We start from the raw sequence: 72,089 nt of genomic DNA, 5'->3' as shown, positions 1-72,089 counted from the left end.
GCTTTCAGCGGGCTCTCAGTCACTTCCTCTGCTACCCACAAGCAAATTGGGCCCTTCTGGTGCTGATTCCTTGGTGGGTGGGTTTGTGTATGTTCAACGACCCTGTGGGTTTCTCCAATGAACTCTCCTGTGAGCCTGGGAGTTTCTCCTGCCACCATAACACCCACAGGTTTTTTCAGTTAGAGGTTTTGAGGCTTTATGTCCCCACGCTGGAACTGTGGGTTGCTCATCTGTCTCTCTCCCCAGTTGTTCCTCCCATTTTATTGGCATATAATTGTGGGACTGCCCACTCTGCCAGCCACCACCAGCCCTGGTCCTCCAGGTGATGCCTTGCCTCAAGTCTTCTCCTCCCTACCTGCCCTTCTTTGTCCCTCCAACCAGTCTGGATAAATATTTCTTCTTTAACTCCTTGGTTGTCAGACTTCCATACAGTTCAATTTTCTGGTAGCTCTCATTATTTTCTTTTTCCAATTTGTTGTCCTTTTGGTTATGGGAGGAGGTATGGTATATCTACCTATGCCTCCATCTTGGCTGGAAGTCCTCCAATTTTTGCAAATCTCTTTAGTGTTGAGTTTATTAAAAGACATTTTATTTCCACATGTTTCTTTATTCAATTTGTTGTGGTATATATTTTTTAATTTGAAGTTTATGACAGTATTGTGGCCCAAAATAGATAAGTGGCTGGAAAAGGATGAAATACTCTAATAGTTTTGTCAGCTAATTGTGGATATTTTTCTTTGATACTTTCACAAAATTTGACAAGTAATCGTTTCAGAAGGTTAGTTGCTGTGTGGAATCTGAAACAATGTCAATCAGCTTTTCATAGTCATTTAAAAGCCATTGTTCTATCTTGTGTTTTGAATGGATCAGTTGCTTATGTGTGATATTGAACATCACACATTGATCACCTAAAAAAATCAATTTACTGACTAATGCAGATCTTCCAAATCCTAACATATTTAATTCTATAATATTAAAAACTACATCAATCAACATCTCAACACCCATATTATCTGGGAAGTCTTATTTATTGGTATGCTGTCAAATTTTCAACAGTCTTAATTTCATTTGAAAGCTCAAGCTGTACCATCAACAACAAATAATTTCAGTTATTTGAATTGACAGGCTCACTTTGTTCATTTTTGAGAAAATGTCTGTCAAAATTTACATCTGATAATTATAGCTGTCTTTCAGTTGTTCAATCAAGTACAAATGGTGCTGTATGAAATGTGTGACTATTTCAGTTCTTATCTCCAATAACTGCACAAGTGATTTTCTGTCACAGCTCTTGTGCCTTGTTGTGTAGCACACAATTTCTTTGGGGTTTCCCATTTCATCACATATGGTAGTTAAAAGGTGTACTTATACAGGTTGAGATTCAATAAAATCAATACTTCTCATTGTTTCATCAGCATGGTTCTTAAACAACTGGAACTTATTTTAATGTGCATACATGTTAGCATTGAATGTAATGACCACTCACATAATTTGGTGCCATTGTTTGATTTGTGCTAAGGCTATAGATCCTTTATGCCACCTTGCTTTGCACCATCATTATAAATATCCATTCAGCAAGAAAAGCAAATAACACTTTCATATTATTATGAAAATAGTTTTGGCCTTATAAACTCTCTCAATCAGTCTCTTTGAATCTCAGGGATACTCAAGCCTCACTTGGAGAACTGAAGATTTAGCTCATTCCCTCTACCTGATTAATATTATGGATGTTTGACTACAATAGTTAAACCAACCCACTTTATAATAATAACATTATTACATGAAATTGTTGAGATTTTAGAGAAAATCATCACAGTGCTGATTAAATGTGATGCATTTAATATGTATCACAGTGGGATGCATATTAAAAATTATATGGCCAATCTTTAATTTTTAATAAATAAAATAAGCAAATTTAATTTCCAGTAAATATATATACAGATTGAGCCATATGAGTTAACAATGAATCTTTTAGATTAAAAACAAAACAAAACAAACAACAAAAACTGTATGTCACAGGATGACTAAAAATAAACTCCCAGGATTCAATTTTGTTATAACACTGAATAATTACAAATATGATGAGAAAGGACCTCTACCTCAATTTATCTACTATTGTATTCTTAATGTATTCAAGATAAACGTCTTATAATTATGCTTTAGTGTTCACCTTTATCTATAGAATATGGAGGAATGACCATTTTGCTAAATTATATTTTCAAAGCATTTGTATCATCAGTCTTCCATTATTGAAAGGTTTTTCTTAAAATTAAAAAAAATATATGGCTCTGATGATATTTATAACTTTATAAAGTCTCAGGCAGAGTAAAGATGTTGAGCTGATAGTTATTTTTTAAAAAGGTTTATTTAGTTATGCTTATGTTATTCAACTTTTTGGAAATCTCAGCCTCTTTCTCTTTTATAGACAACTTGTACATAAGAGAGGTTTCCTGTTTTCTCAAAGACTGCCAGCGCTTATCTCTAAGCTTCAGAACCTGGGGTTTGAAAGGTCTTTAAGTAAATTCAATTTCATTAAAAGTTGTTGGTGTATACAAATTTTTAAAAAATTCATCCTGTGACAATTTTGTCATTTTATATTTTCTCAAGAAATTATTCATGTTATCTAGGTTTAATGTGTACTTGTTCAAAGCATCCTTTAAAATTGTATGTCTGTTATTTTCTTCTTTATTCTGTAGTACACTTATTTTAATCTACTTTCTTTTCTTTTTAATTGATTTGTGTTGCTGGGCTTTGTTTGTGCGATTGATATTTTCAAAGAAACAGTTTTAGTTTGGATATTTTCTATTATATGGTTCTTTAATCCAGTGATTCTCTTTCTTTTTTCTTTTATGGTATTTATAAAAAATATAAAAAATCTGTAAATTTTCTAACCTTTTTCTGATTTCATGGTATTTAACATTTCTACTCTCTTTGAAAGCATTAAATTGCTTTCTGTAATTATTTTAGCTATCTTCAATGACTTGATTTGTCATGCTTTATTTTTTATTGTGTTATAGATATTTCATAAGGTTCTTTTTGATTTTCCACCCAAAGGTATTTGGTCACATATATCTAGTTAATTTTCACATCAGAAGCACATGCACAAAAATATAGTGCCAGTACATTTTACATCTTATTTTAGAAAGTTCTATCTGTCTTGAGGTCATGAAGATATTCTGTATTTTAAAACATGTTTAACAGGTTTTAGCTTCTTCTTTCATGATTTTAATCCATCTGCACTTATTTTTTGTGTAATCTTTGAGGTGTAAGTCATTATATTTCTTTTTATAGGTATATAGTTGTCCCAGCATCATTTATTGAAAAGAACATACTGTCTCCACTTTGTCAGCATGAAATGCCTTTATATGAGAAGTTTTACCTCTATAAAGTTAATTCTGATTGGTATATTTGACTATTTCTTGCACTGCTAATAACCATAACTTTGAAATAAATATCTGTTAGAACAAGTCCTTTAGCATTTTTATTAAACATATCTTGACTATTTTTGGCAATTTGTACCTCCATTTATACATTTGAGAATTGGTTTATCAAATTCCATACACACATTAGGGATTTTCATGGCAGGCAATTTGGGGGAAAATGGTATATTTAAAACATTGAGTATTCCCATTCATTAACTTGTTATATTTTCTACTCTATTTAGTCTCTTTCACTATTTTTCAATAATGGTTTAGAATTTTCTCTCTGAATACCTTGTCCATGATTTCTTACATAAATTTCTGGGTGCTTGACTTTATGTTACATTATTCCAAATCTATCTTTTGTAAGTGCCATTATTTTTAATTCTTTGTTGGCATATAGCAATGTAATTGAGTTTTGTGCAGTGAGTTTCTATGTAGTAAATTTAAGCTTTTGTTGTTAATTCCAAGGATTCATCTACAGATTATTTTAGATTAACTACAAGTAAAATGATGTCACCTGCCAATAAAGATTGTTTGTTTCTTCCATTCCTATTCTTGCATCTTTTTCAACTTGTACATCTCATGGGAAAAGTTTAACTATATTTATTTTTCAATTTAGCTCATTAAAAATTTTATATCTTCAATGCCAAATGCAAAAAAAAATTATTTTCCAAAGTGCCTTATTGACTTTGTGAGATGTAATACCCTCTAAGATCAGATCAGATTTAAGTGTTATCTTCACACTTTGCTATTTCCAATCTTTTTGCATTCATACCACTCAAGCTAAGGCACAGGTAACTATGAGATGCTTATACACAAAGAGCATGACATTCAAGTCCTCCTAGAACCAATGATTTTCTACAACATTTTTATTTCACAGTGTCAACCACAGCTAAATCACGTCATTGTCCACAGTAAGTAGATACTCTCCAGGATTCCAGCTCTCAAAACATTCAGCAGCTTTTGACTTCTAATACATTATAGTGAAACTTTCTGGACTAGTGCTCTCACATACCTGTGAGGTATCAGTTGTACATTAGTCCTATGAAACATCTTCTACAGACCAGGACTGTTCAAAAATTGGCCAAGAAACCCTGGTGATCATGGAATGACTCACAAAGTTTCACCACTACCACCATCATGATGCATTGACTGTTTTCCCATATGCTTTGCTGTGTGTTTCTAAACACTGCTCACTCTAAACAATGCTCCCATGAGTGCACTGCTTGAAACTTTTGGTCTATGTTTGTGTTCTAAACCTAGAAAAACAATTTGACACTGTCACTCTGAGCTGACAATCCCACATTAGGGGTTACTTAGGTACATTATCTTATACTGGTGGTCAGTTGAGACACTGCTTGAGATCTTCACACCATTCTCAAATCATTGGTATGAAATATCAACTGAAAGGGTACCTTTGATTGAAAAAAAGACTTAAATTCTTGTTGCTGACCACTGTCATGATATATAGCATATTCAAAACTTCAGAGATGGTTAGAATTATAAAATTGAGTTCCATATTAAAAAAAGCATAAAGAGCAATAGTGTACATGAAGTTCTGATTGGACTTATGGGCTTCTTACATGTAAAATGCTGAAGGCAAATAGTATGTGTTGGTATCACATTTGTCAACAGTTTTCTTCAGAGTAACTCACTGGCATGAAAAATGTATTTTTTGATGCCATCTGGTGATGAACATTTTGGTAACATTTTCCTGAGTATTCAACCAGGTTATGGTGGAGGAAAGTGATATGCCTTTGTTTCCAGCAGTATTGCTGAAATGGATCATCTGGTATTTACAAGTCCTGATGTTTCTACTTCTGTTTACCACTTTTAAAGCATAACTCTTTAAAAGGGGGCTTGATTAATCTCTCTGTTTAAATTTGTTAACTCAGGAGTAATGTGAAGTTATGTTTGCAGAATATTGTGCTTTGTGGAGCAGTTTCTGGGATTTATTGACTTCATTCAGTTTTGTTCAGTTTTGCATCTGTTAAATTTTTTGTAGCAATAATGACATGATAGCTTGAAGACATCTCTTTGAAGTGATAGTACTATCATTATTCTTCACTGTTAATGTAGGCTTATCAAAGCTATATTTGAAGCATAAAGAGAAAGGAAATAATAGTCTCATTGTTTAGAGAAGATGACAGAAAAATAACAGATGACAAAGAGAAAGAAGAGACTTTTAAATCCATTTTTCTTTCATATAAGAATGAATGCACATTTTACTTAAGTAAGCACAGGAAATGTTTACACATGTACAGGCTTTGTATATGACAGATACATTTAAATGAATGAGAGCATTTGGTCAATATTGCTTTACTTTAGAGGAACCACAGACATTCAAAGCTCTTGAAATCAATAGGAGATTCAGCAAAATCACACAGCAGAGCAAAAATAAACTTTTCCTGGCTGAGCTGACATTTACAGAAGATTTCTCTCATGGCTACAATTGATATTGACTAAGCCCAGTGCCAAAATCCAGAGCTGGTGCCTCAGGCCCTTTCTTGTCTCATCTAGTTTTAAATTCTGCTCTAAAAAAACATCCTCTTGTTTTTTATTCATGTGTAACTCAGGTGTGAGTAAAAGAAAAATTGGAAATAATAATTGATAATAATAGCAGAGACACACTGAATATTTAGTATATGTATTTGAAGATCTAATAGGATAATTTATGTGAAGGTCTTTAAATGTAGTATCTAGCAAATATTTAGTGAAAATAAATATTATTTCTTATAGCATTTCTAAGCTCTTGTTAAAAACATTTAATAGATAACGTTTTTTAAAATGAGCTTACCTGATACTCAGTGCATAATAAAGTCTCAACCCATAAAACTAAATCACCTTTACTTGTAGCTCCTTTAAAATGTCTTCTCCACTTCAGATTGGGGCCTCTTGTGACTGTCCTCAATGTGACATGCTTGTCTTTGCATTGTGATTTGTTGATGTGACACACAAATCTCACTCTATTAATTTCCACTCCCTGCATCTAATCCATTCTGGATCCTTCTTCCAGTTCTTTGTTAACAGCTTCAACTGGTGATTCCTGTTCTGCTGTTTCATTTCCTGGCTATGGTTACCCATAGTGCCAGTACCCTCGGTGGTCCTAATGTTCATTGTGCGCATTTCACATGCACACAACAAGACCACAGTCCCTAGAGGGGGCATCTGACAAAAAGCCAGATGTATAATTTATGATAAAAGTCATTGAGTCATCCATTAAATTCAATTTTAATGGCTTTTTTGGGTCATAATTATATACTTCACAAGTTTTTAAAATTTACAGTCTTTAAGATGACTCTATTTCATAGAAGTTTTGTTACAGGAACCTCTTCCGTATTCAGCTTTAAGCACTATTCATTCTTGCATTTGTTTATACAGTCAGCATAAAAGTTAGTCAGAATCATAATACGGTACACAATTTATTTTTTAGAATAAAATGAAACAGAAAAATGATTTATTTCAGGACCTTAAAGATGCACACTCATTCAGCTTCATCATTCATCCTCAGAGCCTTCTGTTGAGAAGAACAAAATAAATTCTTGAGAAACTGTAATACTTGCTTCATTCTCAATTCCCAGATGTAATTTGTCAAACTCTCCATATTTTATTATCTGCTTCATTAAGCCAACAAACCAAGTAACTATCACATTTTTCATCAAAAGGATGCTAACACATCCAGAAAGATCATATCTGTTAGTTCATACAGTATGATAGCTACAGTCATAGTTCCTAAGCAACTAGAATCTTTTTTTGAAAAATGTTTTTATTTTATTGTTGTTCAAGTACAGTTGTCAGCCTTGTACTGGCATAAGAACAGACACATAGACCAATGGAACAGAATAGAGTCCAGAAATAAACCCAAGTCTCCACGATCAATTGATATTTGACAAATGGGGCAGAAACATAAAATGGAGTAAAAATAGCCTCTTCAACAAATGGTATTAGGAGATCTGGACAGCTACATGCAAAAAAAAAAATGAAACCCCATCACCATGCACAAAAATAAAATCAAGGTGAATAAATGACTTAAATGTAAGTTGTGGCACCATCAAAGTCCTGGAGGAAAACATAGGCAGGAAAATCTCAGATATTCCACACAGCAATATTTTCACTGATATGTCCCTTATAGCAAGGGACATAAAGGAAAGAATAAACAAATGGGAATCTCATCAAAATAGAATCTTATTTTAACATCTTAAAACTACCAGTTTCTCAGTAAAACTTTAAGTACTGAAGACAAAAAAGCTTCTGAGATAGGTTCCCACTCCTGGAATTTTTTTCCATGGATTAAATTCTTTTGAATACTAGAGCCAGTTGGAGGTTGCCTGAATATAAAAGCCTCATTGAAAGATAATCTACAGAAAAACACTTTAAAAACTATAATCTTTGAGGTCATAGAGATTTTTGGTGAGGTCCCATGCAGCTTCATAATTTCATGTATAGGCAGGGAATGGAAAATTATGAGTTATAAAAAGCTTGGGTAATTGCAGTTTTCTTTTCACTGTCAGATAAGGTTGGGTAGAGAGAAATATCTCCCATATTAAAAATAATATAAAGTTTGGGTTCATAGTTTTTTCTTTGTATTGTTTTTTTAACAGCCAGCACTCAAAATATTCCTTTTATTTTCCTGATTCATATATTCATATCTATATCTATCTATCTATCTATCTATCATCTATCTATCTATCATCTATCTATCTATCATTTATCTCCAGGAATCTAAAAATCCACATTATAGCAATGTTTACTATATTTCAATAGATGTTTTTGTCAACCTTTACAACTGTAAGCATAAATACAAAAGGTTATAAATTAGCATTTTAATAAAAATAACAGATTTATTGAGAATACAGTGCATAGCAGGCACAATGCATATAGTCAGGCTAACCTTATGAGACAAATACGCTTTGCATTCCCATTTTTATGGGAGAGAATTATTGGCTCAGGTAGGTTAGGTAAATGTCTCAAAGTCATGCAGCTAAAAGTAGTTGAGCTGTGAAGACTATATTCTTACTTATAGAGTGTTGTAAAACCAGTGAAGTGAGCTGGATTTCTTTCATTTGCCCCTGCAGATCATTCCTCTCCCTTTGCCATTTTTCCTGTGCCCCTTGGGCTTCCAATTCAGTTTGGTCAATGGACCTCAACTAAAGAGGAGAGGAGAGGAAAAAGCAAGGTTGGGGTATTTATTACCTTTCTGCAGGGATACTGAGTCAGTATCTTGATGAAAAATCAACAAGTCATGTCAGGCAGTTCTTTCTCTCAACACTGGATTTTACTCTGGATTTTAGAAATTGCTCCCTACCTTGTCCCTTCAGGCTTAGGAGTAGTAATGGCAACTGCAAGCTTTGGGGTGCAGCATCATTCTTCTACTTAAGTGCCAACTCTTTCTTGCCAGAATCCTGATTGATTCATGAAGTTTATCAGAATTTGTATCAGAAGAAATAAGTTGTAAAATTTTCTTATTCCTATGAAGGGGATACAACCACAAGATATTATGACAGGGAGCTATATCAAAATACCTAGCACAGTTGTCTCATATAGGATATTTTATAAATTCTGTTAAAGTGAAATGAAAATCAGTAAGTTCTTTAAATACTGAAATTACAAATCTGCCTGTCCACACTGCTATATGAATACATTCTGGTGCTCACCCTCACATCTCTTTAGCTGTTCTGACTTTTTCTTCTTTGTCTTTAGTATTCAAAACTTTAAATAATATGTGTCTTAGTGTGGATTTCCTTTGGTTTATCCTTTACTGAGTTCATTAATCTTTTTGAATCCATAGGTTAATGCCTTTTAAACCAAATTTTGGGAGTTTGAGACATTTTTTAAAGCTTTATTGATTAAGTTTACAACAAAACTGAAAGGTACAAAAATTTCCTATATACCCTCTGTCCCCATACATGCATAGTTTCCCATGATATACTGACCTAAATACTTTTCCTCTCTAAGGATCAACTTATGTTGGCACATCATAATCACCCAGAGCCCATAGTTTACTTTAGGGCTCACTCTTGGTGTTGCACATTCTGTGGGTCTGGATAAATGTCTAATTATATGTATTCATCATTATAATACCATGCACAATATTTTCACTGCCCTAAAATTCTCTGTCTTCTGCCTACTCAATTATCTTTTGTCTCCACAATTTACCACTTCCAAATGTAGTCTAATTGAAATTATAACTGGATTGGGAGTAAAAAGGAGAAAACTGTATTTGAACAATGATTAAAATTAAAAAAATGAAAAAAAAGGAATTATACAGTAGGTTGCATTTTCAGATTGTCTCCTTTCACTTAGTAATATACATCAAGGTTTCCTCCATTTTTTGTAGCATAAATAAAACTTATAGTGCTGAATAATCTTTCATTATTTGGATGTACCATAATTTATTTATCTGATCTTCTACTGAAGGACATCTTGGTTGCTTTTAAATTTGGGCAATTATAAATAATGCTGCTATAAACATCTGTGTTCAGGTTTTCATGTAAACATAAGTTTTTGGTTCTTTTGGATAAATACTAAAGAGTATGACTGCTGGATCATGTGGTAAGAGTGTGTTTGGTTTTATAAGAACCCATTAAACTTTCTAATGAAGTATGTGTACCATTTTGGATTTCTACCAATAATGTATGAAACTTCCTGTTGTTCAATATTCTCATCAACATTTAGTGTTGCCAGTGTCTGGAGTTTGGTTATTCTAGTAGGCATGTAGTGGTATCTCATTTTTGTTTTAAATAGTATTTCCATGATGACATATGGTGAGGAGCATCTCTTCATATGCTTATTTTCCATCTGTATATTTACATTGGTGAGGTGTCGGTTATGGTCTTTAGTCCACTCTATAATCAGGTTGTTTGTTTTCTTATTGTTGGGTTGTATGAATTCTTTACACATATCAGGTAGTAGTCCTTTGTTGAACGTGTCTTTTGCAAATATTTTCTCCCAGTCTGTGGCTTGTCTGCTTATTCTCTTGACATTACCTTTTTTCAGAGCAGATGTTTTTAATATTGATGAAATCTGGCTTATGAATTATTTCTTTCACAGATTGTGTCTTTGATTTTTTTATCTACAAAGTTAATGTCATTTCCAAAGTCACCTATGTTTTCTTCTATGATATCTTCTAAGAATTTTATAGTTGCACATTTCACATTTAAGATCTGTTTTGAGTTAATATTTGTGAAGAGGGTAAGGTCTGTGTCTAGATTAATTTTTTTTTTTACATGTGGATGTCTAGTACTTTCATCACCATTTGTGAAAGAGGCTCTGGTTTGCTTGAATGTATTGCCATTGTTGATATCTATAAAATAAGTTACTGAGATATTAATTGGGTTTGCATGAAAATATAGATCAAGTTCAGAAGAATTGACCACTTCCTATCCATGAACATGGAATATCTCTCCATTTATGTATTTCTTTATGTTTTTTAATTTCAAGTTCCATTTTAATGTATTTTTAATTTCAAGTTCCATTTTTTCATTACTGGTATAAAGGAAAGAAATTGACTTTTATGTATTAACCTTGTATTTTACAACTTTGTTATTACTCATTATTTCCTGGAGAAATTTTTTTCCCAACTCTTTCAAATTTTCTGCATAAACAATTATGTCATTTGTTAAGAAAGACAATATTATTTTTCCTTCTCAATCTGTATACATTTTATTTCTTTTTCTTTTCTTATTGCATTAGCATGTATTTCAGTATTATGTTGAAAAAGAATGGTGAGGAGGTACACTTTTGCTTTGTAACTGTGCTTAGTGAGAATGCTTAGAATCTCTCAGCATTAACTATTATTTAGCAATAAGATTTGGTTTTGTAGATATCCTTTAGCAAGTTGAGAGAGTTAATCTCTATTTCTCATTTTCTGAGAGTTTTATTATTATTATAAATAAGTGTTGAATTTTTCAAGTTTTTTAATGCACCCATTGATATTATCAAGTGAATTTTCATTTCTGGTTTATTGCTGTGAAAGATTACATTAGCTGACTTTTGAATGTTGACTAGTTTTGCATACCTAAGATGGATCCTACTTGATTATTATAATTCTTTCATACATTTTTTTATTTAATTTGCTAATATTTTGTGGAAAAATTCCTTCTCAATGTTCATGAGAGTGATTGGTCTATAGAATTTTTTTCTTGCAATGTCTTTGTTACTAAGGTATTGCTCAACATGAGTTAAAAAATATTCCTTCTGTTACCATCTTCTGAAAGAGATTCTACAGATTAGTATATTTTTCTTAATGCTTGGAAAAATTCACCAGTAAACATATTTGAGCCTGGTGTGTTCTAATTTGGAGGGTTAATATTGATTCAATTTCTTTAATAGATATAGGCTTTTTCATATTGTCTATTTCTTTTTGTGTGCATTTTGAAAGCTGTGTCTATTTCAACAAGATTATCAAATTTGTGAGCTTAGAGTTGTTCATCTTATTTTTCATTATTTTAATTTCCCTGTGTATGTATATAGACAAATAGAACAGAAATTCTAAACTCAGATGGCAACACATAATCTGAAAACCTAATTTATTAGAAGATCATATTTCAAAGCCATGGGGTAAAGATGATCTCTTAATAGTAGTGCTGAATCTTGAAATTAATATCACTACCCAGGACACTAAATAACAAGTCAATTGTAAATCAAAGGACAAATTTGAGTTTTTAAATAAAATATAGAAAGATATCTTCTTAATCTTGTATACAGAAGTATGTCTTAAACAAGGCACAAAATAACAGCTCTAAATTTAAAATGCCATAATGGACACAAAAGCTTTCAATAGGACACAAGAAAAACATAAGGGACATTTAATATAATGAACTACATTAAATTTAGAAATTCTGGTCCATAGAAGATCCTTTAATAATAAATTTAGGAAGTTTAAGCTAAAGTTGTGTAATAAATATTACTATTTTATTATTTTTTTAAATTTTATTTTAACTGTTGTTCAAGTACAGTTTTTTATTTTTTACTCCCATCCAAGCCCACCCACCCAGCCTCCCCCATCTCCCTCCCATTTCCACCTTCCTTAGTTTTTGTCCATGGGTCCTTTGTACTTGTTCATATAAATCCTTCCCCTTTCCCCCTGAAATTCCCCTGAAATTCCCTCCCCTCTCCCATCTGGACACTGTCAGCCTGTTCTCTATTTCAGTGTCTTTGGTTATATTTTGCTTGCTTTGTTTTGTTATTTAGGTTCTTGTTAAAGGTGAGATCATATGGTATTTGTCTTTCACCCCTTGGCTTATTTCGCTTAGCATAATGCTTTCCAGTTCCATCCAGGTTGCCCCAAAGGGTAGGAGCTCCTTCTTTTTTTCTGCTGCATAGAATTCCATCATGTAAATGTACCATAGTTTTTTGATACATTCATTTACTGATGGGTACCTAGGCTGCTTCCAGCACTTAGCTATTGTAAATTGTACTGCTATGAACATTGGGGTGCATAGGTTCTTTTGGATTAGTGTTTCAGGGTTCTTAGGATATAATCCTAGCAGTGGGATTGCTGGGTCAAAAGGCAGATCCATTTTTAGTTTTCTGAGAAAATTCCATACTGTTTTCCATAGCGGTTGTACCAGTCTGCAATCCCACCAACAGTGCACTGGGGTTCCTTTTTCTCCACAACCTCCCCAACACTTGTTGTTTGCTGCTTTGTTTATGATGGTCATTTTCAACGGTGTGAAGTGGTATTTCATTGTGGTTTTAATTTGCATCTCTCTGATAGCTAGCCATACTGAGCATCTTTTCATGTGTCTCTGGATCCTCTGTATGTCCTCCTTGAAGAAGTGTCTGTTCAAGTCCATTACCCATTTCTTAATTGGGTTGCTTGTCTTAGAGTGGAGTTGTGTAAGTTCTGTATATATTTTGGAGCTTAAACCCTGTCTGAGGTATCATTGGCAAATATGTTTTCCCATACAGTTGGTTCTCTTTTTATTTTGATACTGTTTTCTTTAGCCGTGCAGAAACTTTTTATTTTGATGAGATCCCATTTATTTATTCTTTCCTTTATGTCCTTTGCCCTAGGGGACATATCAGTAAAAATGTTGCTTCATGAAATATCTGAGATTTTCCTGCCTATGTTCTCCTCTAGGACTTTAATGGTGCCACAGCTTACATTTAAATCTTTATCCACCTTGAGTTTATTTTTGTGTATAGTGGAAGTTGGTGCTCGAGTTTCATTTTTTTTGCATGTAGATGTCCAGTTCTCCCAACACCATTTCTTGAAGAGGTTATTGTTACTCCATTTTATGTTGCTGCCCCCTTTGTCGAATATTAATTGACCATAGAGACTTGGGTTTATTTCTGGGCTCTCTGTTCTGTTCCACTGCTCCATGTGCCTGTTTTTATGCCAGTACCAGGCTATTATGATTACAGTGGCCTTTTAATAGAGTTTGGTATCACATAGTGTGATCCCTCCTACTTTCCTCTTCTTTCTCAAAATTGTAGCAGCTCTTCGGGGTCATTTATGGTTCCATATAAATTTTTGAAATGTTTGTTCTATGTCTGTGAAATATGCCATTGGTACTTTAATAGATATTGCATTGAATCTGTAAATTGCTTTGGGTAGTATGGATATTTTGATGATGTTAATTTTTCCAATCCATGAACACAGTATATGTTTCCACTTGTTTGTGTCTTCCTTGATTTCTTTCTTCAGTGTTGTATAGTTCTCTGCATACAGGTCTTTTACTTCCTTGGTTAGGTTTATTCCTAGGTATTTTATTTTTCTTTTGCTATATCAAATGGGATTTTTTTCTTGATTTCTGCTTCTGATGTTTCATTTTTGGTATACAAAAATGCCTTTGATTTCTGGATATTGACTTTGTATCCTGCTGTTTTGCCAAATTCATTTATTAGGTCAGCTAGTTTTTTGGTCAAGTCTATGGGATTTTCTATGTATAGTATCATTTCATGTGCAAACAATGACAGTTTTGTTTCCTCTTTTCTGATTTGGATGCCTTTTATTCCCTTTTCTTGTCTGATCCCTGTGGCTAAAACTTCCAATAGTATATTGAATAGAAGTGGTGAAGGTCAACAACCTTGTCTTATTCCTGATCTTAGTGGAAAAGATTTTAGTTTTTGGTCATTGAGTATGATGTTGGCTGTAGGTCTCTCATATAGAGTCTTTATTATGTTGAGGAATGCTCCCTTTATTCCTCCTTTGCTGAGTGTTTTTATCATAAATGTGTCCTGTACTTTATCTAATGCTTTTTCTGCATCTATAGATATGATCATGTTATTTTTGTCTTTGCCTTTATGTGATGTATTACATTTACTGATTCCGAATATTGAACCTTCCTTGCATCCATGGGATGAATCCCATTTGTTCATGATGTATGATCTCTTTAATGTATTATCAGATGTGGTTTGCTAATATTTTGTTGAGGATTTTAGCATTTATGTTCATCAGTGATATTGGCCTGAAGTTTTCTTTCTTTGTTGTGTTATCTCGTTTTGGGATTAGGATGATGCTGGCTTCAGGAAAAGAGTTTGGGAGTCTTCCATCATTTTGGATTTTTTTGGAATAGTCTGTGAGGATATGGGTAGCTCTTCCTTAAATGCTTTGTAGAGTTCTCCTGTGAAACCACCTCGTCCAGGGCTTTTGTGTGTAGGTAGTTTTTTGATTACTGCTTTAATTTCATATGCTGTTATTGGTCTGTTCAGGCTTTCTGCTTCTTCTTCATTGAGTTTTGAAAGATTGTATTTTTCTAGAAACTTGTCCATTTCACCTAGGTTTTCAAATTCTTGGAATATAGTTCTTCATAGTAATGTCTTACAAACCTTTGTATTTCTGTGACATCAGTTGTAATCTCTCCTCTTTTATTTCTGATTGTTTTTATTTGGGTCCTGTCTCTTTTTTTCTTGGTGAGTTTGCCTAAAGGCTTGTCAATTTTGTTTATCTTTTCAGAGAACCAGCTCCTGGATTCACTGATCCTTAGAATTGTGCTTTTAGTCTATGTCATTTAATTCTGCTCTGATCTTGGTTATTTCCTTCCTTCTACTAGCTCTTTGCTGTCTTTGTTGTTGTTCCTCAAGTTCTTGTAGGTGTAGTGTTAGGTTGTTTGAAATGTTTCTATCTTTTCGAGGTAGGCCTGTATCATTATGAACTTCGCTCTCAGGACAGCCTTCACTCTGTCCCATATGTTTTGGATTGTTGTGAGTTCATTTTTGTTTGTTTCCAGAAACTTTTTGATTTTTTCCCTAATTTTATTCTTGACTCATTCATTGTTTAATAGCATGCTATTCAATCTCCATGATTTTAAGTGTTTTGGCTTTTTTCTCTTGGGGTTGGTTTCTAGTTTCTGTCCTTGTGATCTGAGAAAATACTTGGCATGATTTCAATTATCTTGAAATTGTTGAGGCTTGTTTTGTTTCCTATCATGTGGTCTATCTTTGAAAATGTTCCATGTGCATTTGAAAAGAATGTGTATTTTGCTTCTTTGGGACGAAGGGCTCTATACATACCATTGAAATTAATTTCATCTAGAACATTGTTCAATGACAAAATATCTTTGTTGATATTTTGTTTGAAATGTCTGTCCAGTTTTGACAATGGGGTGTTAAAATCCCCTACTATAATTGTGCTGCTGTCAATATCTTTCTTGAAGTCCTCTAAGATTTGCTTTATGTATTTGGGTGTTCCTATGTTGGGTGTATATATATTTACAATATTTATGTCTTCTTGGTGAACTCTCCCATTGAGTATTATGAAGTGACCTTCTGGGTCTCTCTTTATCACCTTTTTAAAAAGTCTATTTGGTTTGTTATGGTTATTACTACCCTGGCTTTTTTTTTCCTGTTCTTTTGCTTAGAAAATTTGTTTCCTGTCCTTCATTTTCAATCTGTGTAAGTCTTTTGTCCTGAAGTGGGTTTCTTGTAGGCATCGTATGTGTGGGTCATACTTTCTTATCCATTCAGCTATTCTATATCTTTGGATTGGAGCATTTAATCTACTTACATTTAAGGTTATTATTGATAGGTACTCATTCATTGCCATTTTCATACCTGTGTTCCTCTCTGTCTCTCTCTTTTCCTTCCTTTCCTTAAAGCAGTCCCTTTAGCATGTCTTGCACAGCTGGTTTGGTGGAGCTGTACTCTTTTAGACTTCTTTGGTCTGGGAATTTCCTTATTTGACCTTCTATCTTAATTGAGAGCCTTTCTGGGTAAAGTAGCCTTGGTTGCAGGCCTCTGGTTCTCATTACTTGGAATATTTCTTGCCATTCTCTTCTGACTTGGAGCGTTTCCATTGAGAAGTTGGCTGCTAACCTTATCGGGGCTCCCTTTTACATTACTTTCTGTTTTTCCCTTGCTGCCTTTAAGATTCTCTCTTTGTCTTGGTATTTTGCCATTTTAATTATCATATGTCTTGAAGTGGGTCTGTTTGGGTTCCTCTTGATTGGAACTCTCTGTGTTTTGTAGATTTCTGTGACTTTTTCTCTCATCAAATTAGGGAAGTTTTTCATCATTACTTTTCAAACAGGTTTTCTATCCCTTGATCTTCTCTTCTCCTTCTGCTATACGTACTGTACAAATATTATTATGTTTCATATTGTCCTGCATTTCTCTTAATCCCTCTTCATTGTTTCTGAGCCTCTTTTCCTTTTCTCGCTCTTTCTGGGTGTTTTTTTTTCTACTTTGTCTTCCAGCTCACTGCTCTCAACTTTTGCTTCATTGATCCTGCTTTTGATTCCTTCTACTGTGTTCTTCAGTTCAGAAATTGTATTCTTCATTTCCTCTTGGCTCTTGTTGATAGCTTCTATTTTCTTTTTCATGTTGATATAGTTTGCAGTGAGTTCATTGTAGCTTCCCGGTAGTTTCTGATAGCTCATTGTGAGCTCATTGAGCTTCCTGAGAACCATTGCTTTGAACTCAATATCTGATAGTTGAGTTGCCTCTATTTCATTTAGCATTCTTTCTGAGGCTTCCGCCTCTCCTTTCATTTGGGGATTGTTTCTTTGTCTTCCTATTGTTTATGAGACTCTTCTTAAATTGATCTGTTTTGGCTCCCTGGGTTTATGGTGTGAACTTCTGTGGTAGAATACCTCTGAGATTCAGTGGTGCAGTCTCCTTCATCTCTTGAGCTCACTGCTCTTGCAGTGTTGTTTAAGTTTGCTCTGTGTTTGTCTTTGAGTTTTGATTGTTGTTGGGTCTTTCTTTGGTGGGTCCTTCCCACCAGCTGGTTAAATGAGGGTCACTGTGTCCACCACCTCTTGTATTTTGTTGTGCTGGTGAAAGCAGGTTGTGTTGAAGCTTGTTCTTCTGTGTGTACAGGTTTTGAGGATTCGCACTTGCTCTTGTTCAGTTTTTTGTACTGGGTATTTTCTGAACTATTTAGTTGTATTTCCAGATAGGTCCTGGATTGAGGTTTGTGTGGTGCCCACTCCCTCATTCACCTTCTTCTCTTGTTATCTGTTGGTGGTTTTGTTGTTATTGGGTTTCCTCTTCTAGTGGGTATCCTGGTGTTCACTGCTTCCACCTACTCTTTTTTGTGATCATTTCCAGGGGAAGGCAAAATGGTTTAATACAGCAAGAGAGTATTCTATGATATTTACAGTTGCAGCCAGAAGAGAAGCGATAGGAGATCTTTTGGCTATGTGTAATGTTACTCGTGATCTTCCACCCAACTAGATGATTTTTTAAAAGGGATGGAAAGAAGATAAGACTCTTGTTTGGGGAGGGAAGGGTTGTGAGTTGCATCCAGATAGCAGTGAGGTTGTGAGAGGTCATATTCTGTGTTGAGGTGAGAGTAAAGGATAGTAAATAGGTCTAGTGTTTGAGATAATAGAATTAACTAGTACAGTAATAGTGTTCAGGAAACTATGAAGTGGGCTAAGATCTGGGAGTGGTGTTGTGAAGTATTTACAATTGTATGAAATAGCTATTATTTACAATAATATTAGAGGAACAATCATGACAGATTCTATGTGATCTGAATAGTAAGAAAAGGGGGTATAGGACCTTGAGTAGTGTGCTAATGGGACCCAAGTGAAGTGAAGGACAGTAAATTAGCAATACAGTATAAAAGAGAGATCAAGGGAAACCTTTCAAATGATACAATATAACCAGCCAAGGAAAGCAGACTATACAGAAAAAAGGATACAAAAATACTATTAAAATAAAAGATGTAAGAATAATGTAAAAAATAATAATACAAATATGCTCGTGTGATGCCCCTTTTTTGGGTCCAACTCTGGTCTTTTCACAGTTCCAGTTTTTTTTTTTTTTTGTCTCACTTGTAGGTATTTAAGAAAAAGGCAGAAGGAGGAAGGAAGAAGAGATAAAATTGGAAAGAAAAGAAGAAGAAATAAAAGAAGAAAGGAGAGGAAAAGAAATTGAAAGATAAAATAATAAAAATATTAAAAAATAAAAAATTATTAAAAAATAAAAATAGAATAAAATAAAAAAGCCTCTTGGTTTCAAAGTGGCCAACCCAGTTTTTCTGGTCTTGCTGGCTGCAGCAGGCTGAGAGGTGGAATGGTATAGCTTTTGTTCCTTCCTGATCTGCACTCAGTCAGCCTCTGAAGCACTCTTCCTGGAGATGTCCTGGCCCCTTTCCCTGGCACCTTGAGTGTGGAATCCAGTCCTTTCCCTGGGGTTACCACTGTGGGCTGGGGTGTGGGTACGGGTGCACTGTGCCAGGCTGCCTCAGTCCTGCAGGTGCACACCCTTCCCAGTGGTATGGGAGTATGCAGGATCTTTGGAACAACCTTCTGCCCTACCTCAGGATTGCACCCAGGTAGGCTCAGTGGCAGGAAGGCTGGAACAGTTGCTGCAGGAGAATTCCTCAAACAGTGTCCATGTTTTCACTTTTTCTTTTTGAAAAATTCCTCCTGTTACAGGTGGGCACAGGTAACCAAGTTCTTAGTGATTGGGACAAAGAATTGAACCGAACACCCAGAGTTTATAGGAGAGAACATGGGAGTAGGCCAACTCCAAGCAGAGGTTGACCTTATAGGCTGGAGGGACTCTATTCTTATAGAGCGGGCCCTTCCTGGCTAGTTTTGGTGGGTTTTTACTACACATGTACAAATAGTTGCATTACTTTAAAGCTACTGCACATATGGTCTCCCATGATCCTCCCCGATTGGCCACCAGGGAAGAGGGTCCCACAATGCTACCGAATTGACTCCTGTTTCTCCTGGGGTCACCCCGTACTAGGTTTACCTTTCCCTTTGCCAGAGAATTATAGCTTTCCATATTAGAGATTGGTGAAAAGGAAAGGAGCTATTTATTTAAGTTATACAGACTAAGAGTAATGACTTAATGTTTTTATTAAAATCCCAAGGTCCCTTAAAACACCCACAAACACACACAGTCCTTCCTCTTCCCTTTGCCCAGTCTGGGGTACCGTATCTCAGGGAAAGAAATAGAAGTCTGTGGCTCAGGCAGCTCCCAGTTCTTCCCAGTAATTTGTGCTCAGCTGATAGGCCTTCCTTAGTTCCCAGCATCATCGGTTGTGTTGCCAGGATCTCCAGCTAAAGCTGTGTGGTGGTTCTTTGCTACAGCCACATGTTGACTCTTCTCATGGCTGCGGGGTGGGGGGCAATCCCCCTTTCTGGGAGAGTGAGGCAGAGGTGGCAGCAGCAGCAGCGCCGAGAGGGCTAATGTGGAGCTCATCGTGTCCTGACCCCAGGCCTAGAGCAGGTGGCCCCAGAGCAGGTGGCTTCAAGGTTGGCTGAGGGTCCGAGAGCCCGAGTGATGAGAGTGTGGGTGTAGCCGTGCGGAGGCCTGGTGGTGGCTGCGGTGGCTGGGCAGTGACCTGGTGCTCCCGAGTTATTTACTGGTGGCCCCTTTTCTCGGCCACTGCTGCAGAGCCGGCTGGGGCTTGGAGCCAGGCGGTAGAGGAGCTGCAGGTGGCTGTGTCTCCGGTGGTATCTGCGCGGCTGTGACCAGGCAGGTGGCTGTGGAGACTCCTGTCTTGTCCGCCGGCCCCTGCCCCCTCCCCCTACTCTGGCCAAAGCATGTGGTTCTCCTCAGTGCCACAGCTGCAAGGTCCCTCTCCTAACATGGCTGCAGGACTCTTCACTCAGCCAAAACCGCTTGGTTCTCTCTCTCACTGGCTGCCGCGTCTGGGTTTTAAATCCCTGCACCAATGTTCCTTTGCAGCCCCATTTCTGACTCCTCCCACACTCGGCCTTACATGCCAGAACTCTTATCCTTCCAGCTTTATTGGGCTGCCATCGTGGGTTTGGGCAGTTGCAGCCCCAAGTTCTCACGCAGGTGCAGGCACTGTAAGTAGGGGGAGTTGCCCCCTCACCCCCCCAGGCATTGTAACTAGGGAAGTTACTTCCATTCCCCTGGCTCAGAGCTTGGCCACAGCTATTTAACATATCTATGTAACCAGCCAAAGGCCATAGATATGTTAAATGACCACGACAGAGGGTAGCTGCAAGGCTGTTGCTATGGGAAACAGCTCTCTTTGGCCCTGCTCCATTTGTCCCTTCCCCCAACCCACACCTGGGAGGGGAGGGGGTGAGGACATCCTAAAATCTAGACACCTTGAATTCTGGACCCCATTACAAATCCTTCTTTTGGGGACCCTCTGGCTGCACCCTCCTACACTCCTACTCAAGCCTGCCCTTCCATACAGTGGCCTGTCCTATCCCACAGCCCAATTCTCCAGACAGACAGGGGAACATCGGGTCAGGGCCTGTCACTGCACGACTCTCAACTCAGCCAGTGTCCACAGACTCTGGGGGTACTCAAAGCCCCTGTGTGTTTGTCACTTAGTCCTTGCTCCCCTCTTTGTGACTTCAAGCAATCAGGTCTCTCCTGGTGCTGCTCAGGCCTTGTTTGGCCAGGGAGGGAGCAGTTGCCCCAGCTCTCTCCCAAGGACTCTGTGGCAGACCTGGCAAGTGCCAGGCCTGGGGCTGCAGCTGCCCTGGTCCATGCAATGGCTCTTGGGACCTTATTGTCCTGAAGCACTCTCCTTACCGTCTGGTTTTTTGGTTCTGCTACAATTTTTGGTCTCTTATTTTCATATATGCTGAGGTGCTATTGGCTGTTTGCTCTTTTACTCCATAGATTGGCTAGGATTTTCTCCCCTGTGTAGGGGGAAATGGAACCTGCTCCCTTGTACCCAACGCCATCTTCCTTTGCAAACTAAACATTACTATTTTAGTATGTCATATGGCCTATGGCAATAGAAACACTGTTTTCAAATAAGAGAGGTTTTGGAAAATTTTTAGGGAAACTTACTTAGACTCTTCAGAAAAGTTATCTGATTAGTTTTCAAGGTTAAAAACAAAATCAAATAAAATAGCAATTCACTTATCTGGAGTACTTTATTTTTAATTTAATCTTTACTGCATTTTTTGCCATTATCATTTAGTCCCCTTATACCCCCAGCCATCACCACACTGCTGTCCATGTTACTGAGTCCTTTTTCCTTTTTCCTCAATCCCTATACCCTGTAACCTCCCTCCCCACTAGCTTTCATTTACTTTCCATCCATGAGTCTGTCTCTGTTTTGCTTGTTAGTTCAGTTTGTTCGTTAGATTCCACATATCAGTGAAATCATGTGGTGTTTGTCTTTTTCAGACTGGCTTATTTCACTTAGTGTAAATGTTCTCCAGGCCCATCCATACTGTTGCAAAGGGTAAAATTTTCTTTTTTATAGTGAGTACAATTCCATTGTGTAAATGTCCCATGGTTGTTTTATCCACTCATCTATCAATGGACACTTGGGCTGCTTCCATATCTTAGCAATTGTAAATAATGCTGCAGTGAACATAGGGGTGCTTATGTTCTTTTGAATTAGTGTTTTGGGTTCCTTCAGATGTATTCCCAGAAGTGGGATCACTGGGTCAAAAGGCAGATCCATTTTGAATTTTTTCAGATATTTCCATACTGTTTTCTACAGTGGCTGCTCCACTCTGCATTCCCACCAACAGTACCAAAGGGTTCCCTTTCTCCACATCCTCACCAGCACTTGTTTTTTGTTGATTTATTGATGATGGCCATTCTGACAGGTGTAAGATGGTGTCTATTGTGGTTTTAATTTGCATTTCTCTGATGATTAGTAAAGTTGAGCATCTTGACATAGTTCTGTTGGCCATCTGTGTGCTCTCTTTGGAGAAGTGTCTAGTCAGGTATTTTTTGCCCATTTTTTAATCAGGTTGTTTTTTTTTGTTTTGAGTTTTGTAAGTTCTTTATAAATTTTGGATGTTCAACTTTTATCACATGCATCTGGAATATATTTTCCTATTCTTGAGTTGTCTTTTTATTTTGTTGATGATTTCCTTTGCTGTGCAAAAACTTTTCAATTTGATGTAGTCTCATTTGTTTATTTTTTTCTTTTGTTTCCCTTGCCTGTGAAGATATGTCTGATAAAAACCTCTACAAGCAATTTCTGAGTTTTGCTGCCTATTTTTATGGTTTAAGGTGTAACAGTTAAATTTTTGATTCATTTTGAATTTATTCTTCTGTGTGGGGTAAGAAGGTGGTCTGGTTTCATTTTTGTGCATGTATCTGTCCAATTTTCCCAACACCATTTATTGAATAGACTATCTTTAGCCCATTGTATGTGATTGCTTCCTCTGTCAAATATTAATTGACTGTAAAGGTGTGGGTTTATTTATGGGCTCTCTATTCTGTTCACTGATCTATATTTTTATGCAAGTACCAGGCTGTTTTTACTACTATGGCCTCATAATATAGTTTGGTATTAGGTAGCATGATTTGTCCAACTTTTTGTTCTTCTTTCTAAGGACTGCTGTTGTTATAGGGAGCCTTTTGTGGTTCCATATAAATTTTTGAAATATTTGTTCTAGTTCTGTGAAATATGTCTTTGAAATCTAGATAGAATTGCATTGAATGTATAGATTGTTTTGGGTAGTGTGGACATTTTAATGATTTTAATTCTTCCTTTCCATAAACACAGTATGTACTTCCACCTAGTTGTATCTTCTTCAGTTTCTTTCTTTAGTGTTATATAATTTTCTAAGTACAGGTCTTTTACATCTTTGGTTAGGTTTATTTCTAGGTATTTTATTCTTTTTGAAGCTATTGTGAATGGGATTGTGTTCTTAATTTTACTTTCTGTTAGTTTGTTATTGGCATATAAAAATTCAACTGATTTCTGGATATTAATTTTGTATCCTAATACTTTGCTGATCATTTATCACATCTAGTAGTTTCTTGGTAGAATCTTTTGGGTTCTCTATGTATAGTATCATGCCATCTTCAAATAGAGACAATTTTACTTCTTCCTTTCTGATTTGGATGCTTTTTATTCTTTTTCTTGTCTGATTGCTGTGTCTAAGACATCCAGTACTATGTTGAACAAGAGAGGTGAAAGCAGATATCCCCATCTTGTTCCTGACCTTAAGGGGAACACTTGTAGTTTTTGCCCATTGAATAGGATGCTGGCAGTGGGTTGTCATATGTAGCCTTTGTTATGTTTAGGTATATCCCCTCTATTCCCACTTTGCTGGGAGTTTTGATTATACAAGTTTTGGATTTTATCAAAAGCTTTTTCTACATCTATTGATAGGATTGTGTGGTTTTTATCTTTCATTTTGTTTATTTGGTGAATCACATTTATTGATTTGCAAGTGTTGTACCAACCTTGCATTCCCAGAATAAATCTCACTTGAACGTGGTGTATGATCTTTTTGGTGCATTGCTGTATTCAATTTGCTAATATTTTGTTGAGGATTTTAGCATCTGTGTTCATCAATGGCATTGGCTTATAATTTCTTTCATTGTAGCATCTTTATCTGGTTTGGATTTAAGATGATACTGACCTCATGAAATGAGTTTGGAGGCCTTCCCTCATCTTGAATTTTATGAAATAGTATGGGAAGGAGAGGTGTTCGTTCTTCTCAGAATGTTTGGTATAATTAACCCATGAAGCCATCTAGTCCAGGGCTTTTGTTTCTTGGGAGTTTTTTGATTACTGCTTCAATTTCACTAGGTGTAATCTATCTATTCATATTCTCTATTTTTTCCTGATTTATTTTTGGAAGACTGTGTTTCTAGGAAGTTATCCATTTCTTTCAGGTTGTCCAGTTTGTTGGCAAATAGTTGTTCATAATATTTTCTTACAATCCTTTGTATTTCTTTGGTGTCAGTTGTTATTTCTCCTCTTACATTTCTGATTTTATTTATGTGGATCCTTTTTTTTTTTCTTGATGTTCTGGTTAAAGGTTTGTCAATCTTGTTTATCTTTTCAAATAATCAGCTCTTCAACTCAGTGATCTTTTGTATCACTCTTTAGACTCTATTTCATTTATTTCTGCTCTAATCTTTATTATTTTTTTTCTACTCACTTTGGACTTTTTTTGTTGTTATTTTACAAGTTCTTTTAAGTGTGAAGTTAGATTATTTATTTGATGTTTTTCTTTTCTTTTTCTTTTTTTTCTTTTAGACAGGACTGTAATGCTGTTAGTTTACTTCTTAGGATTTTTTCCCCTCTGTCCACAGATTTTGGATTGTTGTGTCCTCATGTTTATTTGTTTTAAAGTACCTTTTGATTTCTTCTTTGGTATAATTGTTAACAATTCATTGTTTAATAACATGTTATTTAGCTCCCATGCCTTTGCATGTTTTTCAATGTTCTGCTTGCGGTTGATTTCTAGTTTCATAGTTTTGTGGTCAGAGAAGATGCTTGGTATGATTTCAACCTTCTTAAATTTATTGAGACTTGTTTTGTGTTCTGGAATGTGGTCTTTCCTAGAAAACATTCCATGAGCACTTGAAAAGTATGTGTATTCTGCTGCTTTGGGGTACAGTGCTCTGGAGATATCAATTAAATTCATTATATTCAGTGTATCATTTAAGGTCACTGTCTTCTTGTTGATATTCTTCCTGGAAGATCTATCCATTGAAGTCAATGAGGTTTTAAAATCCCCAACTATGACTGTATTTCTGTTGATCTCTCCTTTCATATCCATTATGATTTGCTTTATATATGTAGGTGCTCCTATGTTGAGTGTGTAAATGTTTATTAGGGTTATATCTTCTTGTTGGATTGTTCCCTTTATCATTATGTAGTGTCTTTCTTTATCTCTTACTATAGCCTTTGTTTTAAAGTCTGTTTTGCTAGATATATGTACTGCTCCTCCAACTTTCTTTGTTCTTTTCCATTTGCATGAAATTTTTTTTCATCCCTTTACTCTTAGTCTCTGTGTATCTTTTAACCTCAGATGGGTCTCTTGGAGGCAGCATTATATGGATCTTCTTTTCTTATCCATTCAGCTACTCTCAGTCTTTTGGTTGGATCATTTAAGTCATTTACATTTGAGGTGATTATTGATAGATGCAAATGTAGTGCCATTTTTATGTTAGACTGTTTTCCTCTATTTTTTCTTTTTCTTTCTCTCTTTCTTCTTCTTAAAGCAAGCCTTCTAACACTTTTTGCAGTACTGTTTTGGTGTTAACAGACTCCTTTAGCTTTTTCTTTTCTGGATAGCTTCTTATTTGTCCTTTGATTTTAAATGGTAGACTTTCTGGGTAAAGTAGCCTTGGTTGTAGGTCCTAGGTTTGCATCATCTTATATATTTCATGTCCCTCCCTTCTGGCCTAAAATATTTCTGTTGAGTAATCAGATACTAGTCTAATTGGTGTTCCTGTGTAGGTAATGCCCTGCTTTTCTCTTGTGGCTTTTAGTATTCTCCCCTTGTCTTTAAGCCTTGTCATTTTAGGTATGATGTGTTTTGGTATAGGCCTATTTGGGTCCAAATTGTTTGGGACTCTCTGAGCTTCCTGGTCTTGTGTGACTTTTTCCTTCACCAGATTAGGGAAGTTTCCAGTTATTATTTTTTCAAATAGGTTCTCAATCCCTTCCTTACTCTCTTGTACTTCTGGTATTTCCATGATGTGAATGTTGTTATGCTTCATGTTGTCCAAAATGTTTCTTAAGCTCGCCTCATTTTGTAAAACTCTTGTTTCTTTTTTCTGTTCTTCTTGGGTGTATTTTTCTACATTGCATTCCAAAACACTGATTCTATCCTATGTTCCATCTAACCTATTCTTATAACTTCCAGTGTATTACTTATTTCAGATACTGCATTTTTTAAAATTTCTGACTGGTCATTTTTTATGGTCTCTGTGTCTTTTTTCATCCTTTTGAGTACCCTTATAATTATTACTCTAAACTATCTGATCAATTGTTTGCCTCCATTTTATTTAGTTATTTATTTATTTAGTTTTTTGGACAGTTCACTCATTCTCTCATTTGGAGTCTGTTTGTCTTCCCATTTTGACTGCTTTGTATTTCTTGCTTTAGTTGTTAAACTGATTAGCCATTGAACTGATCAGTTGTTAATCTAATCAATCTATGATCAGCAGCCTGTCTTAAGCACCACATGCTTGGGCAGAGTAATTCCTGCTGGTGAGGGGATTACTTCCCCTCAGGCTGATGCCATTCAGAGAAGAGTGCTCTGCCTGAGATAATAGCTTCTGTCTATGGGGAATGACTCAGCATCCTGGTGGCCGTTCCTTCATTTTTCTCCCCAGAGCTACCAACTCCAGGCTCTCCTCAAGTGTCTCTAGTCTACACTGCCCTTCTTTTGCTGGTGCCCAGGGTAAGTGACTACAAATGAAATTCGGTGCTTTGGTCCTTCAAAAGGCTGTCTGCATCTCCAGCTGTCTCTCCCAAAGGACAGACAGAAACCCTGCTATTTTCACAGCTGGATGTTATGTGGATCCCTTTCTAGCTCTGGTGTTGTAGGCTGGGGAGCCAATATTGGGGTTTAGATGCCACACTTCTCAGGGGGAACCACCTGGCCTCTGAAATATTCCTCTGGTTCTTCAGGTGCCACCTGCCCCTAGAAACCCAGCCATCCCTCTCATGCCTCCTCCACACTCCCTACCAGTTGTGTTGTGATAAAGTGGTTTCTTCTTTCTGTCCATGGTTATAAGTTTTTTCTCCATCTATTGTTCAGTTGGTTATTTTCAATGATTTCTCTACAATTTAGTTGTAATTCCAGTTTGATCTTGGGTGGAAGTTAGTGTAGGTTCCAGTTCCTCCTCTGCCATCTTGGATCCCTCTATCTGGAGTAGTTTAAATAACTAAATGCATGATAGCATACTGCTGTTAAAATAAAATTTATTTGGGAAAACGTTTTTATCACTGATTTCCTGATACATTTCTTAAGATATTGACATATTAAACAGATATTTTAAATTCACATCTACATTCCCAGTAGAATCATAAACTTAACCATATTTTATCAAATGATAGGGGTTGAGATAGCGATCTAATCCAAATTTTCAATGAAAATTTGAAAAAAAAGAGAGTGCAACATAGGGAATTGTGGGAGCCAGGCATTTTTTACCACACAATTGTTTAAGTTAAAAAATCAAAGTGCCCTAGCTGGTGTGGCTCAGTGGATTGAGTGCCAGCCTGTGAAGCAAGGGGTAGCTGGTTCAATTCCCAGTCAGGGCACATGCCTGGGTTGCGGACCAGGAGGAGCATGAGAGTCAACTACACATTAATGTTTCTCTCCTTCTCTTTCTCCCTTCCTTCCCCTCTAGAAATAAATAAATACATTCTTTTAAAAAAAACCAGAAGAAGAGAAAATCCTGTGCTTTCAGCCAAGAAGAAGTAAACATAAAATTAGACAAAATATATGAAACAATGCTTTTCAGCAATTGAAATACAGAAATTAGAAATAATAGGTGATAGCCATGTTCATTTCTTCTTACTTCCTAGGGACACTGTGAGATTACAGAATGAGGTAGAAGACAGACAATGAACGGTGATCTTGTTTTACAGAGGAAATGTAGATAGAAACTTCTGGTGAAATTAGCAGGAGAGAAAACTAGAGAAGAGGTAGCTGCATAGTGAGATCAACTAGAAGTCATTATGAGAGTTCTTTTTGTAGGGCTTTTGTGTGAACATACAGGGCAGGGCTCTGTGGGAACTAACAATGAGTGGCTGTGCCATGCTGAGAGCAGAATAGTAATCCTGGAGGTGGTACTGCTGGTAGATGTAGGGGAATATTACCAACCTAGCATGAAGATATCTTACTGGGTACCTTAAACATTTAATTGATGCCCAAGACACATTACTCTTTAGGAGTAAGAACCATAATTTGGAATAAAAGCCATACCCTAAGAATCAAAGAAAACCAAAGACATCCCACCACTATATTTCATAAACTGAAGCCTGAGAAGAGCAAGAGAATATGCAAATAATTAATTTTGCTGAACAAAAATGACATGAAGCATAATATAAAGAAGAACATATATTTTAAATAGCATGATAATTAAAAGTACATGGAAAATAACTGTATAATAAAACTCATAGAAACATGAAATGTAACTTAGAAAAAAGTCAATGTTGAAGGATGCTGAGATGAATTACAAATTGAAGTTAATATTCAAGGACTTTCAAGTGATTATTATAAATAATGGTCAAGGATTTGAATAAGAAGAGAAAAATAGTAAATGAACATTTGGGAATATATAACAGAGAAATAGAAATGATTAAAAAAACAAATGTCAAAGCTAAAACTGCAAAACATATATATTTAAAAATAAAAAAAATGATCCCTCTTAAGTTCAGATTTGATAATGCAGAAGAAAGGGTCCATAATCTGGAAGATAGATCAAATGAAACTATATAAACTGAAGTACACAGAAATAAAAAAATATTTTAAACAAATGAACAGAAGCTCAATGATTTTCAAGACAATATAGAGCAGTTTAACATACCTTTAATTAAAATCACAGAAAAAAGAAAATGTGGGAGAAAAACTTGTTTTAAAAAATAATGGTGAAAAATCCCATATTTGGTGAAAACCATTACCCTAAATATAAAAAAAAAATTAGCCTTAGGTAGGATATACAGCCATTAGCAGGATACATCCAAAGAAAGTAAACTAGGCATACCACAATTAAACATCTGAAAAGCAAAGATGAGAAAACAATCTTAAAAGCAGCATAATAAAAAGCACACATTGTGTGTTGGGTAACATTGCTAAGAATGACAACTCACTTTTTATTAAAAATAATGAAGGTCAGAAGACAATGGAATTTTAAATGCTGAAAGAATAGAAAAACAGTCAACTCAGAATTCAATTTCTGGAAAAGACTCTTCCAAAAATGAGGAAAAAGAAAAAAGTTCTTATACAAACAACAGCTGAAACAATTTGTAATCTTCAGACATGAGCCACATGAAATGCTAAAAAAGCCCTTCTCAATGAAGGTCTTTTACCAGATTGAAAACTCTTATAGGAATAAACAGCCATGAAAATGGTAAATGTGTTGGCAAATATAAGTAACTATCTTTTTTTCTTGTAAAAATATTCTTTAAGGGTCAGCTGTCTGTAAAGCAATGACAACAACATGGAATTGTGTGACCTTTAGAATTGCTAGGGAACTAAAATATATGACAGGAATAATGCAAAGAATAAGGGGTCTATCAAAGTATATTGTTGTACTGTTCTTATATTTTTTCTTTTTTTAAAAAAAATTTTATTTTAATCATTGTTCAAGTACAGTTTTCTGTTCTTTGCTCCCAACCCAGCCCACCCACCCATCTCTCCCACCTCCCTCCCTTTTCTACCCCTCTAGTTTTTGTCATGTATCCTTTATATTTGTTCCTATAAACCCTCCCCCTTATATTTTAAGTGAAGTGGTAATATAATAACTGAAGTAGACTGTGGTAAATTAAGGATACATAGTCATGCATACTTAGTTGAACTTCAACTAAGTAATATCAAAAGGCATAATTAAAAATTAAAGAGGACATAAGTGGAATATTAAATAATATTCAATTAATGAAAGGAAAGCTAAAAAGTGAAAATAGTAATTGAAGAAAAACAAATAGGCAGAAATTGGATGTAAGCACAACTGTGTAATATTCACATTGAAAGGGTGCAGACTGATTCCTCCAAATAATTCAAGATTTTAACACTAGATTAAGAAACAATTGAGATCCAATTATACACTCTTTATGCAAAAATAACACTTTAAATATAAGTACACAGATAATTTGAAAATATAATGATTCAAAAATATAATTTGTAATTCACAGATATTGGTTTCAAAACAAAGAACATTACCAGATGTAAAAAAAAGACATTTAATTATGAGAAAAGTGTCAACTCATCAGGAAGATATGAAAATCCTAAGTGCTTATGTACGTGATAATAGAAATTTCAAAAACATGAAGCAAATTTTGATAGAACTAAAGTAGAAACAAAAAGTTTATAACCAGAATAAAGATATATCAATCCTCTTCTGTCAGTAATAGATGGATCAAATAATAAAAAAATAATGTATCATGTAACCAACACAAATAACCAACTAGACCTAAATTGATATTTATAAACTATTTCACCTAAGTTAAATATTTATTATTTATTTATTTATTTATTTATTTATTTTCCTCACTGGAGGACTTTTTTATTGCCTTTAGAGACAGAGGGAAGGAGAGAGAAAAACATCAATGAAAGAGAGAAGACCCCCACACCACACACAGACAAAGGAATGAACGTGCAACATAAGCATGTGCCCTGGCCAGGAATGGAACTCCCAACCTTGGGCTATGGGTTGATGCTCCAACCAACTGAGCCACACCTGCCAGGGAAGCATATACAATCTTTTAGAAAACATGTTACATTCACCAGATAGGCTGTATGCTAAATCATAAAAATATCTCAAGATTAATATATTACAGAATATGCTCCCTGAACACAGTAGTGTTAAAAGTCAATGGTAATGAGATATCCAGAGTAGCTGGATATAGAGAGCTCAAATATAGAGAGCTACTCTATATTTGGAAATTAAATTACACACTTATAATGAATCAGTCAATCAAATAAGGAATCACAGTGGAAATTAGAAAACATTGAATCAAAGTGAAAACAAAACATATAAAAATTTGGGGTGTAGTTAAATTAGTACTTAGAATGATATAAAAAGCCTGTATTAACCTAATTTTTAATCAATAACTTAATTTTCTAACTTAATAGAAACAGTAGAAGAAAATTATATAAAAAATAAAAAAGGAAGGAAACATATAAGAGCAGAAACCAATAAGGTTGAAACCATGTCATAACAAATATAACTAATAGCAGGAATAAAGGAGGAAATATCATAATAGATCCTGTAGCTTTAAATATATGAGTACTATTGTAAACACTGTTATAAATTCAAACCTTAGCCAACAAATTAAAAACCTTATATTAAAAAATTCCTTGAAAACTACAACTTACCAAAATGGATACAGAAAGAATAGGAAAATTGGATAGGCTTTTATTTTTTAAAGAAATGACATTTGTATCAAGAAATATTTTTGTGAATAAACTCTAGACCTAAATGTTTTTACTGGTGAATTTTGACATTTAAGAAAAAAATTGTACCAAACTTAGAGGAACTATTTAGAAAATAGCAGTAGTAGCACATACAGATTTTATGAGGCCAAAAATAATACCAAATTGTTTTAGTTCCAAGTGTACAACATAGTAAGTAGAAATTTATAAACATTTGGAAGTGATTCCCCTGTGACACTATGCACAGTTATTACAATATTATTGACTACATTCTCTATGCTGTACTTTATATCCCTATAACTATTTTTATAACTAGCAATTGTACTTTTTAATCTCCTCACCTATTGCACCCATCACCCCACTCTCCACTCCAATCTAGTGAATAATAGCAAATCTCAAAAGTAATTTGCAGAAAAGAAAATTACAAGAAAATATTCCCTATGAAAATGGTAAGTCAACTCTGTCTGTCTATCTATCTATCTATCTATCTATCTATCTTTCATTTATATGTTCCTTAAATATTTATTTTATGGGTCTATTCCAAGAATTTAGGTTTGGCTTAAAATTTAAAAACTAATTATGTAATTTATTACATGAACTAAACAAACCAGGACCACAAATGGTCATCTTCACAGATGAAGAGAAAGCATGTGATGAAATTTAATTAAACAACTTTTCAGCAAACAGGGAATATAGTGAAATTCTTTCATTTCTTAAAATGCACTTAAAAATGTGTTTCCATCATCATTAATATTAATATATTGAACTCATTTTTATTATGACTGGAACAAGGTAAAGATGACCACTATTATCTTCTATTGAACATTTTATTTTTATGAGATCCTAGCCAATGCAATATGGTTAAATAGAAAAAAAAGCAAAATGTGCAAAGATTAGAAAGAAATAAAAATTTTCTTTATCTTAAGGGAATATGATTTCATACATAAGAAGCCTATATTTACCAATTTATAAAAATAGAAAAATAAACAAAATTTGTAAGGTCATGGAATATGAGTTTATAAAATATAAAATTAAGTGTATTTTTATACATGGGTGACAAAATATTGGTAAATAAAATAAAAATTTTTACTTACCATTTTATATCAAAAATATACAATAGAAATAAGTTTACTAGAAGATATGTAGGACTTGTACAATAAGATCCAACCATTGCTGTTATTTTCACTGGTGTGCCCACTGGTGCAAGAGACATAAAGGAAAGAATAAACATGGGATTTCATTGAAACAAAAAGCTTCTACATCACTAAAGAAAACATCAGTGAAATGAAAAAGGAACCAACTGTATGGAAAAACACCTTTGCAAATGATACCTCAGACAAGGATTTGATCTCCAAAATATATAAAGAACTCAAATGGCTCCATTCTAGGAAGACAAAAACAATCCAGTTAAAAAATGAACAAAGGACCTGGGCACACTTCTCCAAGGAGGACATACAGAGGGCCCAGAGACATATGAAAAGATGCTCAGAATCGCTAACCATCAGAGAGATCCAAATTAAAACCACAATGAGATAAAACTTTACACCAGTCAGAATGACCATCATAACCAAATCAATAAACAAGTGCTGGAGAAGTTGTGGAGAAAAGAGATCCTTAGTACACTGTTGGTGGAAATGCAGACTGGTGCAACTACTGTGGAAAACAGAATGGAATTTCCTTAGGAAACTAAAAATGGAACTGCCTTTTGACCTGGCAATTCCAGTGCTGGGACTATATCCTAAGAATCCTGAAACACTAATTCAAAAGAACCTACACACCCCAATGTTCATAGCAGCACAATTTACAATAGCCAAGTGTTGGAAGCAACTTAAGTGCCCATCAGTAAATGAGTAGATCCAAAAACTGTGGTACATTTACACAATGGAATACTATGTAGCAGAAAGACAGAAGGAGCTCCTACCCTTTGAGACAGTTTGGATGAATCTAAAGAACATTATGCTAAGTGAAATAAGCCAGGAGATGAAAGACAAATACCCCATGATCTCACCTATAAGTGGAACCTAATTAAAAAAAAAAACAAGCAAGCAAAATATAACCAGAGACAATGAAATTAAGAACAATCTGACAGTTACCAGAGGGGAGGAGGGGGGATGGTGGGGGAAAGAGGGAAAGGATTGTTAAGGAATGTGTATAAAGGACTCATGGACAAAGCCCAAGGGGGGTGGGATCAAGGGTGGGGGTGGGGAATGTTTGGGGTGGGGGGCAGTGGTAGAATAAAAATGGAGACAACTGTACTTGAACAGCAATAAAAAAATAATTAATTAAAAATAAAATAAAATAAAATAATAAAAAAAATTTAAAGAAAAAAAGAACCAGCAATTGCTGGAGACATCCGGCCAAGATGGAGGTGTAGGTAGATATGTTACAGAACAGAGTGGGGGGAGGGGGGCTGAATGATATAAAAGACCCCCATTTTTCTCCAGGGGTTCTTCCCCACCTACTGGGTTCATTTTGCCCACCGCCTGAGGAAAGATGTCTCTTAATACCAGAGATATTATGAGTGAAAAGGATAAGTGAAAAGTGAAAGGAATTTATCATTTATTTGAAATAACACAAACTTAGGTTCCCCACAAATGCACACAGTCCTCTCAGCACCCTCCATGTGGCAAAAGGGAGTACTTCCAAAGCCTCGTGGTCCTGACTCTCACCCAAGCTGCATGGTCCCAACCAAGACACCAAAGTCATGTGTTCCTAAACAGACGTGTGGTCCCAAAAAGAGAGACACACAATGGCCACTGTGCTTCCATTTAAATCCCAGTGCCAATCTTCCTCTGCAGCCCCATTTCTGGCTCCTCCCACAACTGGCCACAGGAGCCAGCATTCTGGGCAGGTGTGGCCCTGTGGTGTGGAGCCAATTATCTCCAAGCTCTTCTGGACCCTATGACAAATCCCTATTTTGGGCTCGCCTCTTGGCTGCACCCTATTATAGATACATTTTTCTTCCTTGCACAACCAAAAGGATAACAACCAATTTAAAAACAAACAAAAAAACCCAAGAACTGCCAGATAATCAAACTGTATGGAAGTCTAACAACCAAGGAGTTAAAGAAACATTCATCCAGACTGGTAGGAGGGGCAGAGACGAGAAGATGGGGCAGCAAGGACACATAGCAAGTCAGCAGCTAGCAGAACGAAATATCCCACATTCATATGGGGATAAGCTTCGAGGACAACTGGGGAGTGAGACAGACTACATAACCCAGGGTTCCAGTGCTGGGAAATGGAAGCTTCAAAACCTCTGTCTGTAAAACTCTGTGGCGGTTGTGGTGGCAGGAGAAACTCCCAGTCTCACAAGAGAGTCTGTTGGAGTGGCCCACAGGATCCTAGAATTTTCACAAGCCCATCCACCTGGGAATTGCCCTTGAAAGGGCACAATCATGTTGTGGGAAGCAAGGGAAGTGACAGAAAGCAGGGCTAGTGCCAAGCGAGTGACATTGTTCCCTCTCTGACCCTTCCTGACATACAGTGCTACAACACAGCCAAGTGGATTACCCCACCCTGGGGAATACCTAAGGCTCTGCCCCTTAAAATGTAAGAGGTGTGCCTAGACAGAAAAGAGGCCCAAATGAAAGAACAGATAAAAACTCCAGAAAAAGAACTAAGTGACGAGGAAATAGCCAACCTATCAGGTGCAGAGTTAAAACCTGGTAATCAAAGTGCTCAAAGAAATGACTGAGTATGGTTGCTAAATAGAGGAAGAAGTATAGGCTATGCAAAGTGAAATAAAAAAAAATATACAGGGAACCAACAGTGAAGGGAAGGAAACTGGGACTCAAATCAAAGATGTGGAACAGTAGGAAGGAATAAACATTTAATTGGAACAGAATGAAGAAATAAGAATTAAAAAAACTGAGGAGAGGCTTAGGAACCTCTGAGACAACTTTAAACATTCCAACATCCTAATCATAGGGGTGCCATAAGTAAAAGGGAAAAGCAAGACATTGAAAACTGATTTGAAAAAAACATTGAAGGAATAATTGTTTTCCTGCTGATGAGGGAAATAGACATGCCAGTCCAGGAAGCTCAGAGAATCCCAAAGAAGTTGATCCAAGGAGAAACACACCAAGTTGAATCATAATTAAATTACCCAAGATTAAAGTTGAGGAGAGAATCTTGAAAGCAGCAATAGAAAAGGAGATAGTTATCTACAAAGAAATGTCCATAAGACTATCAACTGATTTCTCCAAAGAAATCTTGCAGGCAAGAAGGGGCTGGAAAGAAGCATTCGAAGTCATGTAAGGCAAGGATCTACAACCAAGATTACTCTATCCAGCAAAGCCGTTATTTAGAATGGAAGGGCAGATAAAGTGCTTCCCAGAAAAGGTCAAATTAAAGGAGTTCATCACCAAGCCCTTATTATATGAAATTTTAAAGGGACTTATCTAAGAAAAAGAAGATCAAAGCTATGAACAGTAAAATGATAACAAAGTCACAACTATCAACAACTGAACTTAAAGAAAAATATGAAACAAAAACTAAGCAAACAACTAGAACAGGAACAGAATCACAGAAATGGAGATCACATGGAGGGTTATCAGCAGGGAGGGGGTGAGGGGAGAATGGAGAAAAAGGTACAGGGAATAAGCAGCATAAATAGCAGGTACAAAACAGACAGGGGAGATTAATAATAATATGGGAAATGGAGAAGCCAAAGAACTTATATGTAGGACCCACGGACATAAACTAACGTGGGGAATGCTGGAGGGATGGTGGTGCAGAGCAGAAGGGGAGAAAAATGGAAGAATTGTAATAGTATAATCAATAAAATATACTTTAAAAAAGAACCAACCATTGCTGAGAAGATTTACAGAGAATTTAAATAATTGAAAAGATGGAGTAAATGTGGATAAGAATACCCTGTACAGTTAACATGTCAGTCGTATCCTTACTAAATAGGGATTTTACCAATCCCAACTAAAGTCCCAATAGTCCTTGATATTGTTGGAAATTGATAAGCTAATTATAAAGTGTGGATAGAAATATAAAGCCTCTAAAATAGCCAAATGAATCTTGAAAAGTAAGAACAAAATTGGAGGACTTACACTTTCTAAATAAAGACTAACTATAAAAAGTTTTAATAATTAGGCATTATAGGGGTAATTCTTATTGGGGTAAGAATACGCAAACAGGTAAACAAATTATAAAATTCAGAAATCAACCCTTACATTTTTGGTTAATTGTTTTTTTGACAAATATACCAAAGCCATTTACTAGGGAAAGAAGTTTTTAAATAAAAGGTCATGGACCAACTATATAAATCTTTAGAATAAAATTAATTTGAGACATTTAGTAGACCTAAATTTAAAGTAAACTATAAATTTGCTAAAAGAAAACAAAGAAGCATATCTTTTTATCTTGGGAAAAGGCAAACCTTTTGTATATAGGATACTGAAAGCACTAAATATAAAAGTTTAAAAAATGCATAGGTTGATTTTCATCAATGCTAAAATCTTTTATCAAAGACATTATAGGAAACAAATGAAAAGTCGAGGTGCATACTGAAAAAATATTCTAAGTATGTATCTCTGATAAAGGATTTGTATCCAGAATATTAATTATATTTTACTAATCTCTAACAAAAAGACAGCTTAAAATATTGGTCAAAATATTTGAACTTTACTGAACAGCATACATGAATGAACATTAAGCAGTGAAAAGTACTATTCTTAGTATTATATTCCAGGAAATTTCAAATAAAACTAAAATAATATACAATTCCATGCCCAGAATTACCAAAATAAACAGAGATTCTCACCACCAAAAACTGGTGAGCTTATGGAATAACTAATCTCTTAGTGCAAAACAATATAATATTCTTTGAAAACTCTTCTAAAAATGTGAAACATATATCTACCTTCTCCTGGAGCAATTCTACTGAGGTATTTACCCAAGAGAAATAAAATACATGTTAAAAAATATTGTACAAAGATGTTTGTAAATTCTCCAATCTGAGAACACACAAATGTCCAATAATACAAAGGAAAAATGAACTACTGATATACACAACTGCATGGATGATACTTCAAAACATCCCACTATGCAACAGAACCAAACATACATTAGAGGATATAAGTGTAATTCTATTTATGTGAAGTTCAAAAACAGGCAAAATTAATCTATGGTAATAAGAATACCTAGTGGTCACCTATGGGAGGATGGTTGGGGAGGATGGTTGGCTTGGGATGGACTGGAAAGGGACATGTGGGAATGTTGGGGGATGATGAGAATGTTCTTTATTTTGGTATGGGTGTTGGTTACATGAGTATCGACACTTAACAAAAACTCATTGAATTGTATATTTAAGTCTTGTGCATTTTTCTACACAAAAATTTCTCCTCAATACAAATATTTAAAAACACACAAGCTAACATATGTAAGAGATATGCAAGTTGCACTTCACATAGGTGATACACAAATGGTACCTGGAGAATGTACAATTTTACACAGAAGATATACAGAATGTAGCATCATTCCTTAGTCCAACTCACAGAATTGTAGAGACGTTAGAGTCATCTCTAGTTGTGAAAAGTAATTCAATATTCATCACATAGTGTATTAATTAAGGTCACAATTAACAAAATTCAAAAGATACTAATGGTTCAAATGCTATAAAAACTCTCACATAATTTCCAAATTAGTAGTCTTTTAAAAAACTTTTTATTGTTGTTAAATTTGTTGTCCTCATTTTCCCCTCATCACTCTCCCCCACCCTAACCACCCTCACGACCCACATTTAATTCTCTCCCCCTCACTTTGTCTTTTTCCATGGGTCCTTTATACATGTTCCTTGATGACCCTTCCACCTTTTGATTGAAGGTGTTATTCAGGAACCCAGGCTTCTTCCACCTGTGGAATGGCTCTACCATTTTTACTACCATAGCTTTCAAGGTACACTCTGTACTGCCTCCATTCCAGCCAGCTGGAAGGGAAAACAACTATAGAATCATGCCTGGAAGAAGCACACACACTTTCATTCACATTCTGTTTTCTAGAAAACACCCACATGGTCACATTCAATTGCAAAGGGAAAAACTGCCTAGCTGTGTGCTCCGAAAGTAGGTCTGGTGATGAGCTTGCCAGTCTCTACCATATCCAGCACATACACCAAGTAGAGCTTTCTGTTTCTTTTTCCTTTCTTTCCCCTTTTCTTGTCAGCTTCCACTGAGGAAAATATGCAAACTTTCCCTACTATAAATGTCAGGAATTTACGTATGTTCAAAACCAAATTGCTAAGCATATGCATGAATCCATTCTATTTCCTAAAGTCTGCTGGGATCAAGTACCCCAAAGAAATGACTCCTTCTTTATGATTCAGAGAGCTCCAGGGTTCCTCAGAAAAGGGACTGAATTGTCCGTGAGTCCACAAATGATCTAAGTAAGCATTGTCTGCAGACTACATAAATAACATTTTCACACATTTTTGTCCTATTTTTTTCCAGAAACAGTAGTACATCCTAGTTAGTGTCTGAATTCATTCAGTTTTTTATTTTCCTTTTGTCTCCATACATTCTTTGAATTACCTTTTCAGTTTAGATTAGAGCCCTTATATCAAATTCTTCAGAACCATATTGTTGTGGATGATTACTAGCTGTCATCATTACTTGAGGCCAAAACAGCAGACTTCAATTCATTTAGATTTTTATCAAGTCAGCCAAATTATTTCTCAGCATTAAAATCTTAAAAATTCTTAAACTCTCAAAACTAGTGTTTTTTTTTCTGCAAGATTTTTTCAATTTAAGATTAAAAGTCATTGAACCAAATTTCCTGTTGGGAGACATCTGATCATCTCAGCAAGAACACCAAGACCATTGAATTCATGATATAATCATCTCTGGTTCAGTCTCTTCAGAGAATTCACATCACTCCTTTTAGTTCTTTCTTATGTTTTGAGATGGATAATACTGGGTTGTGCACTCAATCTCTGAGGACCCTCTTAACTGAATTTCAAACCAACAAAATTATCTAACTATTCAATACTCAGGGTTCCACCTGCTATTCACATGCCACCAACTCCATTAACTGGCAAGACAATGTGTAGAATTATATCCTTCAAATTATGAACTCTGTATAAAAATACAACTTTGTTGAATTCAAAATTACATCTGCACCAGGAGGAAATATTACCTCCCTGTGGATGAGTAGTACCCAAAACCAGAAGTCCACAACGTTAGAGAGCCTTTGACCTGCCATCTAGCATTTAGGTTTCCTGTGAGGCTGAGAAATGAGAATCTGTCTATGAAGAGAGCAGATATAGAAGATAGTTCTCAAATGTTAGGATTTTAGCTAAATCCCTTTATTCTTTTTTCTCCTAAGGAAACTAAACACAGCTTGCTCTGCCCTGTAAGTAAGTGTGGTATTACTGTTTCAGCACCTTTGTTAATAAAGGAACCATTGATGAAGGGAGATCACAAGATGTTATGAGGCCAATCAATGGAATGAAGAAGAAACATTCCAAAAATGTTGGTTCAGTTACTGACTACTGCTTCTTCCTAGGTATACTTTTGTCATGAGAGTTCTCGCATGACAAATGTATGATGATCAGAGTCGATGACAGCTTTTGGATACAGAGTATTATAAATAGTAAATGAACTAATAGATTGTAACCTTGAGTTATTTCATTATTGAGTAGGGAGCTCAAGCCCTCCTTTAAAACATACCCAAAATAGGAATTGAAAAAAACTCCCAAATAATATTAGACAATATAATTGGATTTTAAAGTTATTTTTAAGAATAAAGTTTAAAATACAATATATTCTAAAATCACAAAAATGTCTCCTAATCATTGGATATAAATTTCTTTAAAAGGGTTTAAAATTTTAAAGCCTTCACATCAGACTCTTTTGGCAGCTTATGCTCACTGATCTCAGGTTGTCTAGGTAACTCTAAGTGAATTACTCTAGTATAAAACCTTATTTTGTTGCCTATGTAGAAATAAGAAAATGCAAAATCATCAGTGGCAATTTTTAATAACTAAATGCTGAGTTGCAATGTTTCTTAGCACCTTTTCTGAATTACCCAAAAAATGTCATTACAGATACTCTTGTTTTTTGTGTCTCCAAATAGATTTTTGGAGGAAGAGCCACCATCACAGCTGTCACTGTTAATTAGTCCCTCCTGAGTGCTGCTTCCTGCCCGAGGTGCTCGCCATCCCCTGCCAGACCCTGCAGGCACTTTGAGAAAAACCTTGTTTACCCAGCATGGCTCTTGTGCTTGTATCATCTGATGGCATTTTGGAGAAGAAGTCATCAGCTTCTCTCTGCAGGAGTGGAAGTAAATTTTATATGTGGTGAGAACTTCACCTAAGCTAATTTTAGAGTGATGAATCCTCAGCTGGACATAAGATTTTATAAAAAAACAAAAACCCTGTGAGGTGTACAATCAGGCAGCTTATAAATTACATAAAGTAAAAACATTTCTATTGAGTTATCTTTATAAATCTATTTTTATTTAGTTATTTCCCACATTCTTTATTATTATTTCTCTTTCTCAAATACTTCATTGCTTCTTATGAGAAAGTGGATTTCTGAGGAAACTGATGTAGCAGTCTTTAATACTCAGCAGATAATATTTTCTAAATTTATGGTTATAATTATTAAAATTCTTTTCAAAAGTGTTTGTAGGCTCAAACACACACTAATGTGCACAATTGAGCCATATTTCCCATCAGAGATAATTTAACTGTGTCTTGTTTTTGTGTTCTCTCCAGTCCATTTTTTCTTCTCCTGGTAACAGGCTTCACCTGCAGAGGTGGGTGTGAGACCCAGGCAGCTGGCTGTGACCTGCCTTCCCAGGACCTGTCCAGCTGCACCAGGGGGACAGGAAGCTTGTTTACCTTGTGTTTCAAGTCTGAGACAGGGGAGCTGGAGGTTCTTGGGAGCCATGGTCCTCCCTCAAGTAGAATTTGCCTAGAGCAGCGATCCCCATTCTCTGTGCCCTCAACTGGCACCAGTCTGCAACTGTTGGGAACCCGGCACACAGCAGGAGGTGAATGTGAATGTAATATTGCTTTTTAATCATCCCCAAACCATCTGCTGCCCCGGGTCTATGGAAACATTTTCTTTCACAAAACTGGTCGCTGGTGCCAGAAAGGTTGGGGACCACTGGCCCAGAGAGATGAAGTTGACAAAGGGAAAGACCCAGGGAGGACAGTGGTGAGAGACCTGGGGTCAGGGGTTTAGGGGTGGTGGTAAGGCAGGAATCCCCTTTCCTAAAGTACAGTAATATCAGGTGATAATTGCCTCTTATTTGAGAACATTTGAGTTGGGTGTCTGTTCTCAGTTGTCCTAATCAGCTTGGACACCCAACATCTGTCAGGGGTGGAAGACTCTATCCAAGTCCTTGTGGCACTAAGTCCCCCATAGTTTCAATTCCCACCTGATTCATGATTATTAGGAATAGATCTTTGCTGTATGCTCAGCACTGGGCTCAGAACATCATGTGTACCACCTCACCAAATTCTCAGAGTGATCCTGGGAGGAAGACATCACCATCACCCCTATTGCAGAGATGCAGAAGTTAGGTAAGGGGCCCTACCAGGAGGTTGCTTGATTCGAACCCAGGCAACCAGAGGCCAGAGTCCACATTTTTACTGTGCTCACCAGGGAAACCTGGCAATCTCAGCTGTGGTGGGATAGCTGGGAAGCTCCAAGGAAAACCGTGGCAGAGATGATAGGCTGTTTCTCATCCGTATCACTCCATGGTTTCTGATTTTGTTGAGACCAGTCCATTGTCAGTGTGAGTGGACTGGTCTCACCTAATTTATTTCTATGGTTTTCTCATTCACAAAATATATTTTGAAATCTTTACCTAGAAAAAAATAAAATTTAATTTTGGAATCATAGACCAACCACAGGTTTTTTTGTAGAAATCTACTGTAGGTTTTTTTGTAGCAAACTATTTATTGCTTTCATGAAGAATAATAGGCTTATGGTTTTCCATATGCTCAATAGTGCTGGGTATTGACATAAAGAAGTGATTTCTCAAACACCCACGAAACTCTACAAACACTGTCTGCCCAGTGATGTTTACTACGTAACTAACATTTACACATTCTCTCATTTCCAGATACAGGGAATGAGAAGCTTTGTAAATGATAATTATTAATTTATAGACTTGATATTTTTCTTTTTTTATTAAATTTATTTTTAATTTTAAATCTCTGGGCTGTTTGTTTGAAGCTGAAAAGTCAGAAATTAGTTTTGCCAAGTGGTTAGACTATTGACTCTGCTTCCAGCTTTGTGGCCTTAGGAAAGTTATATAATCTCTTTGAGCTTTTGCTTATTTAGCCATAATATGAAGATAATAGTGTCATACTGTATGATTGTTGTGAGAATTAAAATGTGACATCAAAGAGTGACAATAACTGATGGCCTACACATTTGTGATAAACAGAAGCCACTGTTGCTATTCATATTATTAGTACTGTCTGTGCCTACAGACCTTCGCCTTTGGGCTCATAGCTGCTCTGTTGCACACACTCCTATATTTCTTTGCCGATCAAAGCATTTATGAAGTGTGTGGAGTTGGGTACAGCCTGTGGAGACAGGGAAATAGAAAGGGACACAAACAGAACAGAGAAGCATTACTTGGGCCCTACAGAATCCCTTAGAGCTTGATCAGCAAAAGGGCAAGAGGTGGACTCCCAGGTGTGACTCTCTTGCTTCTAGGGAGGGCTGGCATACTGAACTTGACAGGGAGTTGTCAAAGTAGTGTGGATATTTACAATCATCTGAGATTTTCCTATTGCCAACTCCAGCTTCTTCTTTAATACCAGCTAATAGTTTTTAGCTCCTCTTACTTGGAAGTCAGAAATCATTCAACATCTGGGCAAATCCATGGGCAAGTCAGTGGGATACAGAAGTTAGCTAGGAGGGAGCCACAGGGTCTCAGAGAGAAAATAAGCTAGTGTGAAGGATTTAAGCCAATGTGTTTGAAGACCTAGATGAAGTAGTTACAGTTTTCAGCAACTAATATGACCAAAATTATCTCAAGTGATTAAAAAAACATAAGAAAAGTTACAAAGGGAGCCCAAAAACTCTTCTGAAAATGCACAAAGTCCAGTTCAAAATGAGAGCTGTGGCCTTTTAGGAAGGAGTTGTTTCCTGTGGCATAAAGCTTGTTCTATAGCTCAGGAGATAGGTTGATTAATTCAGTTTACTGAGTTTGCCAAATGGTGATAATTAATCTGTATTTTGTGGAAAAAAACAGTAAAGTATTATCTGAGGATATAGAAGCTATAAATACAAGAAGATAACAATGATATTTTAAAGTGTACATTCAATCTGGCTGTTCTCCCCAAAATGATAAATTTAATGCAATACTAATAAAAATGCCAAGAACAATTTTATAAAACTTGCCAAGCTCATTTTAAAGTTTATATGAAGGAGAAAGTATAGAAGATTGACTAAATCAAAGATGGGAAGAGAAAAATTAGGGGTACCTGCTCAGCAGATATCACTACATATCATAAAATGTATAAATAAAGAAAGCTATAAAACTAAGGATAAGAAAAAGTAAATAATTCAGAGAGCTGAACAGAGAATTCACACACAGATACACACACACAGTATGAGACTGGGGCACAGTAAAGGGGTGTAATCCCACACACTTCAAAGTGTTTTTAATCTATCATACCAAAAGTATATTTGTAATGAATTATGTAATTTTTAAATAAACTGATGAAGAAAATAGAATCAGAGGCATGGATACATGAAACAGACTGACAGATCTCAGAGAGGAGGAGTTGGAGGGACTAGAAGAGATAAGCCAAAGAACATATATGCATATATGGACATAGACAACAGGTGGTGAAGGCATGAGGGCAAAGGAGGGCCAGGTAGAGGTGGGCAAAAGGAGGAAAATGGGGGACACCTGTAATAGTGTCAATAATAAAAATTTTTTTTAAATAAATTTTTTTAAAACACTTTCTGGTATTTTGTGTATTTTTTTCTGTTTTATTCGTTTGTTTTTCTATTATATTCCTTTTGTAAAATGAAGGGAGGAATTTTAAGAGCAAAGAATTTCGTTAGACTGGAACTGTGTCCAAATCCTATCTACCTTATTTTCTAACTATGGGATTCTAGGTGAGTTATTTAACCTCTTTCAAGTTCCTCATCTGTAAAATGGGACTGGTGATACTTTATGTGCCTGCCAGAAAGGTTAAGTGAGATGTTACACACGTAGAGTAGATTACTAAAGAAGCCCCAGAGTTACTAGCATGATTCCTGTGAGGAACAGCAAGAAGACCAGCATGGCTGGAAGGTGTGAGAATTTGCAGGACAGTGCCAAATTTTTTTTTTCAAATTTTAGAATGATTCGTAAAGGCAATGGGAAGCATTGAAATATATCTATGCCATGAATGCATATCAGATGTGTTATTTTAGTAGATTTCCTTGGAAGACTAAAGTTAGGACATTATAATTCATTATATTTTATAGTATAATTTTGTTTTTTAATTAAATCTATAACATACTATATGACAAAAACCTTATTTAATAGCCCATGTCAGCACTGACGTGGAAGAATATATATTTTTGGAAGCCTGTGAAGTATAATGGTGAGAATTGCCCTCACAAAAACATGTTTGTGGTTTGCTTGGGTCAGTTCAGAGGAGTTGAGTTTTGCTATCATTGAACTGTGGGAAAAGAAACAGCTCCTCAGGCAGCTCAAATAAAAGTCCTGGATATATTCAAGTCTACAACACATTAATCTTTAAAGTCTATATTTATTTTGTACTTTTTTATTCTAAATTTTTCTTTGTTATTTTTATTATCCTAATTGATTATTTTTCAAAGCTATTTTTTAAAAGATTTTATTTATTTATTTATTTAGAGAGGGAAAGGAGGGAGATAGAGAGAGAGAGAGAGAGAGAGAGAGAGAGAGAGAGAGAGAGAGAGAGAAACATTGATGTGCAGTTGCTGGGGGTTATGGCCTGCAACCCAGGCATGTACCCTGGCTGGGAATCGGACCTGCAACACTTTGGTTTGCAGCCCGCGCTCAATCCACTGAGCTACACCAGCCAGGGTCCTAATTGATTATTTTAAGAAGCATCTTATTAAAGTATATAATATACATATGCATAAATAATACATTTAAATGTGTTAGCACAGGCATAGGTTTCTGAATAGATATGTTGTAATAAATCCCTTTAATTATTGGAAAGTTTACAGAGAATTTTAACACATGTTCAAAGTTTTGAAAGTAAATACTTTAAAATTATATATAGCTTGTATACAAAAGTAGCATACAAGCTTTTAAAGAGGCAATATTACCAACCTGCCTCTTTTTCATTTACTCTAAATGAATACATGTAAGTCTCATGACATGGAGGGTATGATATACATGAATTTTACACTCAGCTTTTGACAATTTAATATTTCTAAACACTTGTGCGATACTCAGAGAAAACAATACCCTTTTAAAATCCTAGGGAGAGAAAAATAATCTGAAAATAATCTTGACATAATGGGTATTTGTCCATAAAATGTACACAAAGAGATGTTAATGTAACTATTGAACTAAGAGATAGAAATCATGAGGTAGGAATATTTTGTTCATGGTTTTGATGTTAAGATAAAGAAAAGCAGATAAAAACATACTATTAAATGTTTTAAAATGCATTTACAGTTGTTTTTAAGAAAAGTGAATGGATCTTAAGAGTACATAATTTGCATTTATGTTTTATGACACATGTTTTGTCTTAAATTCATATTAAAGTATTGATTCACAGCTCTGCTTTTCTGCTTTCATAGCTCTGTGCTAAATCATGTGCTATGATTTAGCACAAATCATGGTCTTATATGTGAAATGTCTATATGGCCAATGTCAAATGCAGCAAAGATGCAAATGCATATTTGTTAAAATTTTGCAAAATTTAATGAAATCCAAGGATATGCAAAACAGTTTACTAAGTTCCACTATGGAGCTTCTCATCTCTGAAGTACTGATCTTTAACTTATACTGGTCACTGGGTAGATCAACCACTTTTCAAGTGTTCATTATAGTTTTTAATATTTTTATTTTTAGTTATTAATGCACCTTAATCAGAAGATTTTAAATTATTAAAATGAATGTTTTTTGGGTTTTATTTAATGTGTAGAATTTCAAATAAAACACCAAGCATGGTCAGCCCCAGTAGCCATCACCCATCCACATTGCTGCTTCTGCTTACTACCTTCTCCTTCCAAGGGACCCACTTCCAACACCATAAAGCAGTTTTGCCTGTTTTTAGGCTTCATATCACTTGTTTTCTAAAGCATTTGATTTAGAAGTGAGGAGTGCAGAGACTTAGTGATGGAAGAAGAGAACTGTAGCTATGACCTGGACTCCAGGGCCAGTGTCAGCTAGAAAACTCTGCATGTGTGTTTTATAGGAGTTAAGTGATCTGCCCCTGGAGAATCACCAGGGTGGCTAGTGTTCCAGTGTTAGGTCAGCGGGTGACTGGGCCAACCTCCCCAGCAAGTCAGTGTGCTCTGTGATTTATTTCAACAGTGACAAGAGAGAAGGAGAGAAGCAAAAGAGCAATTGCACAAGATTTTTCCCGGTTGCCCCTCAGATCCAAGTCACGATTTCTCTCCACTCTGCACTGGGTCCCAGGAGCTGATTTTATGACCCCATTAATGTGGTCTCTGAACTTCAGCTCCTATGTGTGTTCACCTAGTGGGAAGGACTGGCAAGAGAAGGGAGAGGAGGAAAGAGAAATCAGGGATTGATTCCCTCATAAATTTCTCTGAAGAAAAGCTGTTAAAGAAAACAGTATTGACAATTATAAAAACTGCAAGGAAGACTTTGATCAGGATCATCACAAATGTGTCAAGAGCATTGCAATAGGGGACAGAAATCAGGCTCAACTCCTAAGACAGCAATAATGAGCCAAGGAGCAAGTTTGAGAGTTGGGTGCATGAAGACTAAGAGTGACCATCAAGGATGGAGGCATTCTTGCTGAACTGGCCTAATTGTGTAGACTTGGTCAGTCTTTGACAGTGTCCATTATGAGCCCTCTATTCTAGTCACTGTTCCTTGTCCTTTCCCCTAAGGCCTCTGACTGGGTGCGATTCCCTGCTATTGCACAATCCCACTATTTGGTTTTCCTTAATTTTGGCCAGACCTTTGCAAATGATGTCTAATAAATGCTCCTCAGTTACCCTATTGAATAACTCATCTGACACCATTTCTCTCCTCTCCTCGTCCCCCACCCTCATGCAAGCTCCAGCCAGGCTGACCTTCTTTCCTTGCTCTAACATGTGTCATATTCTGTCTTATATTTCCTCTGATGTGACACTATATTCCCCAGTCTTCTCACTGTCACCTCCTTCTTTTCACTCAGCTCTTAACCCACCTCTCAAACCTCCCTCAAATTATTTTTTCTAACCATACTTTGTGCCAAATACATCTTTTGTTCATAATGCTAAATAATCTGTAATTATATTGTTTAAATATTTGTTTACTATATTGGTTAGAGTTCAGTTGTAGACAAAATTTTTACCATTTTTAAGCAAAAAGTGATTTTTTAATTTTTTGCTTTATATACTTTGGTTTACAGAATTGCAGAGAAGTGTAGGAAACCAAGTTTAGTTGTCACACAGTCAGAAGAAATCTACTTAGAAAAATGCTCAGCCATAATGTGGAGCCGTCAGTGAAAATTGTCTCATGGCTATGGTCACATTGTGCTGGTAGAGCCAGACACCAGACCCAGAATTCTTGCTGGAGTCACAGTGATGACAAACAAGAAGAACCCAGGCATATTCTTCCTGAAAAGAACAGGGCATTGACCCCTTAAAATCACTCTTAAACACATGCCAGGCCTTGCACAATGTGGAACCTGGCTTCCAGAGAGCCCATGCCATGAACACTGGTGTCCCTGGAAGCCTGCTTCAGATGGCTGGATGGTGCAAACATCCAGCCTGCTCCTTTCCTATCTGTGAACATTGACTTCTCCAGAAGAGTGATGGTATACATGGTTTCTATTACTGAATAGTCAGGGTTGAGAATAATTCTTGTTCTACTGTGCAGCAAATTTTTGTTTAGAATAAATGAAATTTTAAATATATTTGATTTTTGTTTGCACAAAAAATCCATATAGTATGTTCCATACTTTTTTCTTTTAATAATACATCTTACAAAAATTTCCTTATATCAGCATGGATAGAATTACCATATTATTTCTAATGGAACATTAGTAATCATTATACATTTGTTCCATGATTTTTTACAGATGACAGTGCCCTATTTTCAGTTTATCCCAACTTCCTTTATATGTGAGTTATGGCTTAATGAAAAAAACCCCTGAATTTATACCTTAAAGTTTATTTCCATCATGAAAATGATGTCTGAAAGTATATTATACATAAAAATATAATAGTATTCGAATTTTTAAAAACTACTGAAAATACTTGATAAGATTCCTATTGTTTTATTTTGCTAAATACATAGAACATAAAGTTTGCCATTTTAACCATTTTAAGGTTTAAAAATCAATTGCATTAATTATCTTCAGGATGTTGTACAACCATCACCATCATCTACCTTTAGAATATTTTTATTACCTTTACTAAAACCACCTATCCACTAATAGTCACTGCCCATTCTTCCCTTTCACTAGTCCCTGACAACCATGAATCTGCTGTCTTTATGGATTTGCCTTTTATGAATATTTCATGTAAATGGAATCTGTTTTCCTTCACTTAGCATGCTTTTAAGGTTCATTCATGTTTTAGCACATATCAATACTTAGCACGTATCAAATACTTTTTATGGCTGAATAATATTCCATTGTTTTGGTAGCCCACATTTTGGTTATTTATCCATCAGTTGATAGGCACTGGGTTGTTTCTACCTTTGGCTGTTGTGAAGGTGCTGCGATGAATAGTTGTTTACAAGGTATCATCAAACACCTGTTTCTGAGTATTTTGGGAATATATGTAGGAGTGGAATTGCTGGATATATATCAGAATTATGTTTATTGTGTTAAGGAATCATCAAAATGTTTGGCATGGTAACTATGTCTTTTTATAATCCTACTAGCAATGTATGAATGTTTTAATTTCTTTGTATCTTGACAATTTCCTATTTGGTTGTCTGTCTTCTCCTTAGTGATTTTAGGAGTTAACATATCTTTCTCACTGTTAGATATATGCATGGCAAATACCTTCTTCCACTCTATTGCCTGATCTTTCCCTGCCTTATACTGTTTTATATATAATGTTTGAACTTAATATACTTTAAAAGTTTTCACTGTATAGTTAATATTTTTATGTACTCTTATTAGGAACTCGTAACCCAATCCAAGGTCATTAAAGTAATCTTTTTGCTTTTTCACCTTTTACTGAGATCTCCAGGACATCTATAATTTTTTTTGTGGTGGAGATAAGGGTTAAGATATGATTTTCATATTGATATTTGGAGGGCTCAGAACCACTTGTTGAAAAAGTAATTCTTCTTCACTGTATGGCAGTGTCATAAATGGGAATCACCCTTTTAATTCTTTTCTAACCCTTTGGTGAAAATAACAGTCCTTGCACAAAAAACACTGTTGTTATTTTCTTTAAGTTAACTTTATAAAATTTTATTAGATTCATGAAAGATTTTAATAATAGTGTCAACTTTATCCTTCTCCAAGTAGAAACACGATGGAATCTACAAGTAAATGACTATGATTAAATAGCAAGTTCTATATATAGATTATATAAAGTTATCTATAAAGATTCTTTTGTCTCATATCAGCAAAAAAGAAATTAAAAACAAGATGCAAAACAGATTTTTAGCATGGTGGTTTCAAAAATCATCAAATCTGTAGGAATAAATCCAACAAAAGTCATTCAAGATGTCTGTTTTGAAAACTTTAACAATTTTTAGGGAAGCTAAAGAAAATGCGTATGAAATGAAGTAAAAAGTTAATAGATTGAAAGACTCAATATAGTAATAATGTCTATTCCTCCCAAAATATTGCTGTATAGATTATATTCAATCCTAATACAATTCTAAATGTTGGTGTGTTTAAATATGCCCATAAAAATTGATAAGGTAATTCTAAAATGTGTATGAAAGTACAAATGCCTGAGAATAATCTAGACAATTTATTCATTACATTTAAAAATTATTGTTTTTTAGATAGAAACATTTTAAATAAACAACCTAACCCTATACGTACAAGAACTGGAGGAACAACAACAAACAAAGCCCAGAGTAGGTAGAAGGAAGGAAGTAACCAAGATCAGAGCAGAATTAAATGACACAGAGACCAAAAGAACAATTCTGAGGATTAATGAATCAAGGAGCTGGTTCTTTGAAAAGATAAACAAAATCAACAAGCCTTTAAGCAGACTCATCAAGAAAGAAAGAGAGAAGACCCAGATAAATACAATCAGAAGAAAGGGGAGAGATTACAACTCCTACCACAGAAATACAAAGGATTGTAAGAATTACTATGAAGAACTGCATGCCAAGACATTTGAAATCCTAGGTGAAATGGACAAATTTCTAGAAAAACATAATCTTTCAAAACTGCATGAAGAAGAAGCAAAAGCCTGAACAGACTGATAACAGCTGACAAAATTGAAGCAGTAATAAAAAAACTCCAGGCACACAAAAGCCCTGGACCAAATGGTTTCAGGAGAATTTTACACAACATTTAAGGAAGAGCTAACCCCTCTCCTTCACAGACTATTCCAAAAAATCCAAAATGATGGAAGACTCCCAAACTCTTTTTATGAAGCCAGCATCATCCTAATCCCAAACCTAGATAAAGACAAAACAAAGAAAGAAAACTACAGGCCAATTTATCTGATGAAAGTAGGTGCTGAAATCCTCAACAAAATATTGGTAAACCACATCCAGCAATACATTAAAAAGATCATACACCATGGTAAAGTGGGATTCATCCCAGGGATGTAAGGATGGTGCAATATTTGCAAATCAATAAATATAATACATCACATAAACAGAAGGAAAGGCAAAAATCACATGATCATATCAATAGATGCAGAAAAAGCATTTGATAAGGTACAGAATCCATTTATGATACAAACACTTAGCAAAGTGGGAACAGACAGAGTATAATTCAACATGATAAAGGCCATATAGAAGAAATCTACAACCAACATTATACTCAATGAACAAAATCTAAACTCTTTCCCACTAATTTCAGGAACTAGACAAGGATGTCAGCTTTCACCACTTCTATTCAACATAGTATTGGAAGTGTTAGCCACAGACATCTGACAAGATAAAGAAATAAAAGACATCCATACTGGAAAGGAGGAAGCAAAACTGTCATTGTGTGCAGAAGACATGATAGTGTATGTAGAAAGTCCTATAGATTCCACCAAAAAAACTACTCGACCTAATAAGTGAATTTGGCAATACAGCAGGATACAAAGTCAATATTCAGAAATGAAAGGCATTTTTATACACCAAAAGTGAAATATCAGAAATAAAATCCCATTTGATAAAGCAACAAGAAAAATAAAGTACCTAGGAATAAACCTAACTAAGGAGATAAAAGACCTGTACTCAGAAAACAACACAACACTGAAGCAAGAAATCAAGGAAAACACAAACAAATGGAAGCACGTACTGTGTTCATGGACTGGAAGAATTAACATCATCAAAATGCCCATATCACCCAAAGCAATTTATAGATTCAATACAATCCTTATTAAAATGCCAATGACATATTTCACAGATATAGGACAAATATTTCAAAAATTTATATGGAATCAGTAATGACCATGAGTAGCTGCAACAATTTTGAGAATGAAGAATGAAGTAGGACAGATCACAATACCTGGCATCAAACTATATTACAAGGCCACAGTAATCAAAACAGTCTGGTACTTGCATAAGAACAGACAGACCAGTGGAACAGAATAGAGAGCCCAGAAATAAACCCAAGTATCTATGGTCAATTAATATCCAAAAATAAGAAAGCATAATACAGAGTAAAAATAGACTCTTCAACAAATGGTGTTGGGAGATCTGGACAGCTACCTACATAAAAATGAAACTGGATCACCAACTTACACCATACACAAAAATAGACTCAAGATGGACAAAAGACTTAAATATAAGTTGGGACACCATAAAAGTCCTAGAGGAGAACATAGGCAGGAAAATCTTAGATATTCCATGTAGCAATATTTTCACTGATATGTCCCCTAGAGCAAGGAAGATAAAGGAAAGAATAAACACATTGGATCTCATCAAAATAAAAAGCTTCTGCACAGCTAAAGAAAACAGCATTAAAATGAAAAGAAAACCAATAAATAGTATGGGAAAACATATTTGCCAATGATACCTCAGACAAGGGTTTGATGTCCAAAATATATGAAGAACTCACATGAGTCCACTCTAAGAAGGCAACCAACACAATTTAAAAATGGGCAAAGAAGTTGAACAGATATTTGTCCAAGGAGGACATACAGAGGATCCAGAGACACATGAAAAGATGCTCAGTATCGCTAGCTATCAGAGAGATGCAAATTAAAATCACAGTGAGATACCACCTCACATGGTTGAGAATGGCCATCATAAAGCAACAACCAACAAGCGCTGGAGATGATGTGGAGAAAAGGAAACTCTAGGGCACTGCTGGTGGAATTGCAGACTTGCACAACCACTATTGAAAACAGTATGGAATTTCCTCAGAGAAGTGAAAATTGAACTGCCTTTTGACCCAGCAATTCCACTGCTAGGATTATATCCTAAGAACCCTGAAACACCAGTCCAAAAGAACCTATGCACCCCAATGTTCATAGCAGCATAATTTACAATAGCCAAGTGCTGGAAGCAACCTCAGTGCCCATCAGTAAATGAATGGATAAAAAAAAAACTATGGTACATTAACACAATGGAATTCTATACAGCAGAAAGAAAGAAGGAGCTCCTACCCTTTGCAATAGCATGGATGGAGCTGGAAAGCATTATGCTAAGTGAAATAAGCCAGGTGGTGAAAGACAAATTCCATATTATCTCACCGTTAACAGGAACCTAATCAACAAAACAAACAAGCAAGCAAAATATAACCAAAGACACTGAAATTGAGAACAGGCTGACAGTGACCAGTGGGGAGAGGGGAGGGGATTATAGGGAAAAAGGGTCAAGGGTTTGCAGAAACAATGATAAAGGACACATGGATAATAACAAGGGGTGATAGAAACAGGGGAGGGAGGTGAAGAGGGTTGGTGTGGTGGGGAGTGGTGAGGGGAAAAGTTAGAAAACTGTACCTGAACAACAATAAAAATGTTTAAAAAATTCATTTGGGGATATTTGTTTCCTCTAATTAGATACCCTTGTTATTATGTTTAAAACATTTTTTCTTTCAAGATTCAAGTTCTGTATTAAGTGACACATTGTACTGTTTGTTCTGTTGGGGGGGAAGCAGCTCAGTGCTAGTGCCCTGATAACTGCAGGCCTTCCCAAAGCCCGCATAAGCAAGGAGTGGACCCTGGCTGTGCGAGTCTTGGGAAAACTTATGAACCTTCTAAAACATGGAAGTCTCATGAGTTTCCTAATCTACCAAGAGGCCAGCAGCATAAGTTAGTACAACCTCATTGCAAAATTTTTTGCAATCTCTATTAAAACTAATTGTATGCATACTCTATTATCCAGAAATTCCACAGCCAACAAGAATACATAGGTAAATTCAACAAAGGTATGCTCAAGAATGTTCCTAACAGCATTGATTGTAATAGCCTCTGCATTGGCAACTCCTCTTATGTCTATCAAAAGTAGAATGGGTAAATAAACTGGTATATATTCACATAGTGAAATACTATGCAACAATGAGAATGAATGAACTGTAATACACACAATAGGATAGATAATTCTCCAAATAACATGCCATATATATATATTTAGAGAGAGCTGGGAAGGGAAGAGAACAGAAAGGAAGAGAAACATCAATTGGTCGCAGTTCAGTTGTCTCTGTCAGGGACCAAACCCACAAGCCAGGCCTTTGTCCTGTCTGATAATCAAACCAGTGACCTTTCACTTTGCAAGATGATACTCAACAAACTGAGCCATACCTGTCAAAGCTGGCAGCAATAGTTTCTTACTGCCACCATGGTTCTGATGAATGTTAGTTAGGTTCTCTGCCTTGTCATCCTTAGGTTATAGCGGCAGGCTTTAGTTCTTTTTATTTTAATTAAATTAAATTTTATTTGTTATTATCCATTTTTTCCTGTTTTATTGTTGTTCAAGTACAGTTGTCTCCATTTTCCCCCACCACCCTCACACCATCCATCCCCACCTCCCACCCTCGATTCTACCCTCCTTTGGCTTTGTCCTGTATCCTTTATACATCTTCGTGACAACCCTTCCCCCTTCCCCTGCTTTTAGTTCTTTAGCAACAGAGAATCCTGCCATCCATTTACTATCCTTTGGCACCTTTTGTTTCTATGTCACGCCTGCAAGGGCCAGGGAGCTTGCCCTAGGCCCACTTGCTATCACTGACCATGTAAATAATAAACTGTTGAATCTCAAAGGGCTTGTTTCTTTATCAGATGAATCTGTCAAGCTTGTCCTTGCTTTGTGCATGAAGCTTTACTCTTTTTAAATATGTTATTTTAAAAACTTCTGTTCTTTTCATTACTTTGTTTCATTTGTTTTGTCATAGAAATGTACACTTGGAACCTACATAATCTTATTAACGAATGTCACCCCAATGCATTTAATTAAAAAATTTAAAAAATAACTTTAAATGAAAAAATAAGATAATAAAAGTTTTGAATTATATTTAAAATTTAATTTTATTCATCTCCCTCATCTCATAAGAAAGCTCTTGGCCATATATGTTTCAAAAATTTTCATCGGAGCAGTTTTAACACATCTTGTGACATTTAATGTTTCATTTTCTTTATAATTGTTTCTAGATATTGATCTCCTACTCAACTGTTTTTTACATATTTAAGATTTTAAAAACATTTTTCTTTATTTTTTTGTGTTTACTTTCTATAAATCTCACATTATGATAGAGAATGTGATTTGTTTAGTTAGATTTCCATTATTTGACTTCATTGCAATTATTTCTGTGGTGTATACAGTTAGATTTTGTCCATTTTTCATGGATGCTGGAAACACACTCTTCATTTTGTATTAATCTCTGTTTTCTCACTTGTTTGTGTCTATCTGATATACAGGCTGACAATGAAGGTCTCCTCAACACTCCCTCTGTAGTGTTCACATGTGTTTCTACTGCACCTCCAGGCCTGGAAGAGTTAATGAGAGTGTGGCTTTATTGCTGAGTGAAATTTCTGTCATGATTCTTTGCCTGTTTGTCTTGTTTAACAAACTTTGCCTTGAGTACAATCTTACCAGATATTAATATCACAAACCCTACTTCTTTTTTAAAAATTATTTTATTGTCGTTCAAGTACAGTTGTCTGCATTTAGCCCCACACTCACTCCACCCCAGCCATCCCCACCTCCCTCCCTGATTCCACCCCACCTTGGTTCTATCCATATGTCCTTTATAGTTGTTCCTGAAAACCCTTTTCCCCTTTCCCCCCATTATCCCATCTCACCTCCCCTCTGGTTACTGTCACATTGTACTTAATTTCAATGTCTCTGGTTATATTTTGCTTGCTCATTTGTTTTGTTAATTAGGTTTCACTTAAAGGTGAGATCATATGGTATTTCTCTCTCACTGCCTCACTTATTTAACTTAGCATAATGCTCTCCAGTTCCATCCATGCTGTCTTGAAAGGTAGGCGCTCCTTCTTTCTTTCTGCATAATATTCCATTGTGTAAATGTACCATAGTTTTTTTTATCCATTCATTTACTGATGGGCACCTAGGTTGCTTCCAGAACTTGGCTATTGTAAATTGTGTTGCTATTAACATTGGGGTGCATAGGTTTTTATGGACTGGTGTTTCAGGGTTCTTAGGATATAATTCCAGCAGTGGAATTGGGGAGCCAGGTGACACTTGCCTTTTGACACTACTTCTTATCCATTGGGATTTTTCTTCTTATAAACTTGATTAAAACAGTGGGTGAGAAACAGTATTCTGTTGGGTATTGATTAATTTCATCTGTGGCAGTAACTGGTTTTACTTTACTTACATTTATACTTACATACACAATTTATACACAGGAATAAACTCCATAAACAACTGTGGTTTGTTACTACCACCTCCGTTATTTTTAATCTGTTTTTCTTTTTCTCTTAAGCTTTTTTTGTGTCCAAATCAGCTCCCTTTGCCCATGAGGGGAGCACATGAGGACAACACAGTATCTATTTCTGAATTTTCTCCATCACTCTGTCTCTGTCTCTGTCTGTCTCTGTCTCTCTCTCTCTCTCACACACACACACACAGTTAGATGGGCATTCATCACTATCAACCTTTGTGTCTGAGTCTATTTCTACACCCAAGGCCCCCTGTGCATCCCCTCCATGTCAATATCTAAGTAGGCCCTTGCATGTGTCCTGTTTCAGTGTCAACATCTGTGAATTTTATTTCTTTAAGTTTTCCGTCTTTAAACTTTTTAAGTTCTTCGAGAACTTTGAAGTTTTAAAAAAAACTTTGTTGATGTTTATTTATCCAGCCAGCTTTGTAAGTCCACAGTTTTCCTGGAGTATCTTGGCTTGTCCAGGATGCTGTCATCTCATTAGTAAAGAGAAGCAGTTTTGTGTCTTATATACAAATGTTTGTATAAAAGACAAAAGCTCAATGTGGAGAATTAATAGGCATAGTGGGCTTGTAAGTCAATTGCTTTGTGATTTTGTTATTTTGGTTATTATTTAATTTTAGTATTTAATGGATGCCATTGTCATACTTAATACATTTTCTTCTATACTCAGTGCTAATATTTTGGTTAGAATTTTTACATCTGTGTTCATAGTTATTTTCTGCACCATTATTATACTTTGGAATTACAGTTTTGCAAACCATATCACCTATATCAGAAGCCTTCTTTCCTTACCCATGTCTTATCTGTGAACATATACACAAATGTTAGCCAAATGCAGTGTGTGTACACAGGTTTCATCTTTTCATTAAGAGGGGTTCTTATTTCTCTCTCCTCTATGGAAGTTGGTCTTTCTCCTGGGAGGATTTGAGTGTTTAATATTTTGCTATAATATTATTTCTTTTTTCAAATTACTTACTTTTTGTTGCAAAATGTTGCTGATAGAATTCACCTGATTCTATCACTTACCTTGCCTCTTTCTTTATTCAAGGTAAGGCCTCCTATATCATTCCTAATCTTGTATGTTTTTGCTTTTTTTATTGGGTTCCTGTAGAATTAGTTTCTCCTATCTGACTTCATAATGTATTTCTTTTCTATAGATGAGATTTTTCTATTTTACTATATTGATATAACATATTTAGACTTAATGTATCACCTGCTTTTAAGCTTTTTTTCTATCTTTTATTATTTGGCCTATCTTTGCTAATATAGAGTTGTTTTGTGTATGAAAATATATATGCATGGGTCTGTTTGTTAATAATATGTCATAGATTCTGTTTTTGGTTGCTGTAGTGGTTCTTCTCATAATTCTTTATATCATGCGTAGCCCTGTTTCTGAATTTAGAACTCTTACAGAGCATCTGCTAACTCTGTTATGACTAAGAGAAAATTACCACTCTCCCTTCTCCCCTCTTTTTCCTCCACCTCCAGACTTTTCTTGGTCTTATTCTTATTTTTAGTCCTGGAGTTCCCCTCACAGTTCCAAATAAAACTCAGAGGTTTCTTTTCTTGGCTTATGTACTCAGTGCTGTGACAGATGATGAAATGACAGTGCTTACATTATCTTCTTCCTGCCCTGATTCTTTTTGTTTTAGAGTAAGTTTTACCTTCTTGAGGTTCATAAAATGAATCAAATTTCCCTCAGATATTTTTTATCTCTATTAAATGTTTGCCTCTTTGCTACTATTCCTTTTATCAGTACTTCTTTCATCACCCAAATATCCAGATTCAAGCTTTTTTTCTTTTCTCTCTCTCTCTCTTTTTTTTTCCATTTGCCAAAAACAGGCAAAGGGACTGTACTCTTGAGTGATTTCCTGTGGGAGCTGTCCCAGCTCATGAGTGCACATGGTCCCAGCATGGCTGCATGTAGTGTCCCAGCTCCCTGTCTCTTTCCTGCACCACCTGTGACATGCAGCATGCTCCTCTGCTGTTTCCTGGGGGTGATCCAGGGCAGGTTGTTGCCTGGTCCCTGCCCTCATCAGTTATTTCTTTTTCCTACTAAGGTGCCTAAAGAATGATTGTTTTTGTAATTATTTTTTAAAACTTTAACTAGTTCTTGTGTCTTCGTAGATGATTCTGTGCCAGTTTTGGGAGTCATGTTTGTCCTTTAGGTTTGTGTATTGTTATTCTTCAGTTCTAAGAAAATCCATGCAGGTGGAACCATGGTCTTTGTGTTAGATATGCCTGCTTTCCATCCATGTTATCTCTCCTCTACCTGCACCCATCTGCTTGCTTTTTTCTTTCTACTTCATGGAGAAGTTCTCAGACTTTTCCTACTCATGAGTGGCTTGATTTTACAGAGAATCTATCCCTTGCTCTTCTATTGATCAAGTTTGCACTGGAAATATTTCAAAACAAAATTTGATCTAAGCTGCTCCTTTTCTTCAGGAGTAGATCTTTATATGTGCAATTTCATTTTAACTTTCTATTTTTCCTCCTCTGCTCTTTTAAAAAATCATTTAACTATCCATTGTTCATATTTGTGTAAATAACAAATTATTTTTCCATATAATTTTGTATTTAAAGTGTGCTGTCCATCTGGGTCATCACTGTGTCCCGATGCAGTACAAGTGAGTTTGGCTCTGTTTCCTGCAGAGCTCAAGTCTTCTGGGACATTTTTATGCCCACTTCTAGGTTTTCTGTGTCAGGAGGAGGTGGTGTGGACAGCTGGGGTTGTGGTGCTTTCCTGCAGCTTCTGCGATGGTCCTACACTTGCTTTGTTCAGCCTGTCAGGGAGGAATTGCCTTCAGTGCCTCTCTCTGCTCTTGGGTTTCTGACAGTTCTCTCTCCATGGCTCTGGCTGTGTTTGGGGACAGAGAGGCTTCCCATTGCTTCTCTCATCCATTCTCTCAGCTCTCTGTAGCATATGCTCTGGTCCAGTTGGAGCAGAGGCTAAAATGACATGTGGGACAGGTTTGGGGCCCCTGAGGGGAGTCAACATATGTGAAGGGTTCACTTAGATTGCTTTCACATATATTCTCTCTTTAAATAATTAATATGTAATTTTTGGAGAGAGTTGTGTTTGCTTCTGTGAACTTTCTGTTTTTACTCCTCTACTTGGAGTGATAATGACAATGAGTGGGGATGGTTTTTTTCTGGAGTGACATTTTCTAGTGATTTCTCAGTTCTTCCCAAAGCACACCTACTTGGCCTTTCTCCCTGTTGGGATTATTCATGACCTTCCTCTATTCCAAATGTGTAATTATGCTTTTAAATTCTCCTCTGTAGTATTTACTTCAAGTGCAGAGTGGAGACTCTCTGGTAACACATCACAGCAACCTGAGGGGATTCCTGGAAATTTCTACTATTCTCTGAAATGGGGCAGCAGCCCTTTCCTTTGTTATATTGTGGTTACTGTTATATTTCTTTATCTACCATTCTATATTTTAGGGTCCTTTGATATAGATTTTAATTTTTTACTTAAAACTTATTCTGTCATTTTAAACTAGAAGTCCCCAAATTTGGCTTTTAGAGTGCCACAGAAGGACAACCTGTCTCAGCAAAAGATATAATTATAGATCAACATCCATGACACACTTGTCAGAAGCAACTGTGAATTTGGAGAGAGTATTAAATAGGTGTATTACTCACACAGTGTTAAGTGTAAAATATTTAAACCTGTGCTGCCATTATATTGTAAAAAGAATCAAAATGTTTCAATGATATATTTAGGAGAAAATTAATAAAAATGGAGGACTCTTAAAACTGGACAATATGATTCTGGAAACCATGACTTGCAAGACAAAGAAGTCACCAGTCAAAAGCTCTGAAAAGGCCAGCAGATGAATCAACACTGTAAAGTGGCCATGGATAGGGCAAAGGTTGTGGGGAGGGGCTGTGATAAATTGTAGTGCACACAGCTCACCTAAAGGCATTCATGGTAAGATTGTTTATAATCACTGACATGGGTCAAAGTTGGAAGAAGCACTCTTCATGTCCTGGGTTAGAGAAGGGGCATTGTCTTCCACAATCCTTTGGTTGGTCATTTTAATAATATAGCTAACAAAATCTTGTATGACCAGCTAGATTACTGTATCATATATAATGCACACTCATCTAATATATCTATAATGTTATATGAGGGAGGATGCAAAAAGCCCAGAATTTATTTATAAAAAATTGTTCATTTATTCTTACACGTTTAAACTTCCGTCACCTTTAGAATACTGTCCATTTGATGCACTACACATATCGACATTTTTTCCACAGCTCAAGACAGTTTTAAACTCATCAAATTTGATGCCTTTTAAAGTGCTTCTGCTATTTTTTGTTTCACCTTTTACATATTGGCAAAACATTTCCCTTTGAGGACTTTTTCATCCAGGGAAACAAAAAAAGTCACTCAGGGTAAGATTGGGTAAGTAGGGAGGGTGGGGTATTGTGGTAATGCTGTTTTTGGTCAGTAACTGCTGAACACTCAGCATGGTGTGAGCCAGTGCACTCATAAATCCCTCATGAAATGGGAAAGTGTGTTGAAAGAGTTTTCAAAAAAAAATTCACTGAACTGAATGCAGCCTCTCACAACACCACCAGCTAGTGCACTGATACAGATGGGTTCCGGGAACACTGACCTAATGAGGGAAGCCTATACTACAAGAAGCCTGCCTTTCAGAAAATAAGTCAGTTTTTTGAGGGGAATGCCCCCTGGAACATACGAATATAGTGTTGTGCATTAACTTCAGTCATTCCCTTAGGCTTTCTATCTATTAATTTATTTATAATCAATAGCTAGTTTTTCAGCTACTCCTGTGAAGAGACATTGTTTTTCCCCTTTGTTTAACCACAGTATTGTAGGAATTTTAAAGTTTTGGAAATGACACATGGAAAAGCTTCCTACTTGAACTGCTCCTCTGTGGCTGAGCTTTGTGTGTTGTTATGTTACTAATGAGGCTACCATCAAAATGATTCCTGGTTCACAGAGATTCCCATATAGACATTCATCCACCACTTTATAAACATATATGCATATAACTTAAAATATCAATGTAGAAAATGGGAATGGAGGGAGAAGAGAAAAAGGTGTTTTTTTAGGGAAGGTCATTAAAGCTGGAAATCATTAAATTGCTAAATTGGTTTTGTCTTCTGAAAGCAAAATACCAAGAAGGAGTTGTGGTTTATTGTCTACAGTGGACCTCAGCCCTTCTCACTCATCTTTTTATGTCATGATGAGCCCCAGCCAGACAAGGTGGCACAGTGTTCCTCACTACACAATGGGCTATGGAAGCATTTGTTTCTTTCTTCACTCTGTGCCAGTTACTGGGTCTTGTTCAGTGGTGTGTCTATGATACCTACCTGGGTCTAACACTCATTTGATCCTTTAATTAACATTCTTGGTTGATGAGGAATATAACTAATATGTAGAAGAGCCAAGTTTCACTTCAAATCCAGGACAGACTGATTCCAAACACAGTGGCTTTGTGATGTGTCTCACTCTTTCTCAGGAATTCTCCACTGGTTGGCTCCAGACATCTTCCTTCAGGGCCCAAACTTCAATGATGACAATGTAAAAATGATTAAGAAAAATTTCATTTAAACTGGAGTTGGGAGGCCATGAAGGGAGGTTCTCTCTCACACATACCACTGTGGTAGCTTACTGTAGATACCTTATCAAGAAGTTAGATTTTCTACTTGCCCAGCAGCAACTCAGCCAATAGGAAATTGCCACAATCCTGAACTTTGGCTCACCTCCGGTGAATTTTGCTCAGATCTCTTCCGGACCCCAACTTCCTCTCATCCTATCTAAAACCATGCTCCTGTTCTTGTTTTAGACTTGCCTCTGGTCTGCCACAGTTCCCATGTGCTGAATTGCAGTTCCTCACTATTTCTGAATAATCTCGATTTTCCTGGCTAAACTGATTACCTTTCTGTCAGAACAGAAGGGGTGACAATAGTTAGTCATAATAATATGAATGTCAGTAAATGTGTGGCTGTGGCTCAAGCAATTTATGACCTTATTTATTAAGACTATTTGTGTTTTCTTTGTTTAATAAAATATATTTATGTATAAGGCCTTTCTACAAAAGATTTAGCCTAATGCTTACACATGGTCACTTTTCAAACAAGTTATAAAAGTATATTTCCTGTATTATGTGCAAATATCCACTTCTATGGAAGGCACGATGGATTGATTTTCCCACATGTTAAGTCTAAATGAGTGAGTTAGAATCTGTGCAGCACATCAGGCATAGGAAGAGTGCAGTATATATGAGTGCACATGCAGACAGAACTGGGTGGCAAGACCATGGAATGATATACATTCTTGATACACTAAGTATATGAAGTACATATGGTACTGAATATTCATAAGGTTTTAAACCAGCCATTCATTAATGACACACATTCTGTTGCTAGGTGTCCTTGCAATCCAGAGCTGTTCATTGGGTGAAATGTCACCTGCAGCTATGGCAGATGTTCTTGTCCTTGCATCTCATTGGTGGAGCGAGTATGTGTTTTGGCTCCAAGCACCTTCCATCTGTTGAGTTCCCCAGTGAAAACCTCAAGTCTGATCCTTTTAACTATTCTATGTGGACAGGAAAGCTGATGATGGACACAGACAGAAAGGGAGAGAAAATACTTGTGGTTATCACATGACTGAGGATGTAGAGAGTGTGTCCCCCAACTGTACCTGCACTCCATACTCAGTGTTAACCCTCTTCATTGCTTTCCCCTTTTCTCACTGTTTCCCATTGATTGAAAAACCAGGTAATTTGGTTTGTGAGTTTTTTGTTGTCACCTACTGGACAGGCTGCCCAGTGGTGTGTGTATTCAGGCTTCCATGGTGTCCATGTGATTTCTAAATGGAAAACCAGACATTTTCTCTGTTCTTTTCAAACATGACAAATAAAATGATTCTATTTCTCCTGAGCATCAGTGGAGAAATGACTATTGAATATGATCTCTGTCTCTCTCCCTGCAAGCAGACATTATATTTTTAGCTCAAGAACTCTTTATTGAGCTCATTATATATGAGACACTATACTGGATTCTGGAAATAAAGATATTTCCAAATGCTTGTATTCAAATGGTGGAGAATAATAAGACCTTCTCAACACTCTCAAGAGAGACTCCACACTTTTCCTGTGACAACCTACCTGGGGCTCTAGCTCCTTCTACTCTGGATTGCCCTAGCTACTTCCCCTCCCCCTGCTGCATCCTCACCATCTGTGCTTTAAATAGGGTCTTTACATGGCCCACACCTTGATCCTTCAGGTGTGCAGTCAAATGCATCCCCTAAAGAAGTCACTTTCTGATCATTGTAATTAAGATAGCCTCATTGCTCCATTTGTCTGCTTTTCTTTTTTCACAGAAATTTCTTTCACAGAAATTTTGCTGTCTAAAGGATGGTACTTCTTCACCTGTTTAGTTGTTTAAAACCATCTTCTTCACTATAATGTTACTTTTTTCACACAGGCACTTTGTCTTGCTTACAGTGCGTGTCCTCCAGTACTAGAATAACCACCTTTATAGGGGGTACTTGAGATCTACTTGGTGAATGAATAAACTAAATAAGTAAGTAAAGTTGTTATTTAGAAATGGCTACAAGTTCCAAAAGATGCATTCACAGAGACTGAAACAAATATAGGTTTATTTCTCCACATAATAAAAGATCAGAGAAAAATATAGGGTTTTGCAAGATGGGACCAGTTCAGTGGCTTAATGATAAGCTATCTTATTTATTATAGAATATCTATCTATTCATATTTATTTTCTGGAACTAGTTTCTATACTGCCTTTGAGGAAAACTTAAGCAAGCCCATAAATTTTTTTTTTCCTTGGGTATCACAAAATCTTCTGATCAATAATTAACTTTGTCAGTAACATGTAACAGAAATACTGGCCACTTGCTGTTGAGGAGAAAGTCTGAACTCTGGGAAAGAGTCTGGGTTCATTCTCCCTGTGCTAATTCAGAGCTTTTGCCTCTCTTTGGTGATGAGAAGGATAATAGAATGCAGGGAACTTTTTACTTTATTGGGCCTCTCTTAATTTGGCCTCAGGTCTTCTGTGTCTGCACATGTTTTAAACTAACTTCATGTCTAATGAATGTTTTTAATGGTCCTTTAAAGAAACCTGTTTGCCGCATAAGAAAATGTCCCAGAATATAATGGCTTAAAATGGCCACAATTTAATCATATCTCCTAAATTTGGGCCATATTCAACTTGGTGATTCTTTAGCTCATGTGGCCTGAATTGGAATCAATCTTTCTTTGCCACCTAGTCTGTGCTCATTCTCAGGTGACCTCTCACCTATGGCTTCTTTCTTTGATAGCTGTGAACTCACCCCCTCTTCTCTTGCCCCAGGCATCTTCAGTCTCTACTGAGATCTGCCTTAACTTTCAGCTGGCCCACAAGAGCAGGACAAGCCCCCAGCTGGCTCTCCCTTCCACCTGCACAGAACATCTGGTCCAGAGGAAATACTCTTGTTTTTTTGCCTTAACAATTTTCTCAATGCTACCACTTCCCTTGGGCTCATGAGTCAGCACTTTCTGGACCTTCTTTGACTCTAGATTACCCAGGCCACAGTTAGATACAACCTGCCAGAAATCTTTGGGGTAGAGAGAGGAGTAAGCCCATGGTTCATATCTTAGATGGAGTAAGGGGAAACTTTAGCCTAGGTCTACATTACCTTCTCACTCTCCATCATCTCTTTTTTCAACCTCTTCAGCCACCATTACAGGTGAAAATGTAGAAAAATGTGTTTTTTATCATACTAATTTTGCAATTTTCTCACGTAGTTCCTGCTGTAAAATATTACCTCTGTTGTCTTCATGCCTCAGCAAGATGGATAAGAACATTCTCATTCAGTTTCTATTAGTTTTTTTTTTAAATGGAATGCATGATTGTTTCAATGAAATTAGAACTATCAAGAAAAAGTCATAGCTTTGTTTTATCTTAAAGTATTTTTTCAGAGAGAGGAAGATGGCGGCATGGTAGGAGGGAGCAGATTCCACTTCTCCCTACACACAGGATAATAAGGGCCTAGGGATCAGCACGGGGACCAGGGACGTTGCAGCCCCAGGCCCAGAGCTCCCGGGTCTGCCTCAGGGCACTCCCTCCCCAGCCAGATAAGGATTGAACTGCACCGGCGGGGGGTGGGGGGGTGGTCTCATTGCTTGAAGGCACAGAGAGGGGAGTGAGGACTGAATGGAGATCACACAAGGGCTGTGCGCACCCACACATAGCCCTGGGAAGAGTGTGCATGGAGCCTGTGCAACCAAGGGTGGCCTAGTCATGCACCCACACCTCCAACCTGGAGAGAGTGTGGTTTTGTGGAAGACCCAGACCCCACAGCCCTGAACACGCAAAAGGCTTGGGCACTCTGCAGGATCCTGGGTGCCCAGGCCGTGAACTCAGTGGAAGTGTGTGTCCCCTGGGGATCTCTGAAGCTCACACTCTGAACCTGGAAAAGGTGCATATGCTCCGTGGGATCCTGGAGCCCGGGAGCCTGCTGGGGTGAGCTATGGAGAGTGTGCTTAGGAGCGCCAAGACCCACACCCAGGGCCCTGCAGAGAGGCACCAGACCAGCTCTGGGGAAAACGTTTGGCTAGCCCTGGGGACACTACGAAAGAGGTTGACTGAGTTCTGATTGGGAAGGAAGAAAAGCCACTCCAATTGCCCCTCACCCTGCTGAAGACAGCAAGACCAGAAAAACTGGTTTGGCTGGTGAGAAACCAACAAGAGGGTTTTTTTGCTTGATTGTTCAATTTTATTTTTTTAAGTAACTTTTTATTTTTTAATTCTTTTTATTTTTTAATCATTATTTTTATATCTCTCAATTCCTTATGCTTCTCTTTCTTTCACTCTAGTGTTATCCCTTCTTCCTTTCCAAATTTATCTCCTCCTCATTCCATCTTCTGCTTCTTTTCTTTCTTTTTTTTGAATCTGCAAGTTATTGCATATATGTATTATCTTTTTCATTATTTTAATTTTTTATTTTAATAGTATTTTTGTATTCCTCTTTTTTCTGTATAGTCTTCTTTTCTTGGTGGGTTATATTGTGCCACCTGATAGGTTTCCCCTGATATCTCTTTCGTAGTGTATTGCTAATGCACTGTCCCTCACCTCACCTGTGTCCCATTAGCACACTACTCAAGGCTCTATACTCCCTATTCTTGTTATCTAGATCTCATAGATTCTGTCATATGATTGTTGCTCTAATATTATTGTAAATAATTGCTGTTCCATGCAATTGTAAATACTTCACAACAGCCCTCCCAGATCTTAGCCCACTTCAAAATTTCCTGAACTCCATTACTGTAGTGGTTAACTCTATTCTTTCACACACTACACCTATTTACTATTCTTTACTCTCACCCTACCTCAGAATCTGACAAAGCACAGCCTCACTGCTTTCTAGATCCAACTCACAATCCTTTCCTCCCCAACAAGCGGCTTATCTTCTTTCCATCCTTTCTCAAAAGTGGCTAGTTGGGTGGAAGATCACTGTTAACACTATACATAGCCAAAGGATCTCCTCTCTCTTCTCTACTGGCTGCTACTGTAAATATCATAGAATACTCTGTTGCTGTCTTAAACCATTTTGTCTCCCCCCTCCAACTGATCACAAAAAAGAGTAGGGGGAAGCTGTGAACACCAGGATACCTGAAGGAGACTGCACCACTGAATCTCACAGGTATTCTACCACAGAAGTTCACACCATAAATCCAGGGAACCAGAACAGATCAATTTAAGAAACAGAGGCTAACAAGAAGAGTCTCACAAACAATGAGAAGACAAAGAATCAACCCAAATGAAGGGAAAGGAGGAAGCCTCAGAAAGAATGCTAAATGAAATAGAGGCAACTCAACTGTTCAAAGCAATGATTATCAGGAAGCTCAATGAGCTCACAATGAGCTACCAGAAATTATAGGGAAATGACAACAAACTCACTGCAAACTATATCAACATGAAAAAGGAAATAGAAACTATTAACAAGGGCTAAGAGGAAATGAAGAATACAATTTCTGAACTGAAGAACACAGTAGAAGGAATGAAAAGTGGGACTGATGAAGCAGAAGATTGGATCATTGAGCTGGAGGACAAGGTAGAAAAAAACACCCAGAAAGAGCAAGAAAAGGAAAAGAGGATCAGAAAGAATGAAGAGGGATTAAGAGAAATGCAAGACAACATGAAATGTAATAATATTTATATAATAGGGATACCAGAAGGAGAAGAAGAAGAGCAAAGGATAGAAAACCTGTTAGAAAAAGTAATGATGGAAAACTTCCCTAATTTGATGAGAGAAAAAATCACACAAATCCAGGAACCACAGAGAGTCCCAATCAAGAGGAACCCAAAGAGGTCCATCTAAAGACACATCATAATTAAAACGGCAACATTTTAAGACAAAGAGAGAATCTTAAAGGTAGCAAGGGGGAAACAGGAAGTAACATACAAGGATGTCTCAATAAGGCTAGTAGCTGATTTCTCAATGGAAATGCTCCAAGCCAGAAGACAATGGCAAGAAATATTCCAAGTAATGAGAACCAGATGCCTGCAACCAAGGGGACTTTACCCAACAAGGCTCTCAGTCAAGATAGAAGGCCAAATAAGGAGCTTCACAGATAAAGGAAGTCTAAAAGAATACACCTCCACTAAACCAACTATGCAAGAGATACTAAAGGGGTTCCTTTAAGGAAAGGAAGGAAAAGAGAGAGAGAGAGAGGAACACAGGCACATAAATGGCAATGAATAAGTACCTACCAATAATAACCTTAAATGTAAATGGATTAAATGCTCCAATCAAAAGACATAGAATAGCTTAATGGATAAGAAAGCATGACCCACACATATGCTGCCTACAAGAGACCCACCTCAGGACAAAAGACCTACACAGACTGAAAGTGAAGGGCTGGAAATAAATTTTCCAAGAAAACAGACAGGAAAAAAAAAGCCAGGGTAGCAATACTCATATCAGACAAAATAGACTTCACAAAAAGGGCCATAAAGAGAGACCCAGAAGGTCACTTCATAATACTCAAGGGAAGAATCCACCAAGAAGATTATAAACATTGTAAATATATATATACACCCAACATAGGAGCACCTAAATAAATAAAGAAAATTTTAGAGGACTTCAAGAAAGACTTTGATAACAACACAATTATAGTGGGGGATTTTAACAGCTCACTGTAAAAAATGGACAGGTCTTCCAAACAAAATATCAACAAAGATATTGTGTCATTGAACAATGCCATAGATGAAATGGACTTAACTGATATATATAGAGCCCTCCATCCCAAAGAAGCTAAATACACATTCTTTTCAAAGGCACATGGAACATTTTCAAAGATAGATCACATGACAGGACACATAACAAGCCTCAACAATTTCAAGAAAATTGAAATCATTTTTTCAGATCACAAGGGACTGAACGTAGAAACCAATGCCAAGGAAAAAAACCCCAAACACTCAAAATCATGGAGATTAAATAGCGTGCTATTAAACAGTGAATGGGTCAAGAATGAAATTAGGGAAGAATTCAAAACGTTTCTGGAAACAAATGAAAATGAACTCACAGCAACCCAAACCTTATGGGACACATCAAAGGCAGTTCAGAGAGGGAAGTTTATAATGATACAGGCCTATTTAGAAAAGACAGAAACATTTCAAACAAACAACCAAACCCTATGTCTACAAGAACTCGAGGAGCAACAACAAAGACAGCCCAGAGCAAGCAGAAGGAAGGAAATAACCAAGATCAGAACAGAATTAAATGACATAGAGACTAAAAGCACAATTCTAAGGATCAATGAACCAAGGAGCTAGTTCTTTGAAAAGATAAACAAAATTGACAAGCCTTTAAGCAGACTCACCAAGAAAAAAAGAAAGAAGACCCAAATAAACACAATCAGAAATGAAAGAAGAGAGATTACAACTGATACCACAGAAATATAAAGGATTGTAAGACATTACTATGAAGAACTGTATGCCAAGAACTTTGCAAACCTAGGTGAAATGGACAAATTTCTAGAAAAATATAATCTTCCAAATTTCAAAGAAGAAGAAACAGAAAGCCTGAACAGACCAATAACAGCAAATGAAACTGAAGCAGTAATAAAAAAAACTTCAACACACAAAAGCCATGGACCAGGTGGTTTCACAGGAAAATTTTACAAAGCATTTAAGGAAGAGCTAGCTCCTATCCTTCACAGACTATTCCAAAAAATCCAAAATGATGGAAGACTCCCAAACTCTTTTCATGAAGCCAGCATCATCCTAATCCCAAAGACAGATAAAGGCACAACAAAGAAAGAAAACTTCAAGCCAATATTGCTGATGAACATTGATGCTAAAATACTCAACAAAATATTGGCAAACCGCATCCAACAATACATTAAAAAGATCATACACCATGACTAAGTGGGATTCATCCCAGGGATGCAAGGATGGTACAATATTCTCAAGTCAGTAAATGCAATGCATCACATAAACAAAAGCAAAGACAAAAATCACATGATCATATCAATAGATGCAGAAAAAGCATTTGATAAGGTACAGCACCCATTTATGATAAAAACACTCAGCCAAATGGGAATAGAGGGAGCATTCCTCAACATAATAAAGACTCTATATGAGAGACCTAGAGCCAACATCATACTCAATGGGCAAAAACTAAAGTCTTTTCCACTGAGATCAGGAACATGACAAGGCTGTCCTCTTTCACCACTTCTATTCAATATAGTATTGGAAGTTTTAGCCACAGCAATTAGACTAGAAAAAGAAATAAAAGGCATCCAAATCAGAAAGAAGGAAACAAAACTGTCACTGTTTGCAGATGACATAACAATATACATAGGAAATCCTATAGACTCCACAAAAAACTTCTCGACTTAATAAATAAATTTGGCAAAACAGCAGGATACAAAGTCAATATTCAGAAATCAAAGGCATTTTTGTACACCAACAATGAAACAGCAGAAGCAGAAATCAAGAAAAAATCTCATTTGATATAGCAAAAAGAAAAATAAAATACCTAGGAATAAACCTAACCAAAGAGGTAAAAGACCAGTATTCAGAAAACTACATAACACTGAAGAAAGAAATCAAGGAAGACACAAACAAATGGAAACATACACTGTGTTCATGGATTGGAAGAATTAACATCATCAAAATGTCCGTACTACCTAAAGCAATTTACAGATTCAATGCAATATCTATTAAAGTACCAATGACATATTTCACAGACATAGAACAAACACTTAAAAAATTTATATGGAAACATAAATGACCCCGAAGAGCTGCTGCAATTTTGAGAAAGAAGAGGAAAGTAGGAGGATGACAATCCCTGATACTAAACTATATTACAAGGCCAATGTTATCAAAACAGCCTGGTACTGGCATAAGAACAGACACATGGACCAGTGGAACAGAACAGAGAGCCCAGAAATAAACCCAAGTCTCTATGGTCAATTAATATTTGACAAGGGGGGCAGCAACATAAAATAGAGTAAAAATAGCCTCTTCAAGAAATGGTGTTGGGAGAATTGGACAGCTACATGCAAAAAAATGAAACTAGAGCACCAACTTACACTATACAGAAAAATAAATTCATGGTGGATAAAACACTTAAATATAAACCATGACACCATTAAAGTCCTAGAGGAGAACATAGTCAGGATAATCTCAGATATTTCATGCAGAAACATTTCTATTAACATATCCCATAGAGCAAGGGACATAAAGGAAAGAATAAATAAATGGGATCTCATCAAAATAAAAAGCTTCTGCATGGTTAAAGAAAACAGTATTAAAATAAAAAGAGAACTAACTGTATGGGAAAACATATTTGCCAAATGATACCTATGACAAGCATTTACTCTCCAAAATATATAAAGAACTTACACAACTCCACTCTAAGAAGACAAGCAACCTAATTAAAAAATGGGCAAAGGACTTGAACAGACACTTCTCCAAGGAAGACATATAGAGGATCCAGAGACACATGAAAAGATGTTCAGTATTGCTAGCTATCAGAGAGATGCAAATTAAAACCACAGTGAGATACAACTTCACATTATTGAGAATGGCCATCATAAACAAAGCACCAAACAACAAATGTTGGAGAAGTTGTGTAGAAAAGGGAACCCTAGTGCACTGTTGGTGGGAATGCAGACTGGTACAACCACTATGGAAAACAGTATGGAATTTCCTCAGAAAACTAAAAATGTATCTGCCTTTTGACCCAGCCATTTCACTGCTTGGACTATATCCTAAGAACCTTGAAACTCCAGTTCAAAAGAACCTATG

The sequence above is a fragment of the Phyllostomus hastatus genome, unplaced genomic scaffold, assembly GCF_019186645.2.
Source record: "Phyllostomus hastatus isolate PE091 unplaced genomic scaffold, TTU_PhHast_1.1 phas_contig_195, whole genome shotgun sequence".
In the NCBI taxonomy this organism is placed as follows: Eukaryota; Metazoa; Chordata; class Mammalia; order Chiroptera; family Phyllostomidae; genus Phyllostomus; species Phyllostomus hastatus.
Note: the sequence above shows the minus strand (reverse complement) of the source record.